Source organism: Eschscholzia californica, unplaced genomic scaffold (assembly GCF_041429995.1).
Source record: "Eschscholzia californica isolate CP2 unplaced genomic scaffold, dmEscCali1.0.p SCAF_3, whole genome shotgun sequence".
Taxonomy (NCBI): domain Eukaryota; kingdom Viridiplantae; phylum Streptophyta; class Magnoliopsida; order Ranunculales; family Papaveraceae; genus Eschscholzia; species Eschscholzia californica.
In genome coordinates, this window is record NW_028238420.1 from 33,846,934 (window position 1) to 33,919,022 (window position 72,089).

At 35.9% G+C, this 72,089-nt stretch overlaps 3 protein-coding genes, 1 long non-coding RNA gene and 1 pseudogene across 7 annotated transcripts; 2 read left to right on the forward strand and 3 right to left on the reverse strand.

The window, feature by feature from the left end:
• The first annotated feature begins 1,660 nt into the window (after positions 1-1,660).
• Positions 1,661-2,407, forward strand: LOC147549725 (secreted RxLR effector protein 161 pseudogene; annotated as a pseudogene).
• Positions 2,408-5,935: 3,528 nt separating this feature from the next.
• Positions 5,936-11,476, reverse strand: LOC147549726 (VIN3-like protein 1). Its single transcript, XM_086667730.1, has 5 exons — positions 11,169-11,476; positions 9,950-10,017; positions 8,723-9,371; positions 7,872-8,182; positions 5,936-7,323 (listed from the first exon to the last, which is right to left on the reverse strand). The coding sequence occupies exons 2-5, from the start codon at positions 9,978-9,980 to the stop codon at positions 6,155-6,157; spliced, it is 2,160 nt and encodes a 719-aa protein (XP_086523856.1). The 5' UTR covers positions 9,981-10,017; positions 11,169-11,476; the 3' UTR covers positions 5,936-6,154.
• A 969-nt stretch (positions 11,477-12,445) lies between these two features.
• LOC147549727 (Heavy metal transport/detoxification superfamily protein) lies at positions 12,446-14,673 on the reverse strand. The gene is made up of 3 exons (XM_086667731.1): positions 14,184-14,673; positions 13,975-14,050; positions 12,446-13,122 (listed from the first exon to the last, which is right to left on the reverse strand). The coding sequence occupies exons 1-3, from the start codon at positions 14,394-14,396 to the stop codon at positions 12,989-12,991; spliced, it is 423 nt and encodes a 140-aa protein (XP_086523857.1). The 5' UTR covers positions 14,397-14,673; the 3' UTR covers positions 12,446-12,988.
• Positions 14,674-27,952: 13,279 nt separating this feature from the next.
• Positions 27,953-30,784, forward strand: LOC147549728 (uncharacterized). Of its 3 annotated transcripts, XR_015238084.1 has the most exons (6): positions 27,953-28,108; positions 28,182-28,319; positions 29,203-29,280; positions 29,370-29,413; positions 29,652-29,690; positions 30,529-30,784. It is a non-coding gene; the product is annotated as an uncharacterized LOC147549728 (long non-coding RNA). The 3 variants fall into 3 exon arrangements; XR_015238083.1 differs by having other exon boundaries at positions 27,953-28,319; XR_015238085.1 differs by having other exon boundaries at positions 27,953-28,275.
• Positions 30,785-48,365: 17,581 nt separating this feature from the next.
• Positions 48,366-53,522, reverse strand: LOC147549729 (plant cysteine oxidase 2-like). Of its 2 annotated transcripts, none has more exons than XM_086671918.1 (5): positions 52,810-53,522; positions 49,927-50,048; positions 49,680-49,833; positions 49,311-49,514; positions 48,366-48,776 (listed from the first exon to the last, which is right to left on the reverse strand). In XM_086671918.1, exons 1-5 carry the CDS (start codon positions 53,048-53,050, stop codon positions 48,628-48,630), a joined length of 870 nt encoding a protein of 289 aa, XP_086528044.1. In that variant the 5' UTR covers positions 53,051-53,522; the 3' UTR covers positions 48,366-48,627. The 2 variants fall into 2 exon arrangements, with proteins under 2 accessions (XP_086528044.1, XP_086528043.1); XM_086671917.1 differs by having other exon boundaries at positions 48,366-48,779; positions 52,810-53,362.
• Between the last annotated feature and the right edge of the window lie 18,567 nt (positions 53,523-72,089).

Consider the following 72,089-nt stretch of genomic DNA (forward strand, 5'->3'; position numbering starts at 1 on the left):
TGGAAGAGCAGAGAGAAAGAATAGGCAGATTACTTCTGTTGGTAATACACTATTGATTCAAGCATCTATGCCTAAACATTTCTGGTTTCATGATTATGCAACAACAACATACATCATCAATAGGACTCCAAGTAAGTTTCTTTCTCTTCAAACTCCATATGAGGTTTTGTTTCAAAAATGCCCAAATTATGACATGATTAAAGTCATTGGATCACTGTGTTATCCATATTTAGGAAACACTAAGGTTGACAAATTGAGTCCAAAGTCAGTAAAGTGTGTCTTCATTGGATACATCACTGCACATAAGGGATATAAGTGTCTAGACTTAGTCTCAGATAAAGAGTATGTGTCAAGACATGTGATTTTTGATGAATCACTGTTTCCTTTTGCATCATCTGACTCTCCTTCATTGGTGAGTTCAACTTCTAGCACTTATGAAGTTTTTCCATTACCACAACTTCCTCCTAGTACTACTGCAACCTCAGTACCAAATTATCATACCACATACTCCTTATTAGACCAAGTTTTCTCAGTCCTGCTGTGTCTACATCAGAATCAAGTATTTTTCAACTGAACCTCAGCTAGAAGTCTCTCAGACTACTTCTCCACAGTCTCCTACTGAATATAATACTTCCCTAGATACACTTCTAGTGTAAATGTTCATCCCATGCAAACTCGAGTGAAAAGTGGTATAAGTAAACTCAAAGCTATACCTGATCATGTAGCCCATTTTACTATTCCTCATGCCATGCCCACTGCTTATGTTGTGTCATTACAATCTAAAATAGAGCCTAAAAGCTATAAGGAGGCTAGTAAACATGAACATTGGCAATTAGCTATGAATGATGAATACCAAGCTCTTATGAAAAACAACACTTGGTCTCTCACTCCAAGACTATCAGACATGAATGTACTTGGCTATAGATGGGTATACAAAAGCAAATATAAATCTGATGGAAGTCTGGAGAGATACAAGGCTAGGTTAGTAGCTCAAGGCTACAACCAGCAATAAGGAATAGACTATTTGGAGACTTTTAGTCCAGTGGTTAAAATGCAGACAGGATAGTACTGACTTTGGCAACCTCGAAAAGATGGCCAATACATCAGCTGGATGTATCTATTGCTTTCCTTCATGGTGACTTATCAGAAAATGTGTATATGAAACAGCCACTTGGGTTTGTAGATGACAAGAAATCTGACTTTGTGTGTCATCTTCGTAAAGCACTCTATGAACTGAAATAGGCTCCTAGAGCTTGGTTCAATAAGATAGCTATCTATCTCTCTTCTTGGGGATTTGTTAAGAGTGATTCAGATCATTCCATGTTAGTATTCACCTCTTCTCAGCAGATGTTGGCCTTTCTTCTTTATGTGAATGATATTATTCTCACTGGTACTTCTCTAACTTTGATGGATCAATTGGTTGTTGATCTCACCAAGGCCTTTTCAATGAAGAAGTTGGGCAATCTTCACTATTTTCTGGGTATTGAAGTTCAGAAGTTTCCTTCTCATCTTCACCTATCTCAGACAAAATATCTAGTTAAACTTCTACATAAAATCAGATCTACTGGATTGTAAACCAAGTCGGATTCCAGTATCTTGTGGTAAGAGGGTGTCCAAATTGGATGGTGACCTAATAGATAACCCCCTCTTTTATAGAAGCATGGTGGGTGGATTGCAATATGCCACCATGACTCGACCAGACTTGACATTCAGTGTCAATTACTTATCTCAGTTTATGCAAGAACCAAGGACCAGTCATTTAACTTTACTCAAAAAGGTTTTGAGATATCTTAAAGGTACTATTGGAGCTGGCATTCTTATTCAGGCAGGTGATCTCTCTAGTTTATCTGGGTTTTCGGATTCTGATTGGGGAGTTTGTCTAGATATTAGGAGATCCACAAGTGGGTATTGCATTTTCCTTGGTTCCACACTTGTATCTTGGTCTTCTAAGAAGCAAACTACAGTCAGCAGGTCTTCCACTGAGGCTGAGTATCGGGCTCTGTCTCTAGCTACCTCAGAAATGTTGTGGATCACCTATTTACTTGAGGAGTTGCATCAGCCTATTGTGTTTCTAGTGGATCTATTGTGTGATAATATGGGAGCTAAATTTCTAGCATACAATCCAGTGTTTCATGCCAGAACAAAACACATTGAAATAGATTTCCATTTTATTCGAAATTTGGTGAAAAATGAAACTTTAACCATCAAATTTGTTGCTTCAGACGAGAACATAGCTGACATTTTCACCAAGGGGTTAATGGTGTCTCAATTTCAAAACATCAGCTCCAAACTCATGCATTTTCCTTCGGCTGCTTCGTTTGAGGGGGGTGGGGGGGATGTAAGATATACTCGACTGAATTCAAGGAAGAAGAAGAAGTTAATCAATTTACCTAACTTTCAAAGTTAGAGGAGTTTATAGGCACTCCCAAGCACTCGTGTGAGTCACACTTTATAGGCACTCTCAAGCACTCGTGTGAGTCACACATGTATTGTAATTAGTTTGTTAATTCTGGTTAGTTGCTTAGTTAAGTTTGTTAAGAACAACTAACAGATTCTCGCTCTCTTTCTAGAATTGGTTAATCAATTCTATATATATTGAGTAGAGATTAAAAGAGAAGTGCAATAGGAAATTGTGATCTTAGTGAAGGAATAAAAAACTCTCTGAGATTTGCGAAAACTTTTAGGTTTGGGTCCAGACTGGACCCTCATATTCACGTAAAAACCCAACCTCTGTTGTTTGACACGACATGCAAGGGGTGAGAGATGCACGCGTTATGTAGTCCAGTGTGCATGCACCTCTTTAAAACGAAAATCTTGATCAGTTCTTAGACTCTATGGTACGGCCCTACTAGTTTTTTTTTCCTGAAAAATGATTACGATCTACGATAGTCATTACCATAACATTGATACATCAAAGATGTAATAAGTACGATAAGTCGATAACCGCCAAATTTAAACTCTTACAAGAACGGGCCTAAAGTCTAACTAAACTATAACCTAATGTCCAACTACGTTAGTTATGTCTTAATAACCCAAGTTAAACCATGGAATCCACCTCTTTTTGGATTTATATCAACATTATCAACCACTTAGGCAACCAAATGTTGACTACTAGTTGTTCTGCTGGTTTATGACTTTCTTTCCTTTGACCATAAAAAAAGTTTACACAACTTTACTTTTTCCGACGAAGTAGGATGTAAAAATGTAAAAATGGTATCGTTTATTTCTATTCTGGTATTTTAATCATCAAAAAGACATTTACCTCTCTTGACGAAGTTATTGAACTAAAAGTGGTATGATGAAATATAGAGAAGAGGTAATTATAAGGCTTGGTAAATCACAATAAAAACCTTAATGAAAAATGTGATAATACCACAAGGAAATAGATTAAATAAGTCTTTTATTTCTTTTTTTTTTGTTGAAAGGTAAGCCTTTTATTTCATAAGATGATTGTTCATTGAAGACCACTTTAATACTATATATATTTTGCTAGTACTGATCATATTAGAGTGATCTAATATTTCTTGGTGCTCTTGTTTGATAGGTAGCAGAAGCAACAATATCATGACATTCTCTAACACAATGATCTTCACATGCTCTAGTTCTCTTTTCCTCTGAACTACAATTCCTATAACAATTCAGATAACAATTCCTATAATTTATTGCTGTTGATTTCTCTACAAACATTCCCAATACCAACCCTATCATAATCATAAACATCACAAAATGAGTATTCATTCTCTTCCCATCCATCTTTCTCCCTCTATTTTTATTCTTTAGTTACAAGGTCAATAAGGATTTGTCATTTATAGGACAAATCAAATCAGACATGTCATATATGTCTAGATCAAATCATAAATTTTATATATTAAGATTTTTGTAGAGGAAAAAAAATCTATATTTTCCTTTGGAGATTATTGGGTAGATAGAAGCAAATTAAGTAATAATGATGATTATAGATTGATAGTGAAAAATAATTGGCAATATTAGCAAGGGTGAGTTTAGGGTGATAGTCAGTTTTATTTTCAAATATAGGCGGACAATCCTTTCCTGATCAGTATCACTAGTGATAGAGGCGGGAAAATTTAGATAGATTTAGGAGAGAATCTCAAATCAATCGTCGAGAGTTCAATTTCTTTTTTATTTGTGTCTTAAATATAGAAGAATTCCCGGTGTTAGTTTAGAGTTCTCTCCCAAATAGCTAACAAATTAAGGCTAAACCTAATGCATATATAACGTGATTGTAGGTAAGTAAATATTTTAACACCGTCGGGAGTAGCATTACCTAACAGTTCACTACCAATATTTCTCAGAAAAAACATCTCCAACTCTCGAAAATAATAATACAACATCATATGCATGCGTTGACATACCACGTGGCCTAAATGCATTAGGTCAAAGGGATTTTTCCGCAAGAAATTAATATTCCATTAATCAAGACTTTCTGACGGAAGTGTTCAAAATACAACTAGGCGATTCAGACTCACTCCAATCCCTTGTGACCTTTGTAGACAACTATATTGGACCAGCTGATGTGGTTCCTCATTACAAACAAGACTACAAGTCTACAATGGGCTGAAATGGTCACCATAATCATCAAAGTAAACGTATATGAGATTATGTGTTAATAATCCATGGAATATCGGTTGTCGTCGAGTTACCAAGACTAGGTTCTAAGACTTCCCCTCAAGGATCACCTCTCTCAAACCAAGTGACCTAGCCAGCTCCAGTCCAAGTAGAAAACCGTGAGCCTTGCATTCTTCTGGTGACATGGTGTTAAGAGTTTCCCTATTGCTCCCTTGTAACTTCCTTGGGAGTTCCGAATCACAGCCGCACAACAACTACATCCACATTTACTTTGAACCAACCCGTCCGAGGTGAAACACAACTGTGCTCAAAACCTTACCACCCTTCACTCAGTGCCCCACCATTTACCACCACCCTCCCCATGGCCTGCTCCTCCATTTACCACAACCCTCCTCATGGCGTGCAAATCCTGTTAAGTACCCTGCAACATCGATTCAACGTTGAACTGGTTGCCCAACATCAATTTGGCCTCTCCAGATGTTCCACATCAAGCACGCCAACAAATTGATACCCCAAACCCTCAAGTTTAAGCTAGGAAGGAATAAGTTCAATACTGGGCAGGCGGGAGCAAGCCTTACCGAATTTGTGAACAGATTCAAAGAATTTCATGTTGGATTAAACCCAAGCACAGATCTACTAGTCTCTAGTAACAAGAATGATAGCCATAAAGAAGCTCTAGTTTTCACCAAGAAGACAGCCCCGACAATTCAACTTCTTAAGGCCAATCTAGTTAAAGAATGGCTCCTCACGAAAAGACTCCTTAACCTACCTTTCAAGAATTTCTCAAAACATTTTCATGGTGACCATTACAACTCATTTCCTAAGAACTAAAATGCACTCTAATAACGAAGATGATAGAAGGGTTTATGTTGGTGCACTTCTCTTTGCTGTGAGTGACATGTTTACTAGATTTTCCACCCTTCCTATGACCATTGTTGGATTTCCTGTGTTTTATTGGCAAAGAGATCTTCTCTTCTATCCAGTTTGGAGTACGTTCAATCCGTTGTAAATATATAACATGTGCCAGTCATCTAAGGGCAGGGTGAACCCCTCCAACACATCACATACCTTTGGGTAGAAGCCACCGTTTACTCCACAGTTCTTCATAGAAAGCATTGCTTTGGAATGGCCTCTACTAAACAAGCGATAGTGCTTTGAAGCACAATACCCTTTTCAAGCGTACGCCACATGAAATGTTGAATCTTCTGAAAGCATGTGGACTGTGGAGTTCTTCCAAAACCGTGGTCAATCCAGAGAGGATGGTCCACTGTCCTCAATCGGCCCACAGCATTAGGTGGACATAAACAAGAACATCGAAACAAACTATAAACAAGGACATCGAAACAAATTGTAAACAAGAACATTATAATCATAAAAAAATTTAGAACTAAAATGTCGCAACATAATCATCTGCATGATAATAAGGTTAAAAGACTGAAACAGTGTTTGAATAAGGTTAAAATTTTGGTGTGATGTCTTAAGGTTAACGAAAATGGCTGTACAAAGTAGTAAGTAGAATAAATGGAATATTTAAGAGCAGAAAACCCAATTCCAGTTTCTGCTAAATTCAGTGCCAAAGCTTACTGCAGAAACCATTTCTCGTTCTCTTGCTTGATATGATTTCTAAGAAAGAATCTGTCAGTTGACCTGCCAAACTACTTGGATCATCAATCAGGGTTTGAATGAATGTATTCACAACTACTCGTTCTTGCTCTGTCGACCTTAAACTAAACCACGTTAGAAACTTCATCCTGAATTCTCTTTCGATATGGCCTCCACACTCAAGCCACCTTATTATCTTCACACAATATTCATAAGTTTCGTCCAACTTAGGCAACCCATTTGAGTTGCGCAATGGTGAACCATTAATTAGAGTACTATCCGAGTCTTCATTGGTGTTCGTTTTTGCACGTTTCTTGTTCAATTCTGTTCGAGATTCAACTGCTGGGACTTCTCTGAGTGGTCTAACTAGCCATGTTTCTGAATCACCACTCCTGTTTGATCTAACTAGACCAGTATTTATATCATCTTGGACTTCAACAACTTGATCTGAACTGCATTCGATATCTTCATCTTGCGAGTCTTCTACTGGATTTATATCTGCATTAAGATCAGGAACAGATGCAACATTCAAATCGAGGTCACGAACAGAAAATGGAGCTTGTTGGTCTTCATCATCTGTTTCTGGTTTCATTGATGGATTCGCACCACAACATTCTTCAATATCGTCATTATAAAGTTCATCAAAGTAGCCTTGTTGTTGTGCCCAAGCAAGATGGAGAATTTTTCCCAAGTCTCGAACCTTGAAACCAGAAGATTCAACAGTTTCTTTAGATTTAGTCGGTTTCTTGACACCAGAGCTTCCTTCAATACCTGAACTTTCATTGTTACGGTTCACAGGTGAAGGTGAATCAGAATTCCTGTGGAGTATCTCAATACTCCTGGTGAAACACTTCGATTCAGAATGACCCAAGTCGCCGGAATCTGTATATGATATTATTCTGAAGGTGTACTCTGTGCAAGGTTGCAAATTTGTTATCAGAATCCTCCTATGAGTTCTTGGGAAAATGCAAATAGGTTCTTTAGTGTGAGAATCATCTCTGGTTTTGCAATACCATAGCTTGTATCCCTTGATATCGTCGGATGATGAAGAACAGATCTCTTTCAACACAATGATGAGGGATGAAGATTTTACTTCTTCAAATTGGAATCTGCAAGCAGAAGGAAGCGAATCCTCTGCCATGTAAATGAAAAATAATCTTATTCTTTGCACATAAATACTTTAGTGGTACAATTTTAAGCCGTTGGGCAGATTCGGCTTTGGGATCACTCAGAGGCCGACCCCCATCCCCACCCATCAGAGCGAAATACCTGGGCGGATTTTTACTAATTCATATATATAATAATATATAATAATATATATATATATATATATATATATATATATATATATATAGACACACACGAGCACACACAGACACACACACATAGGCCACAAACTGTAGTCAGTTAGTTCAAATTAAACTCCTATGATTCAATGTTTCGTACATAAAAACTAACTTAGTGGGGTTCAACTGGAATAGGCTCGGGCTACCCAATCTGATCCTGGAGTTACTCGGATGGATCGGCCAACCCCAACTACGTAAATCCAAGAGAAAGATACATATGCGTCAGATTCTTTTTTCTATTAGATATAACTAGAATCTCGCTAGACTAAAAGAAATTATACTAAAAGAAAATATGTGTGTGTGTGTGTGTGTGTGCATGCGTCAATTTCAAGTCACCTCTTTGCAGTGGGTTCGCATTCGAAATGGAGTTTAGCCATGAATCAGCCTTGTCAATTGCAAGAGAGCAGAGCTTTAGCACATCAGCTGAAACTGGGAGTCTACTAACAATTCCACGAGCCATTTTAGCTGATACTCCATTAACTGGCCCAACCTCAGTTTCAAGTTTGGCCTTAGCATCTTCCACTATTTCATGCAATTCTTTAAACCTTGAAGTTCCATGCAAGAGCCTGTAACTCAAGTATATTCTATAGCAGAGTATATCCACACGCCGAGCTTCCTTTGCTATCACCAATTGCTTTTTCCAACATCTGCAGAAAATTCACCAGAAACTAAATGAACCACAGTTGAATGCCGCGCAAGACAACCCTGCAACATGACTGCAGAGGTCAACCGTCAACTCACTAGCTTTTTCATTAAGCTAGTGAGTTGAATGTCTCAGATAGTGTTGGTTTTTCTTATAATTTTGAATCTCAATCTGAATCTGACTCATTAAATGTGTATTTTGCATATTGTACATGACTTGTATGCATGTTTTTGTCTCCTTGATAAAAATCGGATCTCGAAACAAGTTCAAATTCAGACATACTCAGTCGCTGAAACCTTTTACATTGTGAGACACAGACCTGTTTCTAGATCTAACTCACTTCGATAGATAGAAGAATGCATAAACTCATGTTTAGCATAAAAAATCAACTTGGACTTCAGATTCCAGAATTTAGAAAAACAAATACAACCTAAGTCACCCACCAGTTAGATATCTGAAACTTCTTCACCCCATTCCCAAAAATTTAAGGACATATCAATGTTATTCAAAAGTTTATATAATGAATTGCAAACAAGTTACAAACCTGAGTATCCCTGAGACTTTTCCACAAGAAGCACAACAGTAACTACCATCTAATTGCATCAACTGGCCAACATCGACGACTCCGACCTTTTGGCATTGAAGTGCACATTCAATATGGCAACATAACCCACAGGAATCTCCTGAACCAGATTCAGATGTGCAAACCAACCAAAGACTAGGATCCTTGTTATCATCAAACAAGTGACAGATGCAACAAGAGCACCTCTTACAAAATGTGTCTTCTGAGGTTAACATGGCTCTACATGCAGAATTTTTACACACCCAAGTGTTTGGACAAGATACGTCCGGAGACAACTCACTAGGTGGTGGAAATCGGGTCGGGTTCTCTCCCTTCCTCTGTTGCTTCTTAGAAGCATGAGCAAGGGTCGAAATTGACTGGCTCAAAGGTTTCCTTGATTCCTGGTTTTTACCTCTTTTATTACTTGTTTTAGGTGGTTTCTCTATACTTTTGGACTTGGATGAGACAGACTGTTTCTTTTCCTTGTCAAAGCATGAGAGAAGTTGTTGTTTCTTCATATCAGTTTTGAGATAGTCTTGGAAAAACTCTATTCCTCTTGAAGCATCATTCAGATGTCCACTTTTCTCTGGGGTGCTGTGAGTACTTGAAGAAAGACTTTGCACACCAAAAACTACACAAGAAAAACATAAACTTATTCAGTTAGTGGAAGATGTACAGAAAGTAAGAAGTTAGTTGAAGAAGAACATGATGATGATACGTAGCGAAACCTAAACATACCACTAAACGGTAAATCAAGTACAAAGTTAGAAGAAATGAAGAATGTCTGAAGACTAGTGATACATTTCATCTTAATGGCATTGATTTTAGTATGGATCCTGAAACAAGAATGTGCATGTAGATCTATCTAAAACTAGAATACCAAAGTTCGTAATCTCTAAATTATAATACAAATTTCTTGGTGGAAGTGTAAGGAACTCAGTGCATAACTATTCAATTACGAGTATGTTGCAAAGAGGAACTTCTCGTCTCTCGACAAAAGAATCAAAGAGTGTATAGTATAAATGTATAATATCAAACTTCACCTTCACTTTTAATTAGTTAACCAGCTTAAACATAAGAAAAGATCCTACCAGGATACAATCACAAAAAAAAAAGAAAAAAAATCCTGTTAAGGGAAGTTTCAGTATGAGAGTACAACTCAGCTCTTGCAAAAGAATAACGATATACGAGCCAAAACCTAGCACATACCTTTAGCAAGGGCTCTATCTTCCGAATCCATTGTTTAGAGCTATAATGAGTGTTTAAGCTATCATTTCCTGTGACAATTAACCAACAGTTAGCTCTTTTGAGGATCCTCTATTTGGAGCTTGAAGAGAACTCAATGATTCTTCATTTGCATGTAAAATGTAATCAATAAGAAAAAGAGAACAAGAAAAATCAAACACTATAGTTTGCAATGCATAAACAAGGAAACAAGATGAAAAAAACAGAAGTAGAAATACTACAGAAAGTTGCATGCCATGGATGAATACAATACTTTCACCGACTAATCAGAGCTTAAGAGTTACAACAAGCAACAGACTGTTGCCAACAGTGCTATGTTATCAGGCTCCAACTCGGTTCCCAACCCACATCACCCACCCTTAGCCACCTAGGCACGCCAGAACCCCACCAACCTAGGCCCACCCGCTTCCTCCTCGCGGTCCCGCATCACTTCCCGCCCCTAATATTCTAAGATGTTGTAACAAAAGGCTTCATGAAAAAATATGTCGCCAGCTTCAATATTTATACAACATGTACGTCGTCAATAGAAGCACATTAAAGTGTAAACTGAACGTGAATGGGTTTCTCATTAACCCTAAGCTAATTCGAAGAATCTAGAGTTATCATTGGGTATATTGTTAGCACAAGTACTTGAAAGTTTAACGACAATAATAATCGGATGATCTCTGAAGTGCCCATCCAGAGAATGGGTCTAATTACCCAAATGTGGCATTTAACAAGTTGATTAAACATCAAGTAGGGATTGTTAAGAAGCTTACATTACTCATTCATAAACAAAAACTACATTTCTACAACAATGTCGATTAAGGTAAATGAAGATCAATGAAGATCAATGAAGATAAGTAGTTAGAACTATTAAGTTCTTCCTTAAACTATGATTAACGAAACAGAAATGAATTACAATACAGTAATCAATTAATGCAACTAAAAAGACAATCAAAATCCAAGAAAATTAAAATCTCACAAGAACATCATATGATCATAACCAACATTTTCATCAACAATAAGAACAAAATAAACTACTTGTACTACTAATTATAGCAAAAATTAACAAGAACAAATCAAGGTAAACAATCTAATCCTGATTATAAACATTAGAACATAATGGATATACAAAGAGTAAAAATTGTGGGAAAACCTAAGAAAAAGAAGTAATGATAAGGAAGGAATTGGTGAGACGTACCTAGAAGAATCAAGAGAGAATGAAAGGAGAATTGAAGGGTTGGAATGGAAAAAAAAAAAGAAAACCCTAAAACATTATAAGATATTTATGAATTAGAAATCTAGAAAAGAGGAAGGGTTTTTTTAATGGGGAGGGGAGGTGGTTGGTATTAACAAGGACTTTCGTTCGATCGTTACGAGGGTCAAACACTCAAAGCATAGAATAATATTTTAGTGAGAGAGAGAGAGAGAGAGAGAGAGAGATTCGCTGGTTAGGTTATAAACTGTACAAGGTTATTCTATGTTTGGTTAGGGGTGCGCTCACAATGCAAAAGAGGGAATAAGAGAGGGAGGGTATATAAGCGCTCCTCTTTTTTTTACTCAAGCCGGCTTTCTTTCTTCGCGCCTCACGGACTAGGTAAGGCCGAAGACACTCAGACTGGGCCTAATCCGTGCTAGGCTTGAACAGAAGGGACTGAGGCCAATCCGAGTGCCTTCGGACTGTTTGATTAAGCTAATTAATTATCAATTACAGCTCGCTTTCGAAAATGTTGAGTAGTCGCTACCACAAATTTAGCATTAGAGTTGTGAATGGTAAAGCCAATGCCTATCCTCGTGTAGATGAGTATAAGAGGCATCAACATTATGCCTAAGATGATAATTGGGCGGTGAAATCTGTTTTGGTTGAATATTTTCGGTTTTGTTGTGTATCCGAGATAATGACTCGTGGGGAAGGTTTTGTAGATCAATAGCAAAGTTGGTATCGCACTTTCCATATATGCGATTGGTTTGACCAGAAGAGAGGATTGTGAGCTATTGGATAGGTATGAATGGTTGATTGTCAAGAAACTATTTCATCTTTTAAAGAAATGTTGGTTAATTGGGATACGAGGACATGAAAGTGAAAATTTTTTAGTCGAGAGTAGGACATAGTAGTAAAATGTGATCACAACTTTCAGGCGTAGAATTTTTTTTAACGTACTTACCAATTTCTTTTTGCCCTCACGTCTAGCTTATGCCTTAAAGATATCAGGAAGCTTAAAAACGAGGGAGTTTGACACAGATTCCAAATATATGTCATTAGTTTTGAGTCCTCTCAATTTGGTTATTTAAATTTCAATGTATGTCGTTTTGTCGAAATGCACTCAAACATCGATTTCATGCGCGAATGTAAGTCCAACTATGTTTTGAACATTGATTAACAATATTTTATATGTTATGCCTATTTTAAAAAAAAAAACAATATTTTATATGCATAATTAGAAGCATGAATACATGATTAAGCTTAACTCAGTAAGATACACATCCACAAGCTTCCCCCATATATTCAATTCCCATTAATTCTTGCTGAATACTACATAATACATGACAATTTATTAATCTAATACTGCTTTAAACATGGAGATAAACATAGAAAAGTAGAAAACCTTAGTGGAAAAACCTATTTGTGGTTAGTAGAGATAATTAGAGCTTGTGGAAGGAGAAGACTACCCAAATTTACTTCTAATACATAACTCCTGATAGATACTATTAATCTTGAAGAGCAAAAACATCACAAATTTCAAAAGAAGAGATGAAATTAGTTCAGTTTGGTACGGTCGGAAATTTATTCCTCTATAGATATACTTCACATCAGAGTCTTTTTGGAGTTACTCAATTTTGAAACCATTTTGGAGTTTGTCCAAGGTACATCTCAGTCCCAATTACTATCCATATATATATATATGAAAGAAAATGAAGAAGAAACTTAGAATGATATATGATATGACATTATTTATACCAAGCAAATATATATTGGTAATATTTTTCTTCATCCTTTTGGCTTTTGCTGAATTTGCTTAGTTAATTATCATAGGGAGATGTCCATATCTCTGCCATCTTTACCCTTGAGACACTTTCCAACACTTCATAGGGAAGAATGTGCCCTATTACTACTACCTTCTTGTTCTCCAAATCCACTTGATAAGACATTACTCCTGTTTAGTTAGAGAAAGAAAGACAAAGTTAAATATGGGGTGTGGTGTATTAAGGACTTAAGTAAGCTAGGTCACTTGCAACAAAAAAGAAAAAGTAAGCTAGGTCACTATAAGGAGAAATATTTTCTAAGAATGCAACATTTCACTATTACACAATTATAACTTGGGTCCTAAAATTTCGTACTGCTCGATCGTAATTTAAAATGGAGGTACCGATTTAGTTTCAGAATAGGCACATTTTAAACTTTCTTGAAACAAATGCGAGAATTGGATATCAAAGTATTTGATTCCTCAAGTAGTCACAAACCCGTTACTTTATTTAGTATTTTGTAGTTCTAAATGATACGGTCATCAAAATGGAGGACTAACAATTTTGATTTTATTTCCACCTCAATTCTTTGCAACAACTAAATCATTTGGTACTACATTTCGAGATATTTTAACAATCCTTAATAATATTGCTTAGACAACTTGATTTGCATATATGCAAGCATATAACCAGTAAAATATCAGATGAGAAGATCCCATATTGGAAATTTGTACATAAACAAAATAGAAGTACCAATCCTCCCTTACCTTGAGGTGTACATATATGTACATGTTGTTACATCCCAAAAATTTAGTTGAGGACTAGTAAAGGTCAAGTACAACAATGTTGATTCAAGACTTGAGTCTCATATATGAATCATCCGTGTATTTTTGTCTATTTTAAGGGGCAATGGGCACGTCTATGTCGGGATAGACACTAGACCACCATTTTATTTCAAAATCAAATAAGATCCCTAATTACTTCTGAAAATATAACTCGTCACGCGCACACAGGAGTATATATTTTTAAAACAAAATTCATACCTTCCATTTTTGAGATGTGTTTTTCAACTTTTCTTGCACAACCATTGCAATGCATAGACACCTTTAACACTACCATCTACATAAAACCACCAACAAAAAATTCTTAACAAAATAATAATACAAACTTTTTGAAACTTGAATTTAAATCATGAATAAAGAAATAAATTTATAAATATAAAGAGAAACTTAATAATTTAAAATCAATTCACCTTGGGTTTTAATTGAAAAGCCAAAGTTTGGGTACCATTAACTAAATCTCCCAATCTCATTAACTGATGACTTCTCTCCTTTCCAATCAATATTGGTTTCCTCTCAATATCATTATCATGGTTTTCCATAAAATTCATGCAAAAGCAAGAATTTGAACCAGCATTTGAAAGACATAAACAATCCAATACTTTGCCAAAACTTAGCTTCCCCATTAATACCCTTTTTTTTCTCTCTCACTTTTTAGTAGTCACAAACTCCTTTAATAAGACCCAAATCTAGTTAAATTACAAAAGACCAACAACTGTCTAGAGTGAGAAAGAGGAGAGAGATAGAGAGAAACTAGAAGAAAGAGTGCATAAGAGAGAGAGAGAAAAGGCCAAAAGGAGAACAGAAGGAACCAATGGAAGTATCAGAGTCTAATAGTTAAGACTAATTTAAGACTAGAGAAGAACTGAAAATACCCAAGTTAGAGTGAGAAATTTGATGACTAAGATGAAGAGTCAAATGACCCATATTTCTAGGAAGAAGTTTGATCAATAATGACTCAAAATTGAAGTACAAATCTTCTGTAAAGAGACAAAAAAAAGGTAGTCATATAACAACTGTGATGATCAGAGAGAGAGAGAGAGAATGTACTTCATGTGAAATGGTAAAAAAGAAGTAAGCTTTAAGCAAAAAAACAACCACTACCACTAGTACCAAAGACCTGAAAAAATGGTGGTTTAAAGAAGGGAGAAACTTTATATCAATTCATCACAGATGTACATGTCTCCCATGTGACCCCCCCAATTGGTACTCCTAAATATAACATAATTTTACTCTTAATTATTAACCAAACTACCAAAGCAAGAACAAACATATATCACATTAACCATGCCAACTTTATCAGGATGTGATGGTTACTAATGATTTACACTGTTACAGGTGTTAGAAAGGTTGTGAGTCTTAGACACTCAATTGCAACTAAAGTCGAATATCGAATAACACGAAGATGAACAACTTTGTAGATAGATTTATACTTAAAGATGAATTACTTACAACTTCTTCTCTCTAAATAAGGAGATAACAATTATGAACAACCTCTCTCTTATTCTAGGAGATGTACTATCAACTCTCTCTTTACCAAAGGAAAGACAAGTATTTAGAAGAAACTAAACTCTCTTTCTAATACTAACTCACTTTATCTTCACTTGGCTTGCTTATGAGATGGAATAGATGGGATGAGAATGGGATGATTTTGAATTGAAGTTCTTCATCTCCTTTTATAGTGTTGGAGGAGAAATATGGTGTGGACACCTCAACAAATGAGGTGTCTCACCAACTCATGGTGTCTACTTGATAAATTGCCACCTCAAATGATAAGAGACTTATCACCAAGGTGAGATGTCTCATTTAGAATAGATTGTTCATGTTGCTTGACACCTCACATGGTAGTTGACACCAAGAGCTTGGTTGATGCCACCTAAAGCTTCAAACAAAGTAGCTTTATCTCATCACCATTTTCAACATTCTCCCACTTAAAGTTACTTTTGTTTGTAACTTCTCCATCCTATCTACTTTGCTCTTATGCTGCTCACGTTTTCTGCTAGGCCGATGGAGGATCGACACCATATAAACTTGTTACTGTCTACTGGCTTTGTTAATATGTCTGCTAGGTTCTCTTTTGTATGGATTTTCTCCATACTAATGCTTCCTTCTTCCACCTTCTCACGAACAAAGTGATATTGAACTCGTATGTGTTTCGTCCTCGAGTGAAATGCTGGATTCTTTGCCAAGTGCAAAGCGCTTTGACTATCACAAAACAAAGTTACCTTCCCTTGTTTGTGTCCAAGCTCCTCCAATAACATTTGCAACCATATTGCCTCTTTGCTAGATTGTGTAGCTGCCACGTATTCTGCTTCCGTCGTAGAAGTAGCCACGATAGACTGCAGTTTCGAAACCCAGCTTACTGCTCCTCTAGCAAGAGTAAACACATACCCTGTGGTGGATTTGCTTTTATCAAGATCACCTGCATAATTCGAATCAACATAGCCTCTAACAAGAAAGTCTGGTCCTCCATAACATAATGCAGCATTTGAGGTACCCTTGAGATATCTCAGGATCCTCTTCACCGTATTCCAATGCTCTCTACCAGGATTTGCCATATACCGACTAACCGCTCCCACTGCTTGTGCAATGTCTGGTCTTGTACATACCATGGCAAACATTAGGCTACCCACTGCTGATGCATACGGTACTCGAGACATCTCCATCTTCTCTGCTTCACTGCTAGGACACATACTTGAAGATAACTTGAAATTAATAGGAAGAGGGGTAGAGATTGACTTACTATCTTGCATATTGAAGCGTCGCAAGATTTTCTTCAAGTAGTTTTCTTGAGAAAGCCAAATCTTCCTATTACTTCTGTCTCGGTGAATTTGCATCCCTAGAATCTTGTTTGCTGGTCCCAAGTCCTTCATTTCAAACTCCCTAGCCATTTGAGCCTTCAAATTTTCAATACGATCTTTGCTGGGGCCTGCAACCAACATGTCGTCTACATACAACAGCAAAATTATAAAATCACCATCACCAAATCTCTTGTTGTAAGTACAAGGATCTGCATTAAGTCTGTTGTATCCTAGGCTCGTAATGAAGGAATCAAATCTCTTATACCAACATCTCGGCGCCTGTTTGAGACCGTATAGAGATTTGTTCAACCTGCAAACCAAGTTCTCTTTTTCTTCAAAACCTTCTGGTTGGAGCATATAAATTTCTTCTTCAAGTTCTCCATGAAGAAATGCAGTTTTCACATCTAACTGCTCCAAGTACAAGTCATATGTAGCGCACATCGCCAGGACTACCCGAACTGTTGTAAGTCGTACAACAGGTGAGAATATTTCGTTGAAGTCAATACCTTCTTTCTGAGCGAACCCTTTCACTACTAGTCTAGCACGATACCGCTCCACTTGGTCATTGCTATCCCGTTTGATCTTGAAGACCCATTTGTTTCCGATAGCTCTCCTTCCATGTGGTAGATGAACAAGATCCCATGTATTATTTTTATGGAGAGCTTCTATTTCTTCTTGCATTGCCGCCATCCATAGAGAAGCTTCTTGACCTTTTATAGCCTCATGATAAGTTGAAGGTTCTCCATCTTCCGTTAGCAGACAGTATGCAATATTCCCTTCCATAAAATAATCTGAGTGCCAAGCTGGTTCTCTCCGCTCCCGAGTTGACTGTCGAATTAATGGAGTTTCAGTCTCAGCTTCTTCTTGTTCTTCGTGCTCTAGTTCCGCTTCAGAAGAATTTTGATCTTCTTGTTCATATCTAACATGAACTGTACTAGTCTCTGGTTTCTCCTTTGAAGTGCTATCATTTGTATGTACGTTGTCTTCTGTAAATATCACGTCCCTGCTGATTATTACCTTGTGGGCAGTGGGATCCCACAGGCGGTACCCCTTCACTCCATCAGCATACCCTAAGAAAATACATCTTCTGGATTTCGAATCTAGCTTTGATGTTTCTTGGGTGTTGTACATCACGTACACCGGGCTTCCAAACATATGTAAGCGAGAATAGTCAGCTGGTTTACCTGTCCACATTTGCATTGGCGTCTTTAGATCAATTGCGGTTGATGGAGACCGATTGATCACATAGCACGCGGTCTTGACTGCTTCCGCCCAAAAAGATTTGTCCATTCCAGCAGCTCTCAACATTGCTCTTGTTCTTTCTAACAAGGTTCTGTTCATCCGCTCTGCTACTCCATTTTGTTGTGGAGTGTACGCCACTGTGAACTGCCTTTTGATGCCTTCTTCTTGACAAAAGGTATCAAACTTAATACCAGTATATTCTCCTCCATTGTCTGACCTTAGACACTTGATCTTCTTCTCAGATTCAAGCTCTATTTGTGCTTTGAAATTTTTGAAAACTGGAAATACATCTGCCTTCTTCTTGATTGGAAACACCCAACATCTCCTGGAGTAATCATCAATAAAAGATACAAAGTATCTTGCACCTCCTAGGGATATAACCGGTGATTGCCATACATCAGAGTGAACAAGTTCTAAGATAGTCTTGCTTCTAGCATTTGAACTACTGAACTTTAATCTGTGCTGCTTACTAGTAACACAATGCTCACAAAATGGTAAAGAAACATTTTTGAGCCCTGGAAGAAGGTTTTGTTCGACGAGAATCTTCATACCTTGTTCTGATATGTGACCGAGTTTTTGGTGCCAAAGATTTGTTGACTCTTCTATCGAACTTGTTGATGCAACTGAAACTTCTCCCTCTTGTTGTGTTTCTCCTTGAAGCATGTACATATTAGCAGCTATCTTTTCCGCTTTCATGATCACAAGCGCGCCTTTGATCACCTTCATTTTCCCACCTTCAATATGGGTTTTACATCCGAGACTATCTAATTGTCCTACAGACAATAGATTTTTCTTCAAACCTTTAACATGTCGTACCTCCTGGATAGTGCGAACGGTACCATCATACATCTTCAGTTTGATGCTCCCAATACCAGCAATCTCCACAACATGATCATCTCCCATGTACACAGATCCTCCAGAGGTGGGTTCATATTGATGGAACCATTCTCTCCGAGGGGTCATATGCCATGTGGCTCCTGAATCCATTAGCCAAACTTCAGCAAAATTTCTTCTGCCTTCATGAACTGTTGTTGCCTCGCTGTATAAAATTTCGCCTTCATCCGAGGTACCTGCTACACAACCCTGAGCGTTTGACAGCTCAGGACTTTTTCCTTCTTTCTTCTTGAGATTCCAACACTCCCTTTTGTAATGCCCTTTCTTTCCACAATAGTGACACTTCACATTCTTCTTACTCCTTGATTTTGATCTACTCTGCTTTTGACTCCCACTTGAGCCACGTTCCATTGATCGCCCTCTCATCATCGTCAAAGCTCCAGCATGTTGTGAGCTTTCTTGTCTATCTTCTTTGTTTTTGCGTCGATTTTCTTCTTCAAGAACTGCAGCAGCAATATCATCAAAGGACAGAACTTCTATATTGGTGGTAATATTGATGATGAGTTGATCATATGAATCCGGTAGACTTTGAAGTAGAATTTCCCCACGTTCAACCGTGTCCATGTTATGCCCTATTGATGTAAGTTGAGAGAATAGAGTATTAAGGGTGTTGATGTGGTTTGTTACCGTTGTTGACTCCATCATTCTAAGAGTGTAGAGTCGTCTCTTCAAGAAGATTTTGTTGTGTAGTGATTTGGTCTCGTACAACTTTGTTAAAGTATCCCATATTTCTTTTGCTGACGTCTTCTCAGCTACACTTGATAATACTCCATCGGCTAGTGCTAGGTGTAGATTTGCAATAGCATTGCCATCTATCTCGTTCCACTTAGCGTCATCAAGCATATCAACCCGCCTATCTTCAATTGCCGCTAGACAATTATCTTTTCTCAAAATTGCCTTCATCTTCATTTTCCATAATGAGAAATTATTCCCATTGAATTTTTCTATATCGTACTTTGCCGCCATTATTTTGGTGTCTTCTTCCACTAACCAAACCGACAAGAACCTGGGCTCTGATACCACTGTTAGAAAGGTTGTGAGTCTTAGACACTCAATTGCAACTAAAGTCGAATATCGAATAACACGAAGATGAACAACTTTGTAGATAGATTTATACTTAAAGATGAATTACTTACAACTTCTTCTCTCTAAATAAGGAGATAACAATTATGAACAACCTCTCTCTTATTCTAGGAGATGTACTATCAACTCTCTCTTTACCAAAGGAAAGACAAGTATTTAGAAGAAACTAAACTCTCTTTCTAATACTAACTCACTTTCTCTTCACTTGGCTTGCTTATGAGATGGAATAGATGGGATGAGAATGGGATGATTTTGAATTGAAGTTCTTCATCTCCTTTTATAGTGTTGGAGGAGAAATATGGTGTGGACACCTCAACAAATGAGGTGTCTCACCAACTCATGGTGTCTACTTGATAAATTGCCACCTCAAATGATAAGAGACTTATCACCAAGGTGAGATGTCTCATTTAGAATAGATTGTTCATGTTGCTTGACACCTCACATGGTAGTTGACACCAAGAGCTTGGTTGATGCCACCTAAAGCTTCAAACAAAGTAGCTTTATCTCATCACCATTTTCAACAATAGGGTGCTTAATTATAGAAACATGGATAATCTCCTCATAAATGAAGTGGGAATTTTGATAATGAAATGGGTTAATTTCAATTTGACCTACAATTTGTGACTAAAAGAAAAAATTAACTTTCGTATTTGCTCGTCCTAAAGTTTTTTTTACGGAAACATGAATACTAGGTGAATAGAAGGACAAACATTTCAGTTGGTAATAAATTTCGGCCACATTGAAATTAACCTTTGTAAAATATCAAAATTTAATAAAGGAATATGCGACAATTACTTAGAGGATTACTTAGAGGATGACATAATGATGTACAATAGGAGTTAAGTTAATGGACCACAAATCATTTAAAATTATTTTGCAATAAAACAACACCAACAATCAAACAAGTATTATAAAAACATTTATATAGAAATAAAACCCACCAAAAATATACTAAAATAACTTTGGGAAAATGGAGATGGAGACAATATTTCCATTTTTTTTAATGGAAGAGGCCATACAAGAGAAAAGACCTAAAACAGTAAACAAATCAATCAACAGACAAGGAGACTAGGCCAATTAGAAACACCTTGTCTATGCCTTTGTCCTTGTCTTAATTTCTTCATATAATTAATAATGAAACATTGACAATGGTCTTTCCATTATTGACTGGCCCCTCATCACCACTTACACAAATTCTTTTGTTGCATAATTGGTTAAAGAAAAAAGATAAGGTTTCTCCATTGGGCTTTTGTGGTATGAGATTATTTGTGATAGCATCTTACTTGTAATATATATATACACACGGGAAAGAGATTAAGAGAGAGAGAGAGATAATTAGATATAGTATTGAAGGACTAGATCACAAAATTAACTAATTTATTTTCTTATTTGTTTGATATATTTGTTAAATGTTCTGCTAAAGTATAGGAGGTCGACATGTGATATTGTATTTTCGGTGCTACTAAATAAATTATGAGTTATTACCTAATTTTGATAATATTATATCTTTTGATGGAGAAAAAAAAAAGTACAATTTATTTGGGAACAGGGGCGGATCCATGGGGGTGCGAGGGGGTGCGGCCGCACCCCCTTGATCCGCCCGAAAAAAAGTATTAGTAGTAGTAATTCTTTTCTATATATATGTATACGTATAGGAATATATATTGTCTGATACAGTATAATGACACCAAGGAGCCGTTGGCTTAGTGGTCAAACAGTAGGTAAGTGGGAGGTTCTTACCTCGAGCGCACTAGTTCGAATCTCTCTCTCTACGAGCAGTTTAAGTTCTTTTTTTGATATATATGGGTTTGTTCCTATATAAATATATCCAGCCGTGTATAAATGACATCAATTAGAGCTTAGTGGTTGTGATATTGAGTTGTGGACGAGTGGGAGCTTGAGGTTTTGAGTTCGAGTCCCACTATATAACATATAACCAATTTGAAGTATTTTAACTTTTTAACTCGAAAATATTCAATTCAGCTATCTTAAGTTACTTAAAATTCAATTCAACTACTCTAAACCATATAAAATTCAACTTATTTACCATAAATTCTACAAACTTTAATTCATCTTTCATAAATCCTACAAGCTTCAATTCGTCTACCATAAATCTTATAAAATTCAATTTATATACTTTCTATTTTCGACGCGTTTGAGTTCATCTAAAGATTTTGTCATTTTCGACAAAAGTAAGTTGATGCGCCTTACTGAATTTTATCTCTCATATTCCAATAGTCTTGACACTATGTTACTTAGTTCTCAGCTTGATGATTACATTTACGTAATGAGGCAGAATGATGATTTCTCAAATTTAGATGGGATTGAAACTCTTGCTAGAATATTGGTGGAAACTAAGAGAGATAAAATATATCATTTAGCTTATTTGTTTATCACTTTAGCACTAATTTTGCCGGTTGCATATGTCTTCGTTGAGAGAGTTTTTGATGCTATGATGCTAATTAAAACAGGTTTAAGAAACAAGACGAGTGATCCGTTGCTGAGTGCTAATTTAGTAGTCTTTATTGAAAGAGAAGTTTTTAGTGAAATTGACAATGAGTCGATTATACGAACATTTCAAAATATATACTCTCGTATTGGCCAATTGTGTTTGTAATCGTTGATGTATTAATATAATTAATAAATATAAATATTTTGTTAATTACCGTGTTTGCAAATAAAAATTTTGTTTATATATATAAATTCGCACCCCCTAAATAAAAATCCTGGATCCGTCCCTGTTTGGGAATAACTGAATAAGATGATTTTGTTTGTTTGACTAACAAGGATGATTTTCTTTGTCAATTAACAAGGAGATGATCTTCTCTCAACAAAAAAAAAAAGGAGATGATCTTCAAACAAGTTACAAATTGTTTAAGGATATTCTACCTCAGTGCCTTGATTTTTATTTTCCATATTCCTTTCCATGTGGGGGTTTAATTTAGAATACAGTGAAAACTATTCTAGGGTTTATGAACAGACAAATCAACAATTGATCTTTCTTAGCCAATCAAACATTAGTCCAACTTTGATTCAAGAGACTCACTTATTCTTAACAAAAGAAATACTCTATTTTGAAATAAGCGTTTTGTTTGTTTTTCTCATGTTAGAACTTGAAATCTGAACTAATTGATATGTAATTTACGTGTATAGTTTGAGTATTTGCATGTGTTTATTCCTCTGATATATTCATACCTTGAAACATTTTTTTTTCATATTTAGACTTATTTTATTAGATGAAAATACATGCATTGCATACAAATATTTGTTTCGAGATCTTATGATAAATGTATGCAAAACAACTAAATTTATACATAAAGTTCGTTCAAATTTCAGATAAAAAAAAAAACAGAAACAACACGTATATGCAATTCCTACTTTTTACAATTGCAGCTAAGCTAACCCTATTTATAAGAGTATTAAGAAAACATCACCATCTCTCTTGGATAACAAAATTTAATTAAGAGAAGAAAAAAAAAATCTGTGGACTCGTTTGGTTACATTTTTTTTGTCTAAAACCAATTAACAATAATCTTTGTTATATATATATATATATATAATATATATATATATATTCCCTTATATATATATATATATATATATATATATTCCCTTACGAATCTCTTATTTTGATAGATTTGAGATTATAAGATTTGGTATTCTATTATGTATTATTGCGTGAAACTAACTATCTGATCCTGACTCGTTAAAATCAGACTCATGAATGTTTGAAATAAACGAGCAAATAAACTTTCAACAAAAAAAAAGTAAAGAAAAAAGCTATTTTGTCTGAACGTAAGATCAATTGGAGATCAATTATCAATGTGGCCGATTCCCATTAGGCAGAGTGTGTGTGAACAATGATCCTCCAATGAGAGTCAGCCACATCTTACTGGTAGTCTACCCCACTTTTGGTGAATAAATAGCATTTCTCTAGTTGAAAATGATGGCATCCAGGGGGTGAGAGGCTGAGAGCAGGTAGATGCACCCTCTCTCTCTCTAGTTGAACGTTATTCTCTATGTCTAGTGGAACCTTCTCTCTCTACAATAATGAATTATTATTGAGGAAATAACTGTAGGGGATCTTAATAAGGGAGATAAGACAAATTGATTTCTCAGATAAAGAAATTAACCAACCAAAAAAAAGATGTTAAACACGTGTCTGTCACATGATTCTTCATCTCAAAAGAAACACTAATGTTGTGTACAACTGTTCAATGTGAAGCAAATTAAGGTGACCTAGTTTTGAGGTAGCTCAACTGATTAACAACTTTATTTCAGCAGGTCATCTATAATTTTCTGGAGTTGTCTATAAGCCACCCAAAAATTATTTATGACCGGCTTTTCTCTTTGCACCCGCAGAGATTAGGGCAGTTCAAAGACACTTGAACTGAAGCTAGAGTTTGCTAGAACGAGGGAGAGGACATATTTTAGAGGTAATCTTCAAATAATCTTTACATAAAGATAGGTGATGTTGATCTGCCAGCGATCAATCTTTTTATGGGGATCGAGAGGTTAATGAACTATCTAGATTTTCTCCGAGGTAATCTAAAAGGGTTGATGTCTTTTTTGTGCTTCCAGTCTAGAGGTAGGCCTGAAAAGAGGAACCAGTCCGAACTCCGAACTGTTCGCACTGATCCAATTTGTAGACATAGAACTGAGTAGTTTGAAACCCACAGAAAGTGCCAAGATAGATGGGTTAATAGCAAAAAGACATGACACATTTGAAGTCACCCTTGACCTTTAACAAAAATTATGGGCTTGGACTCTTGAGTGATTAAGTTTATTTATCTATCAATAGAGGTGGAAGAACAATGGGTACAAACAATCATATTCATAATATAAATGTAACAATAGTATTTTTTTTTTTTTTTTGGAAATTGACCACGATGATAGTTATTACAATGGCGTTGATACATTAAAGATGTAATAAATACAATACTGCCAAATTTAACAAGAACAGGCTAAAGCCCAACTAACTATGGCCTAAAGCCCATCTACATTATTTATGTCCTAATAACTCCAAGTTCTCTGGGGATCGAACCCAAGACCTCCACGAACCTTTGGAGTATATGTCATCACTTTAATAACTCAGGCAACCAAGTGTTGACAATGTAACCATAGTATTAATAAGCAGTTATATTTTACATTCCGGGCGTATATATATATATTTGATTGAGAAGGTGCATAAAAGTGTTTTTTAAGACTATCTCATTTTAGAGTCTCATTTCTAAAAATAAGAAATACGTAGAACTTTTCGCTCTTTCCAATAACACCCATTAATATAAATTTAGTGATAATTTTATTTAAAAATAAGTCAAACTTTTTCATTGTATGGTTGAAAAGTTAATGAAGGTACAATTGGGAAAATCATGTTAGTTCTTACAGCCAAACTTTAATTAATGATGTTCCCTAAAAAATTTGGGTATTCAAAATATGTCGTTCATTTTGAGACGGACGGAGTAGTAAAAAAACCCTAGTGTATCAGAGAAAGGACCTATCTTTACTCTTATAATCTAGGTAGTTTTTCATAGAATTCACATGACAACGATCAATTGTTTTAGACGAACCAAAATAGTTCAGTAAGAAACACAATAATAGTAGCCGAAAATCCTGAGCAAGCAATTGGATTGATGATAAAATTGAATCATGGATCGCGAACAATAATTCGATTGATGATGAAAAAAGAGAACAAGTAAAAGAAGGTTTAATCGAAATGGACTAAAACCTACTTAAGACATCCCAATTACAGATAATTAAAGTCACTAAAGTTTGTGGTCTTAATCCATGGTAGTTTGGTTGCCTAATGGAACAACGACCCCCTAGATCTTTACAACTATATTTTCTATTATTTCTTCTTTATCTATTTCTGCTTCAAGCAGTCTAGCATTTCTTTCACTCCAAATGATCTAAATTGTAGCTGGAACGATGCTTTTTTTTTGTTGAAAGACTGGAACGGTGCTTATGTTGATGAAACTCTTCATGTCTTTGATTTTCTTTTGATTCCATTCTTTAACAACGTAAGTAAGGGATTATGCTTGTTGATAAGAGGGGTGTGGTTGGAATGTGATAAAGAACTCTGCACCTGCTCAGTAAAGGGACAAAGGAGAAATATATGATTTTGAGATTATCCATCTTTCTTGCATAGAGAAAATCTGTAAGTTTCTCTAATACTCAGATTTTATTCAATCTTAAACTCAAATGAGATTACAATTAGCTATTTAAAGAGAAACTAATAGTTTGTTATTATTATAACAGAATGTAACTGAATTAACTAAAAGTAGTTACTAACTAATACTTCTTTAATCCTGCAGGTGCCTTTAGAAGACTTCTTATAAGCTGATATAAGGGCTGGACCTTGACCAAGTCAATCAATGACTACTTTGACTTTAGAAGACCAAAGAGACCTCGGTCAAAAACCCTAGACTCATTTTCGCCTCTTCTGTTCGAGAGCTCTCTGAGAGAAACCCTAGAGTTATCAGCCCCCCTCAAACTAATGGTGAAGAAGATTGATGAACCATGAGTTTGTTCCTCATTTTTTGAAAGAGATCGAGTGGAAGTCCCTTCGTGAAGATGTCAGCAATCTGTTCAAGAGTAGAAACATGATGAACCACCACAGTACCATCCATTACTAAGTCTCGAACATAATGGAAATCCACCTCGATGTGCTTCGTCCGAGCATGGAAAATAGGGTTTGAAGCAAGGTATTTTGCACTTATATTATCACAGTACAACACAAAGGGTTTGTTCATGGGAATCCTAAGCTCGCTCATAAGGTATGAAATCCAAATCACCTCTGTTGCTACCGAAGATAAAGCCTTATACTCGGCTTCAGTAGAAGAGCGAGCCACAGTGGCTTGCTTTTTCGAACTCCATGAGAGAAGACTTGACCCTAGAAAGACACAAAACCCACCAGTAGACTTTCGTGAATCTGGGCAACCAGTCTAATCAGAGTCAGAGTAAGCTATTAGGGTTGATAGATCACTAGCAGTAATACAAATGCCTGACCCCATAGTTCCCTTGAGGTATCTTAATATCTTTTTGACTATAATCATATGAACTGATGTTGGCTTGTGCATAAATTGTGCTGCATAATTAACTGCATATGATATGTCTGGACGAGTTAGAGTAAGGTACTGGAGTGCTCCTACCAAACTTCTATACTCAGTTGGGCTAGTAAGCTCATCACCATCAGTTATAGAAACCCTCTGTCCACTTGAAACTGGTAGCTTTGAAGGCTTTGACTCCGGTAAATTTGCCTTTTGGAGTAGTTGTAGAGTATACTTCTTCTGGGTTAAGACCATATTATGTTGTAGAGGAGAAGCAGAAACCTCTATACCCAGGAAGTATGAAAGAGTACCCAAATCTTTCATTTTGAATGCTGCACTTAGATCAATTATAAGCTTATCTATTAGAGTAACAGAGTTGCCTGTGAGTATTATATCATCCACATAGAGTAATAGAACTATCATATCAGAGGTGAGATGATAAACAAACATGGAGTGGTCTGTTTTGCTCTTTTGAAAGCCATAAGTATGTAGAAAAGATGCAAACTTGTTAAACCAGGCCCTAGGAGCCTGTTTAAGGCCATAAAGGGCTTTGTGAAGATGGCAAACATAGATTCCTTACCTGATTCAGTAAACCCAGGTGGTTGAATCATATAAACTGCTTCATCTAGAGTTCCATGCAAGAAAGCATTTGAGACATCAAGTTGTTTAATAATCCATGAATTGGTGACTGCTATTGTTAAGATTAGTCTAATAGTGGTTGCCTTGACCACAGGACTAAATGTCTCTTCATAGTCCACACCCTCTTGTTGATGGAAACCCTTTGCAACAAGCCTAGCCTTGTATCTTTCAATAGTGCCATCACTTTTCTGTTTGAGCTTAAAGACCCACTTGCAGCCTAAGATATTCATCTGATTTGTGGCTGGAACAAGTACCCATGTTTCATTTTGTTGAAGAGCTTGAAACTCTTCATTCACTACAAAAAACAGGCTCAATAGGGACATACATTTTTATGTATGTCCCTAATATTTTCTAAATAGGGACAATTGTTTATCATTTGACCCTAATGAAATCACTATAGGGACCATTCATGTGCTTTGGGGACAGATTTTTAGAATAGTGGGATAAAAAAATGGCGGCCCATTTTGGCGCAAATATTCCCACTATTTTGACCCAAATTTATCCCTAATATCCTTGGATTTTAAAACAGTTTTCCCTTTCCTTGTATCTCTCTTCGTCTTCCCTTTCTCCCAAGTTTCATCCGCCGAGTTCTTCTACAGGGTGCGAGATCTATAAATCATCGCCCAACCGGTCAGTTTGCTATATTTCATCTTCTTCCTATCATCATCATCTTCTTCTCCTACTACCACAAACTATTTTGCAGATTCTTGATTGAGTGATTCCAGTAAGATCGGCTATAAGAAGTCGGCTAGGACAAATCGACTTGAACAAATCAGAGAAATCGGTTGCTCCTAAAGGTATTCTTTAGAACAGATTAATCTCTCAAGCAACAACTTCAATGGTGAGTTTCCAACTGGTATTCTTCTTAAAATGACTAATTTGAAGAAGTTAGATATCTTACAATTATTTTGTCTGCATGTTACCTGATTCTTTATCCAATTTGACGAATTTAGAGTTTCTTTGTCTAAGTTCCAATAAACTTTCTGGATCAATTCCAGCAAGTCTTAGTAACTATTTTAAATTGATTTCACATGTTCTTAGCTTTAATTATCTCACAAGGATTATACCTTCAAGCTTGGGTTCTTTATCTCATCTTAGAAATCTGATAATATGGTAGAATCATGTTAAGAAAGCTTCAAAAGGGTCTCAGTTGAATCTCCATTAGAAGATGGTAATGTAATGAAAATTTTCGTTATTTTCAGATGCTCAGTTTGTAGTTCTGAGTGGGTTTTTGGATCATGAGATTCTCAATTCTAAGAATGACGAAAAAACTGAACCAGAGACTAACTATAAAGTTCACTTTGAATCTCATCTTAACTTGAGTAATTTGTTCTCTCTTATAGTATACATGTACATTTAAAGCTCCTCTTGTTTACTTCAATCTTGAGTAATTTCTCTTCTTTCAAACTTGTTATTATACCCATTAGAAATAGTTTGCTCATCTTGTTTGCTTCTATCTTGAGTGAATTGTTTTCTTTTGATTTGTTATCTTTAAATTTTTTTTGTTGATGTATTGACGTTAGTGAGTTAGAGGGACGTTTCTCTTTTATTAATGAGGAATACTAATCACATCTTCAAATATCTTGTGTTGAATTTGGTTGCTGGTATGACATATGAGTGGACAATCAAGTAATGGAATAGCTTTGTTATGAATGTTTTGATTCTTGAAGTTGTCTTAATTGGGTATTGTAATTGAACTGATATGTTCTTGGCACTCTGTGCAGAGCTGTACACGCGAGAGTTGGATGGCTACTGCTAAATAGTTGATGGGCAAAGTTCATGTTCTCTTGATAGCTATGGATGTAAGAGATGTTGAGAAAGTTCTCTCTGTTACTTTTCATTTATTTTAGCTCCCTTTGCTTAGTTCTGATATCCAGAGATTTGATTTTAGTGAAATCGGCTAGGAGATTTCAGAGAAATCAGTTTCTCCTATAGGTAATACTTTAATTAAATTTATTTCTTCATCTTATTTTTCTACGATAGTAACAATTTTTCTTTTCCCAAACTTTAAATTCATTGTAAGAAGAAATTGATTGATTTCCAGGAAGTGGGTGAATTGTGGTCTTGATCCTCTTTCTCTTTGGGCACACCAACAACTTTCAACACTATAAAACTGATTTCCCTCTCCTTCATCTTCTTTCTCTTACTTTTTACCTCTTTGCTATTTGGGCAGGTTGGGCTTTTTATCTCATCCAGCTTGGGCAGAAAATTGGTATGCAGTTGCTCCTCATCTATTTCATATATTCATTTACAATGTTGTGTCTTTCATAGTTCTTGTTTGTGATCAAAGATTCCATTATGACTATATTCTATATTGTCTATCACCTTTTACTCTTTTAGAAGCCCTTCATTTCATACTATTATGATTCATATTGTTTAGTCCAAATGTTGGATTGTGGCTCGTGAAGCGTAAAAGCTGCATTAAATTCATAAGGATTCCTATTGTCTATCTTAATTACTCACCCTTATGAACTGTTTATCTTAATGCTGATTCGCCATTTACATCTGCTGCAGCGTCACAGCAGCCTTTGGGTCGCTTCTGCTGCAGCATCGCAGCAGCCCAAGGGCAACTGTTGTGTCGAAGAGTTATCGCGTTTTAATTTGCTTTAGTTTGCAAAAAGTAAGTAAATATTAAGTCGTGGAAAGTAAACGGAAAATCATTGACTCCTTACCCTATTAAGCTACTACTAAATTAATCAGGCGAAGTTGGAGACAAGCTAACTTACTCATCGCTCTCCTCTGGTGGTGGTTGCTTTGTATGTTCAATAATATATTTTGGGAGTACAGTACTTAGTAGAGGTCAATTCATCAGTTAAAGTAGTTGATATAGTAATACAGACTAGCATACCCTCTGTATTTTAGGCATTATGTTCTATTTTTAGTGCATTACACAGAACTCAAGTTTATTTCTTTTCCTATGTGTAGAAAATTTAGTGCGAAGTCTGGGTTCAGTTTTTTTTATGATGTTAGAGTTGTAAGTTCACATGATTTGCTACTTGCATTATATTTTTTATTATCACAGACACATATTGATGTTAGAGATTTTGCAGATTATCTACGATGTTATCGAGATGGAGAGTATAAATCATGTGGAGCAGTGGTCAGTGAGATCGATAGATATGCAATTGATAGTATGTGCAGGCTTCTTGTTGTAACAAATTCGGTTTGATAGAATTGATCTTGAATGTTTTTTTGTTAGTATTTGTTAAATACTCTAGGTTTGTAAAGGTTTTGGTTGACATAGCTACAAACAAAATACAATATCTTTGTGTATGGACAAAATATTTTGATTATCAATGTTTGAACTCATGTTAATTGTCAAATTTATTTGATTGCGAATAATTTCTCTATTTGTCTTAAAGAAAATTCGAGCAATATTTTCTGGCAATTAATTATCCCAAATGCAAGCTAGAAAAATTCCACCTAAATTCATAAGGACATATATCAGTTGTCCCGAATATAGGCTAGGGGCTACAGTAAATTCCCAAAATTTCTGCAAACTAATAGGGACAGATGTTGATTGTCCCTGAAGAGGATGAACTCTCCCAAGCTTTTAGGGACAGTTTCTGACTGCCCTAATATCTGTTTATGTAGGGACAGTTAAAAGTCGTCCCAAACACAATATTGGGGACAAACTCCATCCGTCGCTACAACTGTCCCTAATACCATTTGGGACGCCACTTTCAGGGACGGACAGAAATCGTCCCCAAAAGATTATTGGGGACGATTTTTACATTTTTGGGACGGTTTTTGGCCGTCCCTAATGACCATATTTTTTGTAGTGATTCATAGCCTTACACCATTCAACATGCTTAGATGCCTCTTTATAGGTAGTAGGCTCAGTTGGAAGTTGAAGAATGGACAGATAGGCAACATTAAGAGTGTGAGGTGATGAAAAATGTGCCACAAAATCAGTAGGCAATAGCTTATTTTTGATAATACCATTCTTCCTTCTTGTAACAATCTGATCAGTTGTTGGCAACTCTGGATTAGATGGTGTACTAGCTGCTAAGTTAGGTGTCCTTGATCCATGAGAGGGTAGACAACTAGGCACTGAATTAGTAGGTGTGCTGGTAGTAATACTAGATGAACCTAGTTCAGAGTGATCAGATGTAGTGAAATCCAGAGAAGGAAAAGGTAATGATATATGTGGTGTTGAATTCTGATCACACCCAGACTGTTTCTCAAGGATGGAAGCATGAGGAAAGTTGCTTTCATCAAAGGAGACATGTCTGGAAATATATAACCTCTTGGTAAGAGGATCATAGCACCTATACCCTTTATGATCAGTGCTGTACCCCAAAAATACACATTGGATACTCTTAGAACTGAGCTTATCCTTCCTAAGGACTCCCAAATGAGGGTAACAAGCACAACCAAAGATCTTAAAGATAGAATAATCAGGTGATATGTGAAACAGTACCTCAAAAGGAGAAACCCCATTTAGAGTCTTAGTTGGAACTCTATTTATGACATAGACTGCAGTGCTAAAGGCATCAAACCATAAATGTTTAGGTAAAGAACTGTGAAAAGATAATGTATTACCTAACTCAGTGATATGCCTATGTTTTCTCTCAGCTTTCCCATTCTGCTGAGGTGTATATGGGCAAGAACTTCTGAAAGTTATACCATTTGTGTCTAGAAAAGTTCTGAATTCACCCTTTTGAAGTTCAGGAGCACCATCAGACTGAAAATAAACTATCTTTTCTTTGAGTAAGTTTTCATTAGTAGCTTTGAAATGAGTGAAACATTTCACACTGTCTAATCTTAATTTCATAGCATACACCCAACTATATTTGCTGAAATCATCCAAGAATAGAATGTAATATCTTGCCCCATTAGGTGTAGAAACAGGGGCTGGTCCCCAAATGTCACAATGTATTAGGTGCAAAGGTGTATTTGTAGTAGTAGTAGAAGCTTCAAAGGGTAAACATTTACTTTTACCCATCTCACAAGATTTACAAAAGGATTTATCATTTGGATTGGATAATAGAATTTTGTTTTCATGATGTAGTTGTTTTATGACACCACTATGAGAGTGACCTAGTCTGGCATGCCAAGTTGTATATGGTGATGCTACTTGAGCTGTATGAGCTGAGACTGTTCTTGACTTAAGTAAGTCACTTTGAACTTCAATAGGGTATAAATTGTTTTTGACAGGACCCTCTGCCAAGATTTTTTTTTACCAAATATCCCTTATATTATATCCCCATGGCATGAATTCTATTGACACAGAGTTATCCTTGGTAAACTTTGAAATGGATAACAAGTTTCTTTTAAGACTAGGAACACACAAGACCTTATGAAGATCAAAAACACAAGTAGAAGTAGATAGCTTAGATGTACCTGTACTGGCAATTGGTAAGAAATTCCCACTGCCAACCATTACTGCCTCAGTTTCATTATAAGATTGAGATGATGATAAGTTTTCAGTTGTATGGGTCATATGGCTGCTAGCACCTGTATCAGCTAGCCAAGCCTTGTCTTTGTGATTTACAGAATCCGAAGTATGAGAAATAACATGACATTCCTCATGAGTAAAGAAAGGATTACAGTCTTCAAAAATGTCATCAAGTGAGTGTTCAATAGCAGTGTAACACTCCTCAAACACACCAGCATCTGTGTCTGTAGAGATTTGTTCATAAGTAGAAACAATAGCATTGTTGCATTCAAGAAGAGATTCCTCTTCATAAGGATATGATTTTGGCATTTCATCATTACCAATATTATCATTTTGATCCTGTTCTTCAGTATAGTAACCTGACTGTGGTTTGTTTGGTTTGTATCTGGAATAGCAGTCAGTAGCAACATGGCCCCATCTTTTACAGATTCCACATGGAACTGTGGTGAAATCAAAGTCATCAGCTCTTTGATTTTTTGATTTATTACCTTGGGTTTGTGAAGTAGAACCCTATTTTTTTACATAGGATTGATTTCTATAGAAATTTGGAGATGGTTTGTTCCTTTGAACAGAAGAAGGAACAATTCTTTTGACATAATAAACCTCATGATCACTTTGTTTTGCAAGTAACCATTGTTCATGTTGGATAAGTCTGGATTTTAGCTGTGCTAATGATAGGTGTTCATTATGAGCCATAAGAGCAATGGTGAATTGATCATAGTCAGAAGATAGACCTTGAATAGCCAATCTGACTAACTCTGAATCATTTACCCTATCATGAACAGAAAGTAAAGCATCTGAAACTTGTTTTAATTCCCTTAAGTACTCAGAAATTGAAGAATTACCCTTCTTTATACTCTGTAATTTCCTTCTAAGTTGATCTTTTTTTGATTCTAAGCCTTCATTGTTAGTGATTTCTAAATAGTTCCAGATTTCTTGTGCAGATTTCAATCCATAAATGTCATAATAGATAGACTTAGAAAGTGTACTTTTAAGATAAGACTTGACAAAACTTTCCTTACTTCTCCATAATAGAAAGTCAGGATTCACCTGTTCTACTCCATGAATTATCTTGATTTGAGGAGGTTCTTCAAAAGAACCATTTACAAACCCTATGAGTTCATAAGTATTCAACATTGTTTCAACTTGGTCTCTCCACATCAAATAGTTGGAGTCATCAAGTTTCTCAGTAATGAAACTAGTTACAGAGGAAATAGGTGGGAGATTATCTAAATTTGCAGAAGCCATGATGAGAAAGAAAACCTTGTTGAAGACGAGCATGAAAAAACAGTAAGTGAATGATCTAAATTGACTTTGATCTTGATATTACTTTGATGTTGATCTGATTTTACTTGATATTGATGATTTTACTTTGATGTTGATCCAATTTTACTTGATATTGATGATGATTTTAACTCAATTTTCATCTTCTTGATGTGATTTTACGAGATATTGATGATGGATAAGAGATTGCTGTTGGAGTATTGCTGAGAAACCCTAATTTGATCTAACCAAGACTTCTGATACCATGTAAGTTTCTCTAATACTCAGATTTTATTCAATCTTAAACTCAAATGAGATTACAATTAGCTATTTAAAGAGAAACTAATAGTTTGTTATTATTATAACAGAATGTAACTGAATTAACTAAAAGTAGGTACTAACTAATACTTCTTTAATCCTGCAGGTGCCTTTAGAAGACTTCTTATAAGCTGATATAAGGGCTGGACCTTGACCAAGTCAATCAATGACTACTTTGACTTTAGAAGACCAAAGAGACCTCGGTCAAAAACCCTAGACTCATTTTCGCCTCTTCTGTTCGAGAGCTCTCTGAGAGAAACCCTAGAGTTATCAAAATCTATTTAGAACCCTTTTCAGATCAGAATATCAGTTGTCGGAATTGAATTATGCTCCAAAAGCAAAAGAAAGAAACTATTGAAGGGATAATTTTATTTCTGTAGAATGTGGAAGTGATGATCACAAGATAGCTTACAATTTGTTCCAATGCTTAGTAGAGGGACCTAAGAGTGAAACCATCAGGACTGAGTTAGAGGCATCTGTGGTAGCTTCAAGCACGGTTAGTAGGTCCTGAATCTCTGATTCTCTTATAGGTCTGGTAAAGTGCGAATTCCATGAATCAATATTAGAAAAATTATCTCCCGTTTTATCTGAGATTGAAGTTTGCTTTGTTTTTTTTAGGCTCTCAAGTATTCAGTTCTAACCCATGTCTTTGTCCAATCATCAGTCTAGAAAATAATCTTATCTCCTTTATTAATCTTAAGCTTTGTTAGTTTTTGAATCTCATGGGTCATAGTTTAAATGAATTCTCGAGGAAGCCAACCTTTCTTCTCTCCATTTTAGGAACCATTTAACCAGGCTGACCTTTATACTTTTGGTCTATTATTGTTCTCCATAGATTGTCCGTTCTTGACCATAGCGCCAAAGCCATTTATCAAGCAAGGCTATGTTCATTAATCCCAAGTTTTTAACTCCCAAGCCACCCGATTCCTTGTTACGACAAATTTTGGACGATGCTATCCAGTGGTGCTTCCTTTTACATGTTGATGAACCCCGAAAGAAGTTCATGGGTTGTCGTTTCACTAGTATTCCTTATTCTAACTAGCACGTGAAATTAACATAGATAAAAAGTAAATGGGTATTGGCGTATAGAAGTTAATGGGTTTTGATATACGAAGAGCATTTTTTAGCAAAGGCAGTGCATTAGATAGGGAGAGCACTTTTATTAGAATAGGGAGGGATAAACATTTTTATTAAAATATCCCAAATTTATACTCTGGTCCCTCCCATCAAACTAATTTGGACCAAAAGAGTGAGAAGAGAGTATCCTCCTGTTCGACTAAAAACCTTCGAGAGAGAAGAGAGAATCCTGTTAGACCTAAAACCTTAGATCAAATCAAAGAGAGAGAAGAGAGATAAACATCTTGAGAACGAGAAAAGTCCTAAATCTGTTCGATCCTATCTAAAAGATAGATATAGAGATAGAAACCTAAACCTTAGATGACTAACACAACACTCATCTCCATAGAGAGTTTGTAATTCTTGTTATTGCTTGATTTCTCCATAGATTTTTAGGGTTTTAACACTAATTAAAGTAACTTTTGAGGATTTCAAGTATCAATATTGCAATAAAGAATAAAAAAAAGGATGTAATTTGAAAAATATATAAGTGACATTTACATAAAAGAAATTTCGCTTAGCATAAATAAAAATTCATGAATACCAACTGACATTATACAAAATTCGGCCAGAGCGGTTGAAAAAACAGACTAATTTGAGCCATCTCGACCGAAATTTATTATTATTTTCAGCGGGACCGGCCGAAATTTGTTATTTTTTGCAATCGATCCAACCGAAATTTGTCATCTTTTTCAGTTGTTACTACCGAAATTTGTTGTCTTTTTCAAACGACCATACTCAAATTTGTTGTCTTTTTCAGTCGATCCAACCGAAAATTCTTTACGAAAAAAAAACGACCTAAAACCCTAAAACGTTTGTTCAACCATAGAGGAAGACAAGAAAATGATATTTCTTTACCTGAGACATATTATCTTCATTATAAATGTCTTTGTTTAAGTCGATAACTTCGTTTAAGTCGATGTCCTTGTTTAAGTCGATGGTTTCGTTTAAGTCGATAGGTTCGTTTAGGTCGAAGGAATCTTCTTTCTTGATGTAGGTTGCCTCCTTCATTAACGGTGGTTCCTCATCCATGAGATCCTGAGGCATCATTAAAATCTTGAAACTAAGACTATAGTGATGATAAACTTTGGAAGTTTTTTAATACTAATGGTGATGTTGATAGTAGTGACGATATTAGGGTTTTGGTTGTTTATGTGAGAGAAACTACAAGTGAATAAAATATTAGATTTATTATTAATTTTTATCTAAGTCCTTCTATTTTGGCACGATTTATTAAGTGATCCTTATAACGCCCTCCTTAAACTAATTTGGTAAAGGTTCAGCAAATACATAAATTGACATTTCTAACGCACTGCCTTTACTAAATAGTGCTCTTCCTATACCAAAAGCCAAGTTAATGTACTCTTAAACAGAACTAACCTTCCTCATTTTAAGAGGCATTTTCACTTTGAACAAGCCAGTTTGTGTAGTATCTTTTTACCTATGAGCCGTCAAAATCTTTACACTTGGAAGATTTGCCTAAATGGACAACCAAGTATGTGAAAGGAGGGAAATCCTGTTTGAAGTTGAGAAAGATAAATACTACTAAAGATCAAAAGAAAACATTTTTTGCCAATGAGAAAGATACACATGGATATAACTATTTCCACCAATTTATTTATTTCTAATCTTGTAACTGAGATTGCAAGATCAATGGGAGTAATAATTTAGTTGGTAGTAAGGAATGTTGTTTTTCGGTATACCGATTCAACGAGTTGACTCAGCGAGTCTATAACCGAATCACTGGTGAAATTGGTTACTACTTTGATTTTATTTGTAAATCAATCAAAAACACTTTCTTTCCAAATTAATAGAGAAAAACTGAGGAATAGAATTAACTCATTATCTTTCGTATTTCTAACCGATAATGTCTGTTATCCAGAACAGATGATTCGTAGTCGAATCTCACTATCGATTTAAGATCGGAAAGAGGAATTGTATTCCTTCTGTGTTTACTGATTTATTATTTATAAATCAACAGAGTTCTGATTTTAAAAAATTATAATGTCTTTGATTAAGAAATCAGATAGACTAAAAAGAAAAAGAAAAACCAAAGGATAAGCAGAAGAAGATTTTTAATCGAGGCGAGGTATTCCTCTTTCCAATAGACAATTGACGCCCTGTATAGTACCAAATAGTTATCGGTGTTTGTCTCCCAGGATACAATGATTACCTTTCGATTCAATGGTACTTCGAATCAGAAAGCAGTCGAACTTGAAAGTATACTAACCTCTGACTTAATGCAAATGGACCAAACTTCTTTCTTATGAAACTCCTTGAAAACTCTGCTAAATCTTTCTCTTAGACACTCTAATATGATCTTCTATTAATGCTGGAGACTCTGGAAAAAACGGAATTAAATTTGGAGTTCATTTGGGTCCTATAAATAGGTTTCGAATAGATGCATTCATAAGGGACACTTCTGTTGGGTTTTAGAGACGCATCTGTTGGAAGAAAGAGGTGACTGATCACTTAGTTCCAACAGTTACTTGTCGGCTGCGATTAGGACCATCAGATTGCTCTCAAAATCTCGGAAGCAGCGCCATCCATTGGATCTTGAGATGTATCCCGAAAGTAGCCTGGCATATGAAGGAAATCAGCCGTTAAATTGAGATTCGGGAGATGTCCCACTCCGTGCCCGACACGGGCTTAACCAGATCCGTTGGATCTTGCGCATTTGCGCGGAGCGAACGCCAGCCGTCTGATCTAGGCGTGTTTGCTTTCCGTAAATGGTCCCCAAACCAACTTTTCTTTATTGCGATTTAGTCCCTAAATAACCAAAAATTGATCGAACTTCAGACTTAAATATCTCATTCATCCGAAATCGGATTTGAGTGATTCTTGGCTCTAAACTTAAGAGCTCGACGAGACGAATGCAATGGCTTGTTTTGTTTCTGAGTTTGACGACTTGAACCGATCCAAAATTGACTCCAATTCCAACAAGGAACATAAAAGTATAATGAGAAAAAGAGCGAGAAAAAAATAAAATTTTGTTCTGATGGTTACTGACTATAGGTCTGTAATGGTGATGGTGGTGGAGGAAGAGGAGGAAGAAAAGAAAACAAAAAGTTAGAGTGCTTTTTTTTTTAATGAAACTGGTCGGCACTTGGTTGACCAAATGGTCCCAAATTCTACACATAAAAGTTGCTAATCTGTTTAATGACAATATGACATTAAAAAAAAAATCTATCTTATCTAAATATAGTACAATAAGTTGCTTCTGGATGGGTCTTTCCAAATTATTTACTGATATTTGTGGGGAAAGCATTTCAATTGCTCAAATCTAGGGTTTTAAAATGATCCAATGGGGTGTGGTTATTCATGCATGAAGAGTTTGGAGGATTTAGCTTCATTTTTTTTTTTTGATGAGATAGGATTTAGCTTCATTATTAATCAAATGCACATGCTACCAATTACTAGAAGAAAAATGCATGAATTTTAAGATAGATGACAAAAGAGGGGCCACCGACCTAGTATTATACTTACGTTAGTTAATGTCAATTATGGTCAACAAGATGACCTTTATATACTTTGTAAAGGTAATCAGACTGACCAACAATTACCCTTTTGTTTTCTTAAATAAAGAGTTAATTCTTATTTGGCCCCCTACTTTGTGACCAGCTTCTTTTATGGCTCCTTATTTTTTATAAATTCAAATATGGTCCCTTTTTTAGTATAAATGTCATACGTACACTTCCTGTATATATTTTTTCAAAATAAAGTTAATTAAAACACATGCAATTCCACCTCACTTCCACCTCACATCTCTCTCCCCACCTCACCACTCTCTCTCTCCAACTCACCTCCCTCTCTCTCCCTAACTCACCCTTGTCTTCTCCGGCGAAGGTCGCCGGTCGGAAAATTTCAGGCCGACGACCCAAACATAAAAAAACTCTCATCTATCTCTAGACACAAGGGGTTTGTTTAGAGAGACAGGAGAGAGAATTTTTTTTATGTTTTCCGACCAGAAAATTTTCCGACCGGCGATCTTCGTCTGAGAAGAGAGAGTTGAGGTGGAGAGAGATGTTTTCTAATTAATTTTATTTTGAAAATATATTTATAGGAAGGGTAGTTATGACATTTACGTTAAAAAAGGGGCCTAATTCGAATTTATGAAAAATTAGGGGTCAAAAAAGAAGCTGGTCACGAAGTAGGGGGCCAAAAAGAAAATAACTCTAAAAATATTTACAAACAAAAGGTGGACGTGACTCTCAAATGAAAGTTAAAGTTGCTACAAACAATAGAAGATGAAACAGACATAAAGTAATGTTGAAACTCTTTAAACTTCAAGAATGATAAAGCTTTCGTCACATTGAATCAGTTGGAGTGGAAGGTGACTCACACCGGAGCTTCAAAGCCCATTGAAAGACTAGCAAGATTGCTCTACATTCCCTTTCTTCAGCGAACTGGGGTCGTACAACCTCCGAAATAGCTTGAAAAAAAAATCAGATGTATGACCATGATTGATGGATTAGAGCCGGCAAGAGTTCGAAGTTACGATTCAACAAAGTAATCAAAACATTTGATTACTAAGGAATGAAGAGAATCTTGAATCTCGGGAATTCAAAAGGGAAAGTGGGAGTAACAACTTTCTAAGGTCCGGTATGCAGAGGACATATCAAGATTGAGTTCAACATAGAGATGTCGAAAGCAGTTAAGAACTGTCTCAATAAACGACCACACACAATAGGATGAAATTTTTTTGGGATAAAAAATCTACAAGCATAGATCGAAAGGATGATAAGATTAAGAAACTTGACAAGCTAAGAATCTTAAAATCTGAACTCGAAAAATTCTCAAAGAGAAATTCGACCCAAATCTCATGACATAAAGCTCAGCGAGACTCAAAGTCTAAATAGACATTGATGAGCAAGCACACATGAGAAAGATATTTATGCCTAGAACATAAAATCAGTCACGTTGGACATGATTAACATTTAGACATCTCTAATACTAGAGTATAAAGAGACGTCGACATCCGAATTCAGGTTCGATAATCTGAACCACTACTTAAGAGCATCCTAAAAGCCATAGGATGAAGTAGTACAAAAGTTGAACATGTCACACATTGCAAACTTCTAGACATGGAAGGAAAGTAGGCCGGAAAATGTTTTCGAGTTGATAACTATTGCAGACTTTTACAAACGAAAGAATAAAATTGAAACTTAAGAAATTTTAAAACTAGTATTATCAAAGAAAATTGAAGTTTAATTTCGATTAATTGATAATTAGCAAAGTTTAACCGAATTACATCCGTTGTCAACTAGACTGTCACCTAAGACGAAATATGAATGAGTTCATACATAAGTGATGCAGGAGCACCCGGGCCGGGCCCGTAAAACTGCAAGCCTCTCGACCATATAGGCTAGTTGGCCATACCATTAGTTTTAGGAAGAGTCCCAGTTTAGTAAGATTCGTATTGAATCTAGGTTTTGGAAGTTGCATTATTTCAGTATTTCCATTGTTTAGGAAAGTCCAGTTTGGGTCTATCTAGGAAAGTCTAATATCCAATAAAAGGAGGTTCAGTCTGTCTTTATTATTCACATTAAAGAGAAAACCCAATTGAGTTTAATCAAGTTTATAGTTATTTCGAGATATTTAATCGTTATTTTATCGTTCGTCGTTTACTTTTATTATCTTCTTTAAATTCCGCTGCGATTACATCAATAAGTCTAAGGCAAAAGGAGTTTACGAAAGTGACTCAAATTTACAAACTTTTGTTATCAGAAATAAATTAATTGTTTCGTCGTCTAAATTTGGTAGTATTTAAACGACAGTCCATGGATAATAAAATATTCCAAATAGGTTTGTCAGATACGTGATCTGATGAATGAGACCCTATTAAGTGAACTTGGAATTATTTCATTATCATCTCCCTAGTCCAGGTCATTACATGGACAACAATGACTTACGAAGACTAGCAAGTGAGATCGACATAATAATGTTGTTTCATGGGCTGTGTGAATAAGGTATTCGAGTCGATCACGTGGGTGTATTATTAGGAATATACACTGAATAACCCACAAATGAGAAGTACATCAATAGTGATGAACATCAAATACTTCTCACACACAAAGTTGGAGAGATTCCCCAGAACATGAGTGCTTCACTCATCTTATGTAAGGAATATCTGACTTCAGTTCCGTTAAATGTCGCGCCGTAAAAGGAGGTTATAAAGGCGAACACTGGGGCATGCATGATAGACATGAAGCTGAGAGGGAGTACAAGAATGGATTGTGGCATCCTATTAAATTAGGAAAAAGTATCTCGAGGCCACTTGATGAGTGAAAACTGAAAATGCGTGGAATGAATTAAGTAGTTAATCATTTGTTTTGACAGTTGTGCTCGGGATCAAGAAATTCTGAAAGATGTGACATATCAAATGGGATATAAATTGACACAGAAATCGAGCATTACATTTGTTCCAAGTACAAGTGGGCGACTGAAGCAGGTGTCCTTCGACCAAAGATGAAACTCGAGTAATTTATCGGATAGGACAATTGATGAAGAAGATCATCAAGTCCGGATGATTTAGGGGTCGTAGTGTTTAGCTAGAAACCAACTACGAACGTCGAATCACGAAGCGATTCGCGGCTAACTTCGTCCGAATCCTACATCGGGTTACACCAAAGAGTGTCAACTTGATCGGAAGATATGACTAGAGGTATGAGACATGTATGCATGGGTAAGACCAATAAATATGTCTAAAAGGCCTAAAACAAGTTTAGGCAAAGATAGTACAAAAGGCCCGAATAAAGAGATTTTGGGTCAGGGCTCTTAAGAGAGATTTTATGCCCAAAAGAGGACCGGCCATGCTTGGCTGTGTGCCCCTATAAGGGTGGTCCAGATCTGTCCAAGAGGGGCATGCTATGGTTGGCCAAGAGAGAGGGAAAGAGAAAATAGCAATTATATGTTATTTTTGACTATTCCCTAAATCTTATTCAAAATGGCCTTTTAGGAAACCTAATTGGGGTTTTACTCTAACTTAGGGTTCTATATAATGCCTCTGAGACTTTAATAAGGTGTGGAAAATTCTCAAGAAGCTTTCTAACTCTACAATATCAAGTAGAGAAAGAAATAGAGATAATTCCCAATACTATCTATCTAGTGAAAGAAGAAGTGTTCTTCAATCTAACCACCATTGGAGTTCTAGCTAACAACGAGGTGGGATATCAATGTGATCGCTCGGTGTTCTAAGTAAAGGAGCTACAATTGGAGCTTTTGGTCTTCTCAAAAGGGATTGGAAAGGTTCGAGGGAAAACGAGCGATTAAGGTAATCTTCAAACTAGCTAGTTAACTTAGTTGTAATCATTAGCTTATGCATGAGATCTTGGGGATACTAGTGTTAGACATTAGACGTCTGAGATTCCGCTACCAACACTAGGAGACACCATAACCCAACAGGGCTCCCTTCAGTGATTGATGAGACATGAAAATGTCCCATCTGAATCTCTTAACTCGGGTTAGTTAGTCTATTTCGAGCGGTTACTCTGATGATTTGTAAGTTTCTCTTGTTCAGGTGTTTTCTATGGAATTTTGCTCGAAAAGTAGATAAAATCGAAAGAAATACGCACCTGGGGCATTTTGGTCATTTAGAGGTTATGACATTCTGGTAACTTGGAAAGTATTGGTACTCGAATGCAAAGTATAGTGGAAGACGAACCCAACGACGAAAATGAGAGTCAAATCGGAGTTCGGATGAGAGACTTATAGCTAGTCAAAGTTTGGATTAAAATCAAGTCAACAGTGACACGTGGCGAAAACCTGACGTCGAAGAGGAATGTTTCGGTACAGTCTTCGGGTTCTGTGGGATAGAGTCACGTTGGCAAATGAAGAAGGATCGGGTACTTTTGTGCATCCAGATTTTGGTGGCCCGCAAGAATCTAACGGTCCATCTTTCGGTCAGAACACATGGGTCCATCGAAGCCTGTGTTGTAACTCTCTTTGACACGTCCGCGAAACAGTGGATCATTTTGCTTCCTCCCCATCAATACGTGAACTGCTTCTCCCGTATTCTCTTCTCCTATCTATCAAATCCTTTTTCAAATTCAAATCAAAACAGAATTAGAGGGAAACCGAGAGAGAAGGTCAGGTATTCTCGGCTGAAGGAGGATCGAGAGAAGTTCGGGGAGATTGGTTTGGGCGAGATTTTTTGGCGACTAACTTTATAAAAGAGAAAAGCTCTCGGCTGAAAGTGGGGGGGGGGGAATCGATTTTAGAGAACAAAAATAGAGAAGATAGAGTTTTTTTTTTAAAAAAAAGAACAGGAGAGAGAGAGACAGAAACCGAGAGCTTAATCAGTTTTAGTTGTTTTTGAATTTTTGTTTTTCTTTGATTAACTCTGTTTCTTAGTGAGAAAAGAGAGAGATTACAGAGGAAGAGAGAAAGTTAGAGAGAAAGACAGAGAGATATTGTAGAGAGAGACTCGGTTTTGAACATCAATTAATCTCGGTTTTATTCTTTTTTCTTTCTTTTTTGTTCCTGTTTCTAGTGAGAGAGAAGTAGATAACATAGAGAGAGAGATTAGAGTAAGAGATAAAGAGAGAAACAGGAGGTTAGAGAGAGAAAGAAGGTTGAAGAAGATGAGAAAATAAATTTCCCAGAGGGAAACCATTTCCGGGAAGACGAGAAAATCGTTTTCCCAGAGGGTGCGTTTGGCAAATTTCCGGGAAAAACAGAAGGAAATCAATTCCTTAGGCTCTGTTTGGTGGGAAAATCGCAGAAAAGTTAAGTTTCTTTCTTCTTTTTCTTATACTAATTCAAATATTTATCGTTTCTAGCATGAGTAGCTAAATCTTTTCTATTTAGGGTTTTAGATGAAGTCATAATAATTATTTTCTCGATAAATTTATTAAAGTTTTTACTATTTTAACGATAAAATCTTCAGGGTTTTTAGACCGTTCATGGACTAAAACCTGAGTTATATAAAGAACTCTCTAATTAGATCAAAATTAAATTGTCGTTAGAATTATTAGGAAGACGGATTCGAAAACCCTAGGTTCCCTTTTTCTGAATACCGACTTATTTCTTTATTTATTTTTGAGTTTTATATTTTATTTTTACTTTACCACCATCAAACCAATTCTAAATCTCAATAGTTTTAAGGTTAGAATTTAGTTTAAATTAGTCTCTGAGGAACGAACCGGTCTTACCGGAACTATCACTTGACGCCCGTATACTTGCGGGTGGTGACCTTTTAGGGTAACCTTTTAGGCCCATCAAGTTTTTGCCTTATACCGTAAGATGGCCAGTGTTTTGGAGAAATGAGCGAAGTTTCCGGGGCAATAAGTTTTGGGTGGAAACAAATATTTTTTGTTTCCTCCACACTTATTATTTTCAGCTTCTTCCCTTTTCTTCCTCTCCCACTTTCACCATGAACTTCGGCAACCTTCATCGTAAATTTCGGCGAGACTCAACAACACTTCTTCTTGTTTCTCACTTCCCCATATCTTTTCTCTCCCTCCCCTCTCTTATCCTATCTATACTCTCTCTTCTCTCTCTATATCTCCGGCGAAGGGGAGGAACCCTAGTTTCCAGACGAAACCGATCTGGTTTCTTCTGGAAACCAAACCAGATGAGATCTGGTCTCATCTGGAACCAGACGAGATCAGATCTCGTCTGCTTGTCTGGTTTCCAGACGAAACCAGATCGGTTTCGTCTGGAAACCAGAAATCCGGCGAAGGAGACTCCTTCGCCGGATTTAGAGAGGGACAGAAGAGAGCGAGAAGAAAGAGAGAGAGAGAGAGAGAAAAAAAGAAGGGAGAGAAAAAAAGAAAAGAGAGAGACAAGAGAAAGAGAGGGAGAGAAGAGATAAGAAGTCCCCGACCGTCGTCGGACACTTCCGATCGGCAACATTTTGCCGGCGACGTTTAGGGTGAGTTTGGTTTATGTCTTTTTGGATTTTCACCTATTTCCTCGGAAACTATTTTGATTTCCCCAAAGCGCTTGCCCGTAAGATTATTGGCTATCTTCAGTATATAATGTTAACTATACTAGATCTCGCGTTCTCCGTTAACATGGCATGTTAGTTTGTGCATGCTCTGGCTCACGATCACTTTCAGGTGGTGAAACGAATTCTTCGCTATCTCAAGGGCACTATTTATCTCAGTTTACGGATTTATAAGGATCCTTCAAGTACTTCTCTTTTGGCATACTCTGATGTTGATTAGGATGGGTGCCCTGACACTCATCTCTCCACTACAGGTTTTTCTACTTTTTTGAGCTTAAATTTAATTACTTGGAGTGTGAAGAAGCGGCTCACAGTCTCTTCCTCGAGCTCTGAAGTTGAATATCGAGTTGTTGCTACTACTGGTACTTACGTGACATGGACCAGTTTTGCTCTCATGGAACTTGGTATCTCAGTAGCTTCATCTGCTCGAACTTTCTGTGACAACAAAAGTGCAACACAGATACTACAAAGCCGCTATTTCATGGTAAATCCAAGCGCATTGCATCAGATTACCACTTTGTTAGGGAAAAGGTGGCGGATGGTTCTCTTCTTATCAAGTTTGGTCTATCACGGGATCAGTTCGCCGATTCTCACTAAGAGTCTTTCTCATGGGAGTTTCTTAGATCTTTGTCTCAAATTGAACTCCGGTTCATTCCGGCTTTCAATTTGCGAGAGGGTAAAGTTTCCTTTTAGTTGTAAACCCTACTATATACGAGGAATCAATATAGGACCATCCTGCTTTCATCATATCTATCAATTAATTTCGAGATATAAAAGCAATATCCACATTGAATTTATAGAAGTGTGACAGAGGGGGACTCTAGTGGATGTGTGAAGAGGGCTTCTGAGTGTACATTACTAATCTACTGAAGTACTGAATAAGCATTAGACTAGTACATTTGTAAAGTTGTTAGCAAAAAAAACTTGAAACATGAATTGTGAGAATAACCCACACAGAAGGAGACTGCTTGTTTCTTAACCAATAATAATATAATGTTAGCTCCTATTATTCATTGTCAATTAATCTTGAGTTGGATGACCGCAAATTTAATATTATATCAGTTTGGTAAGACATCAGAGATTAGTCCGAAAAAAATAGATTCGTCCATATATGAGTGCTATGTCAGTTTTGTTAAAGAGACATGAAACATAAATTCACAAAACTTATTAAGGCTACACCTTCAAGTGTCCTTCAGATAGTAGTGGTTCACTCTCATAGTTAGAACACTGTTCTTAATATGGGATTTTAAGGTGTTAGTTATGATTTAAGTGGGGTTATGCAATTGTACTTATCTTGAGTTAATTGTCAAACATGCTTCAGTTTAGAACCAAGTTATGATTCCAAATGCTAATAAGTTGATCCTGATGTATTTCCATAACTATGTTAGGTTCTATATATGTATTTAAAAGTGTCATAAATACCTTCCTATATTCAGGAGTACTGAGTATATCTTCTTGCTCCCCTATAAGTGTTAGAGGCACCTCCAGCAAATTTGAGGGGAAGCTTCTGTACAAAAGAGGCCCAATACTTACTGGAGACACCCATAAAACTTCCCTAAATTAAAAAAAAAAAGAAAATTCTCAACAGAACAGTGTTTTAAGAACTTTACACTTATAATGCTTGATATTGATATTGGGGTTTATTAATCTTGTAAGACATACACCAGTTAATCTACAATAAAGCAACTCCTAACTGATAAATGAAAAATAACCTATATATCGAAAACGTCTAGAAAAATGAAGAAAGAAGAGATGATAACATGGAGTAAGAAAACAAAATAAGGCATGAAAGCTAAATAGAAACTTGTTCTGAGGATATTCCCATTTGAGAAAACGGTGATATTTTAACCAAGAAATATAATGTCCTGGTCTTCTCCACTCGTTGCTAATTTTTCTTCTCTTTTAAATTCCAATATACTTAATGTACTTTAGTATTGTAATAGTTAGAGACAAAATTTTTAATAAGAATACACCAAAAAAATTGCATTATATTTTATGTCCTTCAGTTTTGGAACACTTAGAAAAACAAAAATTCAAAATAAAAACAGCATAAAATTTTTTGTTTGTAGGGCTCCATGAATGAAATAAAGCGATCTACGTTGACGAAGAACACTTTCTTGCAGGCATGTCAAAAGATGGAATAGTGAAGGTGCCTGAAATAACACCGGAAGCCATAACTTGTTAAGTTGTTTCAGTCATATGAGTTTGATCCCACAATATGTAACTCTTTGGGTTCTTACAGACATTGGTCATCTCACACGTTTCTGCATTATCGGCGTAAATTATGTTAACGTGAGGGTATATCCGCGTAAATTATGTTAACTTGAGGGTATAGCTCTTGAAGTTGTTGGAGAGTGAATTGGAGGAGAGCATTGTGATGATCTGCAACTTGTGATTCGTTAAGGTGCCAGTAATTTGGCTGACAAATGTCTTTGTCTAAAGTATAAACATAATGACCCATTCCACTTATGTGAAATAACGTATTTCCGAAAAATTGTTGACAATCTTTGGTGTTAGAACACAAAGATTTTGGTGTTAGAAAACAAAGAGAGAGTAGGGTACCGAACCATTCCAATTGACTTCCCACTGAACAGACAAGACGAGTTGCTTGCCAATAACATCTTTATTATCAAGAACAGTAGCTGCTTTTTTTTTTGTTGAAAGGGAGAACAGTAGCTGCTATGACAGCAAACTAGTCTTCATGAGAGTTGTGTCCAGCTAAATAAGGTGTTAGGAATGGGAGACCAAATGATATTGACAAACAATAGATATTAACAAACTGGAATTATTCCAATAGATTTTGACATTTGAAAAGTAGGAAAGCTACCATAATTGATGTCTGAAGACAAAACAACCTTTGTTATATTCACAAAACAAAAAGTCACCGATACAAACCATTTGACAGTTCTTTTTTTCATACAAGAAACTCCTGATTTTTCTAAGTATAGAAAACCAAAAACTTTTCCGACAAAACCCTCCATTTCTCTTCCACTATATATATATCGGTCTAGGAAGAGAGGAGAGGGGTGAAAAACAACATAACACCAAAAGTTGAAGCTTCTACCATACCGGACAGAGAACTAAAGTTAGACGGTTAATCGTTTATAGTAGTCCGAAAGGTGGTTCGATTACTTGTGGACCTAAATACTCAATACCTTCCATCTTTAAATCCTTTGGCATCTCAATCTCTTCTAACCATCCATAACTATTTCTTTCCTTCTTCTCTAAAGCTTCCTCATCTTTAGCACCATCTGCTAAGAAAACAATGTTGAAGAATATATTATAGTCAAGTACAAAATATGAAAATAAAATCATTTTCTTCCCATTATAAGAGTATAAATGTCTTCAGGATGTGGGTGGACATGAATATTCAAATTAAGTTTATGTCATTAGATCTAATCATTAATTGGATTTTTGTGAATCAACCCAGTCTATTAAGTTTGTGAATATCCAACTCAAAATGAATTGGTAAACCCTGCTTATTATATTTTATCGGCCATACGACTTTTTGTTATTCATGTACAAATGAGCCCCATGTAAAATGAATTCTTTATGCCTAACGCGTTTTTTGTTGGATGATGTGGAACATGATTGACGGTCTCGCACAAAAGAATTGACAATCAGTCGCTAGAGCCTAGATTTTACACTCTTGAACATGTCTTCCTTCCCGTTTGTTCATGTGCCACTCTACTGGCATAACTACGACATTCCGATTTTCGCTCAGGATTCATTCTGTCTCAATAGATTTATAAGTAATTAAATAATACGGGAAGTTTCTTGTTTACCTGTAGAAAGGTAACAGGGAAAATCTCTGTAGTATGAGCAATCTCGACCATCTTGTTTCGAATATGGTGGTCCAACCACATCAAGCACTGCACAAGGTGTTATGGCTGTAAATTCATGAATGTTGCCTCCAGATGTCGGATAAAGTACTGATGTATTGCATGGAGCACTGAAGATAGTATCAGCTTTCAAACTTGCCAGCTTTACTGCAAATTTAGACAAAACAATCAAATCGTTGAGACCATCATAAACACATTTATCGCAGATCTACACATCCAATCAAAATTTCTTTGTCAAATCTGAACTGTAAATTATTCTACTTCACATGATACGTAATCGAGCGATATAAAAGGAGAGTTCAGAGGACTAACATTTTGATGAGATTGAGTCTTCTCGCTTAATCGGATCAACCCAATCATAAGATTTGATATGCATCGTTCCTAAGAGGAGTTTGCTGAAAACGGTCATTCCTGGGTGGTTATGGAGTGGGATAACGCCTAGTGGTGGAATGAAGAACAGGTGCATCTGCAAAATACTCGAAAATTAAAAGACGGAAATTTTCAAACGAGGGAAGTTTATATGTAAGTTAATTAATTAGGAGTCGGATTTAGCACTTACCGTAAAACTATTGCATTTGTATATAGTAGTATAAGTAATACTTGGAGTCTCTTTCGGAATATTATTAGACTTGAAGAAAAGAAGATCTCTACTTAGGCCTACATCTTCTGGCTTCATACTATCTACAAAACAGAAGAGAAATTTGTAACTCGTGTTAGTCAAATGTTACAAAACACTTCGTTATATATATTTATGTGAGTTTTTTGAGCCTAGGTTTTTGATGATTTCTCAAAATTGAAATTCTTGATCAATGTAGGAACAATATCACCATTTTCTTCCACCAAGATAGCAAAGTGGATGATTGACTCAATAGTCAATCCATACTAGAAATAATCCCAGGACATATTTTGATCACTAATTGGAGTGAACAGGTGTTAAGATGTACCAATATATACCAAACTGTCAACTCTGTGCATTTCAACAGGACTACCATTTGGTTTGTAGTCCTGCTCTGTTGTGACAGGAGAGAGAGCCCAATACATTAATAGGCCACATCCTAATATGCCCACTTTCCGACTTTCACCTACTTCATTCTTAACTCCAATTCGTCACGTTAAGTTCTCAATGATCTGGTTGACCTTAAAATCATTAAAATGTTCATTTCCATGTCCGATCCGCCCAATGTTACCTAGTATCTGGATCAGTCCGGTACGTGGTACAGGTACGCGATTCGCTAGCATGTGAGTATCAGGAATGCTGGGGATATACATCTCTGTACGTTTTCTCAATTGTTGTAAGGTTTGGACTATTTTCTTAAATATTGTACTCTTTATGGTGCATATATTTAATAGAAATACCTATTCCCCAACATTTCTATTTTCGTAAAACTTAAAATCTTATTAATTTAAAAAATCTAGCAGTTAAACTACCCAACTAGTCAAACTTGTAGACTTTTACATAGAATTTGGGTTGATTAAGACTACAAATTTGGAGTACTAGATCGCAAACCTATTCAAATAAGATGCGAAGAAACGAGTCCGCAGTAAGCAAGAGAGAGTAGAGTATCTGGTAACATTGGACCCACTAAACTTGATATAAATATGTAAGCTACCATCTAAACAGGCAAATCTAAACCAACGAATGAAATATCTTTTTCGGTTCGGTACAAATTTTGTGATTCCTGATACTGGCATGTTAGAATCTAGGGTCCATTAAATCATTATTTTATGTTCAATTATAAAATAAATCTAAGGACATAATGAAATGCGATTGTGAGGAATTCAGTGGTGTGTTCGGATGGCGGAATCATGAATCCGCGGATTCATGATTCCAAGTAACATTTTTTGGTTTGTTTGGCAACTAATAGGAATCGTAGGATTTATTATTATTTGAGTATTTTCAAACGGTTCTTTAAAAAAAAATATTGAATCAACCTTGTTTTCGAAACTCATTTTTTCAAATATCGTTTCATTCGAGAACTCTCATTTTTCTTCGTAAATTATATTCGAGAACTGTTTTTTTTTTACTTTTTTTGAAAAATAGTTTTTCCCGAAATGCGTTTTTTTTCTCAAAAAAAAAAATTCCCCAAATTTTTTTTCAAAAACTATTTTTTTCGGTAACCGATATTTCATGAAAACAATTTTTTTAAAGGAAAAACTGTTTTCAAAGAAAAATATGTTTTCTGGAAAAAATCGGATCTCGAGAAAAAAATAATTTGGGGAAGAATCGGTTTTCGGGAAAAAGACGGTTGTCGAAAAAATCGGATTTCACGAAAATAAAAAAATTTGGAGAAAAATGATTTTTGTGGAAAAAAATGATTTTCGGAGAAAAAATGATTTTCTGGAAAAAAAAACTGATTTTTGCGGAAAAAAATAATATTTTTAAAATAATTATTTTGTATAAGAAAATATCTTTTTTTGTTGCTTTAAGTTTATTAATCCAAAATCCTAGCAAATCGAGTAGGGTGGGATTTTAGTCCAATACAAATTTTGGAATTAAGAATCCTTAAGATTGAAGAGTCCTAGGATTCTTGGTAGCCAAATAGACCAAGGATTCATGATTCCTACCAAATCCCACTTTTGATAAGAATCCTGCAACCAAACACACCTTTACTAGAAATCTCAACCAAACCTAGCCAAACAATACATAAGGAAATGCTATTACTATAAATCAAAGTAAGAGATTGAATTTTAGTGAAACCCCTTTTTTCCCAGTTAGAAGTACGAAATACCCCTACACTTATTATATTTTTTTTCCCTCTCATATCACCGCGTGTCCACATAACACTCTAACTTTGGTCTTCCAATGAATTCTTTTATCTAATTTTAAGTTCACGACTGACATAATACTGTAACTTCAGTAATTCCATGAATATTTTCTATATAATTTGCAAGTTAAATGAATAATTTCTCTTCTACATTTTTTCGGTCAAATCATAATTTCAATTTGCATTTGTGTTTTTTTAATGCATAGAAAGAACAACATATATGAAGAAGTCTTCTTCAAATTGGTTACACTTGAAAACACCAATTTTAACGTAAAACAAAACAATGGAGAAGTTCAAAAGTTATTCTTAAAATTTTACTATTTATATTTTCAATTCTTGCGATTTAGTAATTTTGAATTTTTGATAAACGTAGTTGGTAAAGTAGAAAAAAGATGGATAAGAGAAGTAAAAAATAAGTACTATGAGAAAAGAAGATTAGTCCGCACAACATAAAATCGAATAGGTACGAGAGATCGAATAAAGAAAAGATAGAAAAAACAATAAGAAATTAGGTATTTTCCTACTGCGCAAAAAGAAAGAGTTTCACTGATATCAAATTAAAAAAATACTGCAAATTAAAAATTAGAGACGAGGGGGTATGACTAAATTGCCCAAAAAATACGGAAAAAATTTGCAGAAATTAAAATATACTCTGTGAAAGAGAGAAGATGAGTTACCAAGAATGTGACACAAATTTTGAACATGTTGAGGTGGAGGAACTGATCCTGCTTCTGTTGCTGGTCCTTTAAAAACTTGAGTACAAGCCATGAACAAATTCTGAAGTATATTTGTCGGTGGAGGATTACAACGTTTTGTTCTTCTTCTAGTTATACATTTCTCCTTCTTCTTCTTCTTCTTCTTTTCAAGTACAATATTATTGTTCCTCTTTTTCCCTATTAAACATGCTTCCATTGTCATCTTCAAATCACAACTCAATTTCTCTCTCTCTCTAAAACTTCAAAATGATATTTATGTTTGCTGAGTATCTAATTTCTACAATCCCCACAGACCTAATTTTGTAACTAGATCTGAAATTTTCACAAGGTTTTAAGGTGATTGAGAAATCAAATTTCACCAAGAATACAGATAATAACGCGGTTACGGATCTAGTGAAGAAGAGATCTGAAAGATTGTTGAAGAAGAGAGAAGATATTTATGAAGATAAAGGAGAATTAGATCGTAAAACGTGAAGAAGGATAATGTATAGTAGTAATATTTAATAAGAAGACCAAGACTAGAGGTAGAGGTGGTGGTGGTGGTGGTGGTGCAAAACAAGGGGCCATGAAAGGAAACAAGAAAACCAGACAGCAAAATGAACAACTGACTTTTTTTGTATTAAGTCACTCTTACCGCCACATCTCAAAAGATATTACACTTGCTAAATCAACTCGCTTTTTATGCTTCGGTACACTTCGGTTATATTCTCAGAGGAGGTGGAATCTATGGTTATTTTTTTTGAAGCCAAGGGAAACATGTCTATTAATAAATGATAAAATCACAATGTTACATGGACGATAATTCTTATTTCTCTCCTCTGAAAACTTCATGAGAGTTACATACCTTCAAATGCAAAGTGCCTCATGAAGGGAAAGAAATTGCACTATACACAGACACAGACACAAAGACCCTAAAGGTCGATAAAAAGATCCTAAAGATCGTGAAAAGAGACCCTAAAAGTCGGACAAAATAACTGGATAAAAACTAAAAGAAACCACCGCCGCTGTCACCGAAAAACTATTGTCGTCACCGGAAAACCACATCCGTCGCCTGAAAAACCGCCTCCGTCGCTAGAAAACCGCCTCCGTCACCGAAAACCGCCGCCACCATAGAAATCCGCCGACACTGCTAGAAAACATTGTCCCGACTAAAACATACGTCCGCAACATAGAAATCCTATCATCATTAACTTCGACGTCCTCATCAATTTCACACATCAGTTTTATAAATTCAAAGTATGAAGATGATCCTCCCCGAACAAATCTCACAGACTAAAAATGAACATATCATCTTTTTCTCTTTTTGATCGTAATATGTAGAATCAATGAGAAACAGTTTCCTCCAAACGAAATTCAATAGAAGGACGGATGAGAATAATGATCTTGACAGTTTCGTAACAGATAGAAATATAAAAGGGTTAGGTTTTAATGGCATGGAATTTCAGTTGATAAAAGTTTTATCTATCTTCTTCTTTTCCTTCTTCTTCTTCTCCTTCTTCATCTTCTTCTTATTTCTCTCTCTTCTTTTTATTCTTCTTCAACAATGGATCGGAAGGTGAGAAACAACATAGTCTAGAGATTATTAATAGACTAGGGGCGTGTTTGAGGAAGTGATCGCGCTGGACCCCCTCAAATTAAAAAAATTTCTTAAACAACCATGACCGTAAATGTAGAATTCACACTAACAATTTGACAATTTAAAATGATTTGAAATATATATATATATATATATTTATATATATATATATTAGTGGGTAAAGATCTGCGCAACAAGAAGATTGGATAGTGTCCAGTTCAACTACACAAATAGACAGCTGAATGATCATGCAGACAAGCTGGCTAAATAGGCGAGGAAGAAGAATAAATCAAAGTTGTGGAAAGTTGTTCCATCTTTTTTAATTCATAAGTATTGTAATAGTGTACTCTTTTGAGTTTATTGAATGTATGTCTTAACAAAAAAAAAGATCTGCGCAACAACCATGAAGTCACAAATTTAATATATCGGGTTTCAAATTCTCAGTCATGCCACTGTCATGGACATTTGATATTTGTGACTATTAATGGATAATCAATAGATATTTAATATTATCATATTATTATTATTATTATTATTATTATTATTATTATTATTATTATCTTTCCATACGGAACAACATATTCATATTGATTTAAAAATACATTCTTTTGATTTTCGTAGATATCAACAATTGGTAGATATATTTTCATTTTAAAGAATAGATATTTATTATTATAATATTAATTATTATTTTATCATTTTTGTTATTACGAGTAACACAAATATTGGTAACATTTGGTAGCCTAAGTGGTTAATAAGGTTTAGAGTCAATGCCCTTCAATAATGTGGTTGGACTTTACATGGTAATTTATTTAGTTGGACTATACCCGGTTTATGCAAGAGCTTGAATGTTACAATGTTCACGGTCAATGCCCCTATTAATCTATGGATATAATTTTGGTTGGTTGAGTTCTTTATTTAGTTTTTTTGTTTTCAAGGTGTCGCAGAGCAAATACAACGTATCATATAGTAGCATCCAGACGGAAACAGGTAGTAGTATTTGTAGTTCCCGCCCCTAATAATAATAGGAAATTTCACTACCACTTTTTTTTTTTGTGTAAGTCCACAGTTTTGAGTTTGTTACTGTGTGATCTTTTTTTGTACACCACCAGACATCAGTGTTGTTGCCCATATCCATGCCAATAAAGTGCATGTTGAAATATGGATCACGTGATCACATGTGGTTCTGCTCCTGTTTTGTGGAACCCACCACCATTGCCACATGGCATTTCCCCCTACTTGTCATGGTACAAAAATCCTCTTTCAAGAAAAAAAAAAAAATACATTATCCATTTTCAGTCTTCAAGCTAATAAGTCGAGTCTTTCAACCACAAAAAAAAGGAAAACTAATAAATCTTAGTAGGAAGATATGAAATACAAGTACTCTTTTTCGAAGATAGTGAGGGAGATGGGTAAGCAACTGTTCTACCAGTTGGTTGTGCATGAAATCGTAAATTCAATCTACTCTGAAAATTGAATCCAGCTACATTGATTTGTAATAACAGATGTAAACAACTATAAGAATGTGTTTGTACATGGGAAATGATATAGTGGTTTAGAAATTGGTACTTAGAGGGTGACATATTTCCTCATTTAGAAACAAAAGCGGTCCGCACCGTAGTCAAACTTTGAAAAAACCTCGTCTTTTAGTGATTCCACATCAGCTGGGCATTAAAATGCCCAAAAAACTGGGCACTCTAGCATCTCCATTTGTATATTTCTATGGTGATGGTAGTAGTTATAGAGTTTATTCTGTTCATGTATTTGTTCATATGTATCCATGTCATATTGAACGTAATTACTCTTAGAGTCCATGTAAAAAAAAAATCACACTTAATGAATAATGATCCTTTTATGAGAGTTATTTTATTTCAAATTTTAAAAATTAATATGTGCAAAATAACTATAACAAAAGACAATAGTCAATAACTGCTAGTCAAGTTGGTACTTCATTCTCTCAACAAAAAAAAAAAAAAAAAAAAAGTTGGTACTTCATTTATTCCATAATTCTTGAGGTCCCAGGTTTGATCTACAACTGAGGTTGAATCTGTGATTTATTGAACTTTTGTGAGAATTATTTTATTTCAAATTCTAATGATTAGTATGTGCATAATAACTATAACAAAAGACAGTAGTCAATAACTGTTTTTCTTTTTTTGGAAATTGACTACGATCTACGTTAGTCATTATATTAGGATTGATACATCAAAGATGTGATAAGCACGAAACTGCCAAATTCAAACTCGTACAAAGAACAGTTCTATTATGGCCTAAAGCCCAACAATACTATTTATACCTTAACTAGGGTATAGCCCGTGCTCGTAGGGCACGAAAATTTCTATATTATGTTATATAAAATTATAGGATATTTTACTCTTATACACATATTGAAGTAATAAAAATATATTAAAAATAATAACGAAGATTATATTTAGTTGTTTGAAGGGAGAAAAGAGGAAAGAGAGAAAAATAGTTAGAGAGTTTATAAGGAGTGGGTAATTATTCTCACTTTTCCACATTTTTCCTTTAAAAACTCGTTAAAAAGAAGGGTCGTGATTTACAAAAAAGAATTGGACGACCCAGATTTATAAACCAAAGTTATGACATGACACCAAACCTATGTCATTTGTTATATAGACTAGGGATCTCCCGCGCCCTGCGGGCGCGGTCAATCCCTTCGGACTTACGCCAGTCGTGGTCTAAAACTTTCATAATACAAGTACGGTGGGTTCAAGCATTCGCTCAGATGCACGTACTACGTTGTCTAATCGTCGTCTGACGTCACGCAGACCGAATGAAAACCTAGATGTGCTAGCATTTTTTTAATCATGTGTTGCTAGCACGTCTAGGTTCTCGCTCGGTCCGCTTGACGTCAGACGACGATTAGACAACGTAGTACGTGCATCTGAGCGAATGCTGAACCCACCGTACTTGTATTATGAATGTTTAGACCACGACTGGTGTAGGCCCGAAGGGATTGACCGCGCCTGCAGGACGCGGGAGATCCCTAGTATAACAAATACGAATAAAAAAATATTAATCTCATTTAACTGAAACTTTAAAATAAAATAAAATTAATTACAATTATCGGAACATGATGCAGGCGCATAACATGTGGGCCCACGTCCACGCGTGCCCACATCCTATTCGACCATAATAGTAGTTCTAGTTAGTATAGGATTAGGAAGTTACTTTAATTTGATATTTCTTTATTTTGAAGTTTCTATGTTTTGAGTATTTTATTATTTTAGGAATCCTAGTTTGAGTCTATCTAGGAAAGTTTGTTATCCTATAAAAGGAGGTCTAGTCTATTTTATTATTCACATTGAAGAGAAAAACCATTGAAGTTAATCAAGTTTTAGTTTATTTATCGTTTTCTTTGCAGTTCTTCGTTTATTTTATTGTTCTTATTTTAATTCCGCTGCGTCTACATCAGAACATAAGAGATTTACAACTAAAAAATCGAATACAGTGCATAAAGAAATAAGTTAACACAAAATTAAGTAAAACATCATTACAAACAAATCAATCACCAACTAAAAAATATTGATTAGTTTTTTTTTGTTTAAATAAATATTGATTAGTTTAACAAAAAAAAACTAAAAAATATTGATTTCACAAAGTGATTGGGGTGATAGAGTATATCCACTCGATTCTAGTATATGAAAGAATATACTATGCAATATATTGATTCGGTAGAATATCGTGGGTATATTTCTTGTAATATCCTCAGTAATCCTATAATATTCTTTGTAACATTGTTTGTAATATTCCTTGTAATATTCCTTCTGAATACTATATAATGGAACCCCTACCAGTGATTATGGGATGGGAGAATTTCACACTTTCATGGTATCTAGAGCTTAAGGTTCTGAATCTAATTTTTTTTTTTCTTCAATTCTCTCCATCCCCAACCTTTCAACAATGTCTTCCTCCTCATCCACTCATTTCCTGCAATCCCCCACCTTGACTAATCTAGTCCCTTTAGTCTCTATCAAACTAGATTCCACTAACTATCTCACATGGAAGAAACAAATAATTTCAATCATGAAATCCCAAGATCTATTTCACCGTGTCGAAATTGATAGGCCCAAAATAGGTCTATTCCCACAAGTATACGGGTTCAAGTTATAGTATAATTTGTAAATCGGGAAATCGTCCCATGGAATAGGTAGGTAACTTCGAATATTGACGGCGAGTTTAGCCCAACAATCAAAATGTCAATAGCTAACTTAGACTAACACACACACCCCACTTCATAAGTTCGATGATTGATTTGGAAGAAGTAAGAAAACAAATAAAATTATCTAAGAGAGAGGTAAGAGGATATCTAAGGTTATGAAATCCACCGCATAATTTCACTTTATAAAACAAGCACTTAATTACTTAAATCTCTTTTATATTTACTCGAGATCCAATATAATGAACTATTTGGATTCCGGATGATGTTCTAGATAAAACAATTTTATAATTACTAATTCTAATTGTCTTCCTTATAAAGATTCGGATCACTTAACTATTATTCATCATCTAAAAAGCATACTCCATCTAACAACTTAACGAAAGTACGAAATATCTAATTATGAGGCATGAGTAATGGAAAGAAAATCCAATCCATATAGATAAACAATCAATAGACATTAAAGCACATCAAAGGATTTAATTAATCAAGAACAAGTATTATAAAGATCCAAAATGGGTTTCATTTACAACCTTAGATGACTAAATTAACTATACACGGAATCTAGAATAACACTCATTGACATTGTAAAATAAATGAAAATACTAAGAAATTAATGGAAAGAAATCACCAAGAATGTTCAAACTCCATATTCCCATGTATCTCCATTTTATCCAAAATTTGTTCCATTTATGCTCAAGAATTTTACTCCAAGAAATCCAAGTAATAGTTATTTTATTGCCACCCAAATAAGAAAAAGAAAGAGAAGGAAGAAATTAGATGTAGAAAGGAGTTGGAAAGAAGAGATGAAAGGGGATAAAGATCATAGAAGAATGTGGAAGGAAGAAGGTGAAAACTATTAATGGAAGAATAATAGTGGTAGAGAAGAATTAGTAGTAGTAGAGTAAGATAGAAAAAGAATGGAAAAGATGGATTAGGTTGGAGAAAGAAATAGGTAATAGAGAAGAGGGATTGAGAGGGTTTGTAAGTCTAGAGAGAAATGAAAGAGGTAGAGATTTATTTATAGATGGGTTGATGGCTAGGGTTTTAGGAGTTAATTGGGAGAAAATGGGAGAAAAAGGGTTAAAATAGGAAGTTAAGGTTGCTTTCTACTCAAGAAATGATTTCTTATTGGTTGAACATAAAGTGAGACAAAAAGGAGGGGTATAAAAGTAATTTTCGAAGGGCTTAAAAGTGAAAAGAGGGACCACATGCTGATGTCCGGTTTGTGCCACGTCACCTGCTATTATCCCACCAGCCAGAATGGTGCCCGAAAGTGTCCCACCAGTCTACATTGTTTGACTCCAACTTTGACTATGCATATCTCACTCTTCTGGACTCCGAATTGACTTCCGTTTTCTCCTACGAGCTCGTCTCGGACTCTACTTTTCACTCGTCACTGACCTTGTCCAAATTTCCCAGAATACCCTTGACTCCAGATGACCAAAATACCCTCCGTGTATATTTTTCTCATTTTTAACCATTTTCACACCTAACTCCGCAAAACACACCTAATCAAGAAAACCAACCATTTTATTATAATAAAGGCTCGAAAAGAACTAACTCGGCTAAATTAAACGACTCAGATGGGGCATTTTCATGACCCATCAGAAATCACAGCTGCTGCTTGATGGGCCTAGAAAGGTTACCCTAAATAGGTCTACACCCGCAAGTGCACGGGTGTCAAGTTGTAATAATTTCCGGTAAGACCGGTTCGTTCCTCAGAGACTAAGTGAAATCTATTCTAAAACTAGGAAATATTAAGATTTTGAAAATGATTTTGATTTTGGTTTTAAAATAAAATAAATAAAATATTAAAACGATTAATAAGGTGAAACTCCAACGGGGGGAGGTGAAATGGGAGAGAGACTAAGGTTTCTAAATTCACCACATACAATCAGTTTAAGAACCAATAATTAGATAAATTAAATCTCTTTTTTTTTATAACTCAGAATTTCGGATAATGAACTATCCTAATTCCGGGAGATGTTTTCGTTAAAACCTCGATTAATATTTTGAATATGGTTTCATCATTAACCCTAGATTAGAGGATTAGATAATCATGATCGAGATTTAAAATAAATACGAAAAGTAAGAGAGAGAATGGAAGAAGAATCATAACTTTTCTTGCTGATTTCCTGCTTTTCAACCAAACAGACCCTAAGGGAAGGGTTTTCCTTCTGTTTTTACGATTTTCCAGGAAAACAGACCAAACAGACCCTTAGGGAAATCAATTTTCTCATCTTCTCGGAAACGATTTCCCTGTGGGAAAGTTATTTTCCACGCAATTTTCTCGTCTTCCTCAACTGAATTCTCTCTCTAGCTTTCTGTAATCTCTCTCTTTCTTTAATATAATCCTTCCTTTCTCTCTTTACATCCAATATAACTGAAAAGATTGAAGCTTTATTAATGAAATCAATAAAAAAAAACAAGTTTTAGACCATAAACTTCTCTTTGTTTCTCTCTCTGTCTCTCTACAATCTTTTCCTCTCTCTATCAACAATCTCTTCCTATCTCTGTGATCTCTCTCTCTCACAAAGGAGAATAAGGAAAAAGAAAAATAATCGAATCAATGGTGTACTTCTCTGTATTCCAGCCGAGAGCTTCTATATTCATCTCACTTTCTCTCTCTAATCTTTCTTTTCTGATTGAGCTTAAGAGAAGTGATCCCCAACCGAGATGATTTTCAATTCTCCAGTCTCTCATGTTTATAGAAGTCCAAGAAACAGAAAGTTGTAACAGCTCCTTTCTCTCTCTAAGAATATTTTGAATCAGAGAAAGAAATCGGATCAGCTCTCTCTCTCTCTCTAATATTCCCCTTTACTTGATTCAATAATATTACCTTTCTCTCTCTCTACTGATTTCACAATATCGAGCTATCTTCCTTTCCATTTCTATGAAGTTATCAAACATTCAATATCCAGCTCTTACCATCAACCCAAACCTTCCTTATTCTTTCTCTATCTTTCTTTTGTTAAAGATACCCATAATATCTCTCTCTTTCTCGAAATAATATCCAGTCAATCTCTCCCTCTATGATGATCTTCTATCTCCATCTATATTTTCATCTCCACGATTCTCTTTATCTCTCTGTCTAAGATATCACCTTTCTCTCTCTAAATATTAAAAACACAAATTTAGAAAGAAAGAGATAGTAGAAGAGAGATGATGACTGAGAGGGAGAATTCCACAAATGTGGGCGCCAGATTTTTGGGCTGTTAAGTGAGATTGATATGGTGTATCGCGGTGTATTTCAGGAAGCTGCGACGCGCTTCAGATGATGCCATGTTGTTCGTCTACTCTCCCAGCCGTTGGATTCTGCGACGCGTGTAATGGAGCACCCTAATACCATGCGTTGCATTCCATGTCATCCGTCTTTCAATAGGATCCCGAATATCACCCGTGCGCCCACCAGTGTACCGAGAACTTATCCCTCACTGTCAGCTTGCACGCCACGTGGCACTGAGAGACCTAACTTGACCCGATTTAGACCAAAACTTTGACCTCATATAATTTTCGCACTCGGACTCTGATTTCACTTCTGTTTTCGCCCACGATTTCATTTTGGACTCTATTTTTCATCGGAGTATGAACATTGGTCAAATTTACCATAGCACCCTTACCACTAATTGACTAGAATACTCTCAACACGTCTTTCTCCCGATTTTAACCGTTTTTCGCGCTCAATTCCATAGAAGACACCTGACAAGAGAAACAAGTAATTCATGAGAGTAACTGCTCGAAATGGACTAACTAACCCGAGTTAAGAGATTCAAATGAGACATGTTTCATGTCTCATCACTGCTCCACCAAATCAAATTTTTGATGAATCGTTGAACATGGATATTGTTAATCCAGCCTTTATGCGATGGACCAGAATTGACCAAACTATCATTAGTTGGCTCAATACAACAATATCTCCTTCTATTCTTGCACAAACTCCACAGTTCAACACTGCTCGAGAATTCTCCAACTATTTGGATACGACATTTTCAGCTCAAAATAATGCTGGTAAGTCCCAACTTCTTCTTCAACTACAAACTATGCAGAAAAATGCTTTGTCTATGACTGACTATGTAGGTAAAATTAAGGAGATATCTGATGCCATCGGCGCCTCTCATATGCCGGTTTCTGACATTGAACTTGTATTGCATACTTTAAGAGGTTTAGACCTAGACAATTCAGCCTTTGTGACTGCAATCGAAACAAGCGAAAATCTTCCATCATTCTCTCAACTTCTTCCTTTGTTGTATACACATGAGATGCGTATCCAACAACAACATACTCCTTCTTTTCAGTCCACAACATTGGTGGCTAAAACCCATACTCCATCACATGATTCGACTCAAAATCGGTCCTATGGTTCTAGCCGAGGTGGTCGTGGTGCCAGGTTCGGTAATAGAGGTCGAGGACGTGGTAGAAGCAACTGGAATCCCACTTCTACGAATCAAAGAGGTTCAATTCTTGGTAACCCTAATCCTTCTTCTTCTTCTTCTTATGATCCACAAGTTGTTTGTCAAATATGTGGACGTCGCTGCCATACCGCTTATTTTTGCTACCATCGAAGAGATCAAAACTATCAACCGAACGATATTCCTCAATCGTTCAATGCTTACCATCAAAATGCTGAAATTTATGATCCGTACTATTATGCTGACTCTGGGGCCTCCAATCATATGGCTCATGATTCCACCCAAATGGTTAAGATGAATCCTTACAATGGCAGTGACCAAGTTTCAGTTGGCAATGGTTCACTTTTACCTGTAAAGAATACCGGTAATGTTATGCTCAATTCCCCATCATCTTCATGAACATTGAGAAATGTGTTTCATGTACCTTCTATAACAAAAAATCTGATCTCTGTCTCTCAATTGACCAAAGATTTAGATTGATTCGTCGTGTTTGATAAAAATATGTTTTATGTGCAGGATCGGCTAACGGGGAATCTGGTCCTTCACGGGCATAACAAAGGTGGTTTATATCAATGCTCCGCTTCAGCCCTTCGTTCTTTTCAGAAAAGTTTTAAGAAATTTCGTTCTTGTTTTTTAGGATCTAGAGTACCAAATAATGTATGGCACATGAGATTGGGACATCCCCATTATCGTGTATTTTCAAAAATTATTTCGAATAAGCGATTAGATGTTTCTAATTCTAATCATTTATGCTCAAGTTGTATTATGGCCAAACATCATAGATTACCCTATAAACCATCTATGTACTAGTCTCAACAACCATTTTCTAAGGTGCATTCTGATTTGTGGGGACCTTCACCTATTGCTTCAAATTCAGGATATAGATATTTTTTAGTTTTGGTCGACGATTTTACTAAATTCACGTGGCTTTATTTTCTCACTGAAAAATCTCAAACATATGATTGCATAAAAGATTTTCATTTAATTATCCAAAATCAGCTTAATGCCAAACTACAAATTTTTCAAAGCGACGGTGGAGGTGAATTTACTTCAAACAAAATCAAAAATTACTTTAGAAGTCATGGAATCTTACAACAATTATCTTGCCTCATACTCCTCAACAGAATGGAGTTTCTGGGAGGAAAATAAGACATGTTGTTGAAACAGGACTCTCTGTTTTGCACCAAAGTCATCTCCCAAAAACTTTTTGGCCCGAGGCATTTGGAATAACAACATATCTTATTAATCATTTGCCAACTTCAGTTCTGAAAAATAAGTCACCTTTTGAAGTGATTTTTCAAGGAAAATCAAATTATGAACTTCTGCGTGTAGGTGGGTCACGATTTTATCCATTATTGTCTCCTTATCGCAAAAATAAGTTTGATTATAAGAGTTTGCCATGCGTCTTTATTGGATATAGTGACTTGCATAAGGGATACAAGTGCTTTGAACCAAAATCTTCCCGAACTTACATTTCTCAGGATGTTTTATTTGATGAAAAACTTTTTCCATTTGCATTACCTGAGTTTCAAAATCATGAAAATGAGGTGACGGTGAAAGAAGCTCCAAATTGGTTTATCTTAAATTTCGGAAATTCATCCTCATCCTTACCTTTTCCAACCATTCTAGGTCTGAATTCCTCACCACCATCTTCTTCTCACTTAGATATTCCTAGGGATGACACTGCTGACTTAGCCCACTCTTCATTACCAATTTTAATGCCTACTTCCAATGTTTCACCAGTAGCATCTTCCTCTTCAGCTAACTCCGACTCCTAAATGGTTCCCAATGATGCAATTTCTCCAACTCCAGGTGTAAGCAGGTCAACTGAACCGAGCATTGATACAGACTCACCTACAACTTTGCCGAATGAACCACCAATTCCCTCGCAACCGGTCCGCTCAATTCATCACATGGTAACACGGTCGAAAGATGGAATCGTTAAACCAAAAGTATATGATTCTTTAATGGCAACCAGACATCCGGTTAGGTTCGCATTATTCTCTTCTTTACCACCATTACCTAAAGAACCTACCTGTTATAGTGAAGCCAAGTCCGACCCTAAGTGGTGTGAGGCCATGCCAGATGAGTTTAATGCATTGATTCGAAATCAGACTCGGACTTTAGTACCTCGACATCCATCTATGAATTCGATTGGTTCCAAGTGGGTCTTCAGAATTAAACCCAAAAGTGATGGTACTATAGATCGTTACAAGGCTCGACTCGTAGCCAAAGGTTTTAATCAACAACATGGTATTGATTATGACGAAACATTTTCACCGGTGGTGAAACCAGTAACTATTCGACTGGTTATTGGTATTGCAGTTACATCAGGTCGGAAACTTACTCAATTAGATGTTAAAAATGCCTTCTTGCATGGTCTTCTTAATAAGGAAGTGCATATGACTCAGCCAACCGGTTTTATTAATACTATTTATCCTGATCATGTTTGCAAATTAAACAAGGCGTTGTACGGGTTAAAACAAGCTCCCAGGGCTTGGTTCCATAGATTTACATCATATCTTCGTGAAATAGGTTTCATTGCCTCGAAGTCAGATTACTCTTTATTCATTTATCAACCGTCATCTTCAATTACAATCCTAATATTGTACGTAGATGATATATTGGTTAGGTTCAGATTCAAGTGTTATATCAGATTTGATTGATCGTCTTCACACCCAATTCTCTATGAAGAACTTGGGAGAGCTTCATCACTTCCTTGGAATGGAGATTAAGTTCTAACTTGGGGATCACATTGACTTAAACAAGATACACACTTGAACTACTTGATAAAATTAATTTGCTCATTCCAAGTCCGTGAGTACTCCTAGTCCCGTTAGTAAGAAAATATCGATTACAGAAGGAAAATCCTTTGATAATGCAACTTTATATCGCTCATTGGTTGGGGGTTTACAATACTTATCGCTCACTCGTCCAGATATCAGTTATTCTGTCAATCAAGTTTGCCAATATATGCCTCACCAACAGACATTCACTTTGCAGCGGTGAAACGTATATTCCGCTACCTAAAAGCTACCTTGGGTCGAGGTTTATTCTTCGGGAATGATAATCCTCCCATTTTTCAAAATTCTCATTCACAACTTGTAGCATATTCTGATGCCGATTGGGCCGGTGATCCTGATACTCGTCGATCTATTTTAGGTAATTGTATCTTTTTTGGGTCTCACTTAATTCAATGGGCTTCTAAGAAACAACCAACCGTGTCACGGTCAAGTACAGAAGCTGAATATAGAGCCATGGCCATAATAACCGTTGAAATTGCTTGGATTCAATTTTTACTTTGTGATTTGGGAGTACCAACGAACAATGCTCCCATTCTTTATTGTGATAATGTAAGTGCAACTTACATGGCTCACAATCCCATTCTTCACTTACGAACCAAACATATGGATCTTGATTATCATTTTGTTCGTGAGAGGGTTACAAGAGGTGCTTTACATGTTAAATACATTCCAACGCGAAATCAAATAGCTGACATTTTTACGAAAGGGTTAGTGAAGGCTCATCATCAAGTATTATGTTCCAAACTCTCCCTCCGGGATCCGAAGGTTGAGCTTGAGGGAGGCTGATAGAGTATATCCACTCGATTCTAGTATATGAAAGAATATACTATGCAATATATTGATTCGGTAGAATATCGTGGGTATATTTCTTGTAATATCCTCAGTAATCCTATAATATTCTTTGTAATATTGTTTGTAATATTTCTTGTAATATTCCTTTTGAATACGATATAATGGAACCCCTACCAGTGATTATGGGATGGGAGAATTTCACTCTTTCATGGGGATGCAACGAAAATTGTGCGGCACCACTGTAGATGACAAAAATACAAATGAGTTAGACGCCCTTACAAAATTGAAGAACTTGGACAAAGATTAAATCGATAACCTGATTTTTCACCTTACCTTTACATATTGGGGCTCTTATTTACAAATAAGCTAATATGAAATTAAATCGATAACCTGATTTTCACCTTACCTTTACAAATAAGTTATATGAAATTCAATCTGCGAAAATTTTCACCCGCAACATCTTAGTGAAATCTTAGTGAAATTTAATAACTAATTTTGTAAAGATGAGAGATGAATAAACTAATGATTCAGAAATAGACACCACAATAAAAAGAACTCTCATATAATAAGGTATGGGTAGAACAATATTCTACTGATGGAACAGATATAGTGCTAAACCTAAAAGCAAGTAATCAAGTTTAAGACTTAATATAACAATTATTCAAAAAACATTGTGCCTCAAGTAGAAAACTTCAAACTAAAGACAATTATTTAACCGAAAGAGTTCATTGGAATAACTTAAGAGAACAATAAACAATATTATACCACTTACTAAGACATTTACTTGATAGAAAGACACAAAAATCTTTGTAAATTTTCTTTTTTTTAAAACTCAAAAAAGCTAATAATATAATTTTCTAAGCTTTATAGCAAACCTCTAAATAAACAAAATAAAACAAATGACGAAGATTTTGGTAGATTTAGATTTGAAATAGTTTTAGGTGTTAAAATGAGGGGGTAGACGACAGAAGTATAGAAACCGAATTAATTTAGATTCTGTAATTTTCTTTGGTTCTTAACAAAGGCCAGCGCTTTGGGGAAATCAGAAAAGTTTCCGGGGAAAGCGGTGCAAAACCCAAAAAACGCAAACCAAACGCACTTTAGAAGTCGCCGGCACTAAGTTGCCGACCGGATGTTGCCGGCGACGGCCGGCGACTTCATCATCTTCTATCTCTCTCATTTCTCTCTCTCTCTCTCTTTCTCTCTGTCTCTGTCTCTTCTCTCTCTCTCCCTCTCTCTCTTCTGCCTCTCTTTCTCTTCCTTTTCTCTATCTTTTCTCCTTTCTCTCTCTAAATTCCGATCGTACAACTTCAATGTCTTATCATCTTGATTCAATCTTATCATTATTTGATGCATATAGATTGAAGTTGGTCAGTTCAGATTTCTATTTAGTACTATGAGATTAAACATCAAAAAATGGAAGAAATGGGTACACAAATTGCTCATCCACTATATTCATCGGTCTCTTTTTGGATGATTCATGAGAACATCAACCATGACAAAAAAGCAAGATCTCCCATGGAAAACCCCATTAATTTTCATCAACAACAACAATACCAACAACAATTTCAAACCCTAAAAGTAATTGGAATTCTAATGGAGGGGATCAGGAGGAGTGATGTTTGTTACTAACCATTTTGAAAGGTTACAAACACGGGGGCTGGAGATTCAGAACAGAGAAGTGTAGTTCCAGAAACCCTAACTTCTCTAGTCACAATACGATTTCTGGGAAGGAAGATGGTGAAAATCTTACCTTGAATCTTGGTGGGGATTTGCCTAAGGAAGAAACTTCAGGAGCGCCTATACAAGGGAGATGTTTCGCCAAGAAGAGAGAGAGAAAGAGAGAAAAGATAAAAGAGAGAGGGTTAAAGAGAGAGGAGACGGCCAGAGTCGTAGTCGCCGGATTTAATGGTGGCAGGAGCCGATGGTGGTGAAAAAAGATGGAAGAAAACAAATAAAAAACTAAAAGGGTGATGTTTGAAAGAAACAAAAAAAAATTTGTTTCCACCCAAAACTTATCGCCCCGGAAACTTTGTTTATTTCCCCAAAACACTGGCCTTAACAAAAATGGGAGAAAGGTACCCGATGAAGTAGTTTGAGATATTGCTTATTATACAGGGGGAGTAGTTTTTTCAAATTATCATGGATAATTGGAAGTTGTAGAGGGAGGGAAATTAGGAGATCATGGAGGTGAAGGGACCATTGAAGAATTAGTTTTACATATAAGGTCAAGATTCACAAATAACAATTCAACATCTCAGATTTATAGAGCCAAGTTATGACATGACAAAAAACCTAGCTAATTTGTTATATAGCTAACCCAAATTCAGAGAATCGAACTACAACAGAGGTCTAATATTGAACTTGGATTATTAAGTGTACAAATAATAGTTATATTTCAAAAGTTTGATTTAGAGGTTTAGTTGATACAAACGTTGGCGGATACTCATAGATAAAAGTACACCGCCTCAAGACATTAGGTTCATTGATAAAATCTCTTATTGATATTATTGAGCAACTTTCTAATTATTCATACTAAAAAAAATGTAATTAATATCGATTTGAGGATATATGTATTAGCCAACTTTGCTGACATCATTGTTAAGACTCCGATTGACTTGATTTTCTAATACACTGGGATACATTGTTTCTCTTATGTTTTAACTACTTCCTTTTCTGGTGGGGAAAATCCAAAACCTTCCATACTATTAATTGGTCTGCTATCTGTAAACCAAAAAAGGCGGGGGCCTTGGTCTTCGTCTCCCCCGCCTGGATAACCAGGCGTTTCTTAACAAGATTAACTGGCGAATGATAAAGAATCCGTCGGCCATCTGGGTGCAGGTCCTCAAAAGTAAGTATTTTCCTAACACTCATAAACCATCGAAACCGAAAGCGAATCACTCCTGGATGTGGAAGTCGATTGCTAATCATTACAACGAGCTAACTGACCTGATCTTCTGGGACATTAACAAAGGTGATAAAGTTAACATTTGGCAGGACTTCTGGATCCCAAACCACCCTCCCCCTATTATCAATAATAAGGAATTCAGTCTTACCTGGGTTTCTCAACTGATTACTAATGACAATTGGAATGTGCAGTTATTGCAGAAATGCTTTGAAGAGGATGTACAAAAAGCTATACAAAGTATCAATATTAACCAGAATGACGATGATAAACCGATTTGGACGTTAACGAGATCAGGAAATTTCTCCATAAAAACGATGTATAATTACTTGAGAATGAATAACATGAATCATATGCAGGATCAAACCGACTGGTACTTTATTTGGAATATGAATCTTATCCCCCGAGTAAAACTATTCATATGGAAGTGTTGCACAAATAGCCTTCCGGTGAAACCAAAAATAGGTAAATTCATTGGTAACTCTTACACTTGTGTTAATTGTGCAGAGGATGAAACACTTGATCATGTTATGCTTCATTGCACTTTTGCTAAAGCCATTTGGTTCCATTTTCAAGTTCGGACAGATCAAATTGGTTCAACCATGCAGTGGATCTTTCAATGGAAAGATCTGCCAGAGGAGCTTACTCAACTATACGCCAAAATCTTATGGTTTATCTGGAAAGCTCGATGCGAAAACTGTTTTAATGAAAACAAACAAAATCTGAGACAAATTATTGACAGAATCAATAACACTACTATTACTCCTCTCAAAATAGAGACGACAACCAAAACCAAAAACAGAAAGAAAACCAAGGGAAGCTCCTGGATCCCCCCGGAGAAACCTTTCCTTAAAATAAACGTGGACGCCTCTTTTACTAACATGACAGAACAGGCAGGAATCGGATGTATCATACGAGATGAAGATTCAAACTTCATCATAGCGGCAGCAGACTCGGTTCGTTGTCAAAATGCTGAAGAAGGTGAAGGTTTAGCTATACTCCACAGTATGAGATGGGCCTTAGAATTGAAGATTTCACACATCCACATCGAAAGTGATAATCAATCCTTGATTAATTTTATTAAAGGTCACAAAGAGGGCATACACTGGCAGACGGAATCAACTCTACAACAAGTTCAGACCCTCAGAAAGCAATTTGAAGCCGCGATCTTCTCATTTGTTCATAGAGAGGGTAACGCTCCAGCTGACGCGCTTGCCAAGTGGGGACGAAGACATACGAGTAGGACAGTGTGGAACTCTGTACCATCGTTTATTTCTGCTTTAAAGTAGCTTTGTTTTCTGTATTGTATACTCTTTGGTTTAGTTAATGCAAGGTTGTGTTCATCAAAAAAAAAAAAAACTATTTCCTTTTCTAACTAGGCATGACTTGACTTTGGGATTGTCTGAGGGACTCTATTGTTTCTATTATGTTTTAAGTTTTAACTCTTTCTTTTTTTAATTAGACATGACTTTCTTTTTGTTGAAAAAATTAGACATATGACTTAGACCTCGGTCATTGTAAACGATAACATTACCTATTGTAATCGCCATGGTCATTAATTACTTTTATCACCTTCCTTGATCAAAATTTCTACCAGTATCTTCTATATTTTGGAATTCATCCTCTCCACAAATTCTTAAACACTGAAATATCTATAATATTAAGGGTTAATTCTATTTTGGCCCCCGATTTGTGACCAACTTGTCATTTTGGTCCCAATAAATGTCCGATAGTTCGTTTTGTCCCTAAAAATTTTCTAATTGGCCCCAAATTTTTTCTAACCTCCCAATTCTACCCCCATTGCGTTTCTGTAATTTATTTTTTTTCTTTTTCTTTGTCCACCTACTAACAATTACACATCACCTCTATCCACCTCAACCTTCTTCTCCGGCGAAAGGTTGTCGGTCGGAATAAAAAATTCCGACCGGCCACCTTTAACAAAAAAAATCTCCCTTTCTCTCTTCCACTTCTTCTTTCTCTCTCTTACTCTTCTTTTTTTTCTTATTCTTTCTCTCTCTCTCTCCCTCTTCTTCTTTTTTCCCTCTCTTCTCTTCTTCTTTCTCTCTCTTCCTCTTCTTCTTTACTCTCTCTCTTTACCAAGTCCAACGAAGGGGACAATCCCCTTCGCCGGACGTCTAGTTTCCAGATTCGTCTGGATCTGGAACTAGATCTAGAGGAGAGACAGAAGAAGAAGAGAAGAAAGTGAAAGAAGAAGAAGAGAAGAGAGGGAAAGAAGAAGAAAAGAGAGAGAAAGAAGAAGAAGAAGAAGAAGAAGAAGAAGAAGTGAAGAGAGAGAAAGAAGAAGAGTAAGAGAGAGAAAGAAGGAGAGGAAGATAGAGAAAGGGAGAATCGTTTTTTTTGTTAAAGGTGGCCGGCCGAAATTTTTTATTCCGGCCGGCAACCATTTGCCGGAGAAGAAGGGTGAGGTGGAGAGGAGGTGGTGTGATGGAGGAGAGACAAGGTGAAGTGGATGACAAAGAAAGGTGTGATGTGGTTTTTTTTTGTTTTTACCATCTTTTCAGAAATAATTTTATTTTGACCCCCGTGGATAATTTCGTCAAAAATTTGGCCC

Excerpts from the sequence above, each read along its gene's own strand:
- LOC147549726 (XM_086667730.1), bottom strand. The coding sequence starts at position 9,980 with ATGGATTCGGAAGATAGAGCCCTTGCTAAAG. Across the intron at positions 9,372-9,949 it reads AGATAGAGCCCTTGCTAAAG|TTTTTGGTGTGCAAAGTCTT; the intron begins GTATGTGCTAGG and ends TTTCTTGTGTAG. Across the intron at positions 8,183-8,722 it reads AAAGTCTCAGGGATACTCAG|ATGTTGGAAAAAGCAATTGG; the intron begins GTTTGTAACTTG and ends AATTTTCTGCAG.
- LOC147549727 (XM_086667731.1), bottom strand. The coding sequence starts at position 14,396 with ATGGGGAAGCTAAGTTTTGGCAAAGTATTGGATTGTTTATGTCTTTCA. Across the intron at positions 14,051-14,183 it reads CTTTTCAATTAAAACCCAAG|ATGGTAGTGTTAAAGGTGTC; the intron begins GTGAATTGATTT and ends GGTTTTATGTAG. Across the intron at positions 13,123-13,974 it reads ACACATCTCAAAAATGGAAG|GAGTAATGTCTTATCAAGTG; the intron begins GTATGAATTTTG and ends CTAACTAAACAG.
- LOC147549729 (XM_086671917.1), bottom strand. The coding sequence starts at position 53,050 with ATGACAATGGAAGCATGTTTAATAGGGAAAAAGAGGAACAATAATATT. Across the intron at positions 49,834-49,926 it reads ACAAATGCAATAGTTTTACG|ATGCACCTGTTCTTCATTCC; the intron begins GTAAGTGCTAAA and ends AGTATTTTGCAG. Across the intron at positions 48,780-49,310 it reads TCCCTGTTACCTTTCTACAG|CAGATGGTGCTAAAGATGAG; the intron begins GTAAACAAGAAA and ends TTGTTTTCTTAG.